The 72,089-nt window shown below is 38.6% G+C and overlaps 1 protein-coding gene across 1 annotated transcript; it reads right to left on the minus strand.

Annotated features, from left to right (window-relative positions):
• Nucleotides 1-13,607: 13,607 nt before the first annotated feature.
• SLC10A2 (solute carrier family 10 member 2) lies at nucleotides 13,608-31,384 on the minus strand. Its single transcript, XM_014063339.2, has 6 exons — nucleotides 30,812-31,384; nucleotides 27,075-27,193; nucleotides 17,474-17,562; nucleotides 16,435-16,610; nucleotides 15,032-15,189; nucleotides 13,608-13,898 (listed from the first exon to the last, which is right to left on the minus strand). The coding sequence occupies exons 1-6, from the start codon at nucleotides 31,249-31,251 to the stop codon at nucleotides 13,726-13,728; spliced, it is 1,155 nt and encodes a 384-aa protein (XP_013918814.2). The 5' UTR covers nucleotides 31,252-31,384; the 3' UTR covers nucleotides 13,608-13,725.
• Between the last annotated feature and the right edge of the window lie 40,705 nt (nucleotides 31,385-72,089).

Raw genomic sequence — 72,089 nt, forward strand, 5'->3', positions numbered from 1 at the left:
TCACTTCGCTCCTGACTAATTGAACTGTAGTTTGGCTTTTAGTGACATGGTGGAATGATCACTGTGGCAACAAAGGAGACAAGGAACAACTATAGAATTGATGGTTCCTCAAATAACCCTTGTGTCTATGTTCCGATGGTTGCACTGTAGGAAAAAAAGTCAGTTAAAATAAGTGGTTTAACTCATGGCTGATGTGTGGCTGCCCTTTTCAAAGAAAGATGCGCTAATTGGGAACCTCAATAATGGTTTGCAATCTAAAAAAGCTTAAAGCAGCTTATGCTGAGAGATACTTGCCACCCTCCTCGAGCATGAAATATTTTGGGGAATATCAAAAAAGGCAGGATAGAATATTTCCCCTAAAGGAGAAATGGGAAAAAAATCTTAAGGGAGGCAGAAACCAGCAACAGTCTTTCTGCCCCAAGCAGAAACTGTGGAGGCCAGCTTTTAGAAATGCAGATTTGGTAATCCATTCAGAAAGACTGGGTAAGATAGAAACTCCAGATAAACAATTAGACAAGACAAGATTAGCTCAGACAAACATCTAGGATTTGCACTTCCCCTTTTACCTATAGAGTCAGCCATGACCCCATAGAAATTTGACAACAGCCATTTGAATATCAAAGGACATGTTTTTGCATAGAAACAGGAATCTCAAATACAAAGCCCAAAGAAGATATAAAAACCCAGCCACTCTCAACTCCATTATGTCAGCTGTCCCAGAACTGCATGCTATGTATGTGTTGGTTCTGTTCACCAATAAACAGAATCTTTCTTTCCAATCAGCCTCTATTTTATTCCCGGCTTGGAACTGGATCAACTATAGTTCTCACTCAAGACACAAATACCCAGGCTTCTATTTTTCAAACACTCATCTCTCTGAGAAAGGCTGTAATGGTTGGAAAGGTAGAAGGAAAGAGAAGAAGAGGATGAGAAGCAGCAAGGCACATGGTCTTATTTACTGCAGTGATAAGTGCACTGTTGGAAGATCTGAAAGACTAAAGTAAGGATAAATAATCATGGAACAAATCTATCTATATGGTTGCTAAGAGTTGACACTGTCAATGCCACCTAGTCATTTTTATTTTAGAAAGTATTAAACCAATTTAAAAGTAAAAGTAGCAGTACTTTAACAGATTTTATATACCTTGTATTTATCTATATTCTAATGAATATCTAAATTGGGGTTTATATCTTGATAGGAAATATTAATCAATAGATAATTTTATTATATGGCACAATAAAAATGAGCATATCTTTGAAAAATTCCAGAGACCAAAGACACATGGAGATCTCTATGCTCAAGTATCATAAAATAAAATAGCTTAATCTTTACGTGATAATAAGATTGAAAAAGATTAGGTAAGCCATAAATGACAATTTAAAGCATAGCCCAAAGAAGTAATTCCAGAATGCTTCTGTCTGGAATATTTAAGGTGTGTAAAGGATGTTTTAATATTAAACTAGCTAATGAAATATGACACCCTATTTATTTTTGCATTTATAGAACTCTGGTATATAACACTATTGAAGCACTATTAAGCTCAGATATATAGTATTTTCTTTGTAATTACAGCTGGAGAAAATATGGAATTATAACATTCTGTGAGACCCTGAAACACAGATAAGAAATAAACTGGAATGAAATCAAGGGAAGTAAAATCTGCCCATTCTTTGAACCAATTTAAAAAGAATGGAACTCCCCCCCCCATCTATATGCTTTACACTTTTCCCTATAGTAGGCCTGTCAAAATGGTGGCCTGTGCAAGCCACACCCACCCCAGCTCCATAAATGCAAAAAACATCATGATACATCATAGCATGCTCAACGATGTGAGTGGGTTAGACACCCCTTCCCTATAGGAATTTGATAATTCCTGGTTGTCTAACTCTAGGATGATGTTTTTGTCTTTGTGTATTGTTTATTTATTATTCTTTGTCTTTAAAGCCATTTAATTGGATATTATTGTGGTTGATTAGTTCCCATTGCTAACCACAACAGTCTGGCTTTGCTAGGAGCTATGTAGTATACATATTTGTTGAATAAATCCAGCAAAAATCTCTTACAGACTTGAAATTCTCCATAAGGAAGTATCTGAGATATTCCTGACTCAGAAGAATTGCTTTATTTAACTTCTTATGTAAATATACCTATGTACAAAGTTATTTCACAATTTATAATGGTAATTCAATTACATCTAATTTGCTGAATTGCTGTTTGATTTTGATACCGGAGAGTCATCTCTTAGCATGAGAAACTGTCTTTTTCTTCTTCTTCTTTTGGTCTTCTATCTTGGCATTTGTAGCTTCATAAAATTTAATTGTTCTTGTAGCAGATTGAAATCTGAATGCTAGTATGCGTGCCAGTTGCTCTTTTATTATTTATATCTAGGCATTTGTCTAGGTAAATAAAATGATAACCAGGGATTACAGTTGCTTTATTTCAAACGGGTTGTGTTTTTCTAGACATTGCTAAAAATTCTAGGAGTGTCAAGTGTCAAAAGTCTTCTGTTGACTTTGCTGTTGGAGCTTTTCTGATGTTTCACACAGTTTCTAGAATTCTTTCCCATCTAAATTACTATCAACTTTTCATTAATAGAAGCGCGTTTAAAATGGTTCAATTAGTGCACATCCTGGATGGTTGAAGGATGGCTCAGTGACTAAGAAGCTGAGCTTGTCAATCAGAAAGGTCAGCAGTTTGGTGGTTTGAATCCCTAGCGCCACGTAATGGAGTGAGCTCCCATTACTTGCCCCAGCTTCCGCCAACCTAGCAGTTCAAAAACACGTAAAAAATGCAAGTAGAAAAATAGGGACCACCTTTGGTGGGAAGGTAACAGTGTTCCATGCACCTTCGGCATTTAGTCATGCTGGCCACATGACCACAGAGATGTCTTTGGACAGCTCTGGCTCTTCAGCTTTGAAACGGAGATGAGCACTGCCCTTTAGAGTCGGGAATGACTAGCACATATGTATGAGGGGAACTTTTACCTTTTACCTAAGTTTCATTTGGAATAGTCTTCATTAGAAACCTGTTTCAGTTGGATCATTCAAGTTTTATTAAAATGATGACAACATTGTTTCATCTGTTATCTGTGCTGCATTTTTGGTGCTGCTTGTGTTTTTATTTTCAAATTATTTCAATCATTTCTTAGCTGCTTAGTTAGGGGCCATGGCTAGAAAAAGGCTGCCCACACATCCAAACAAAGAAAAAAATATTGGCACAGGCTTATCTTCAACAACGTTGGGCTAGCAGTCCAGTTATACTGGGAGAAAGAATTACAATCACCTTACACCAGTGGTGGGATTCAGCCAGTTCGCACCTATTCGGGAGAACCGATTGGTAACTTTCTAAGTAGTTCAGAGAACCAATTGTTGGAAGAAATATCTTTTTGTTTTTTTTCCACTTTACAGGGCTAATCCTGTAAGGAAGGCAGGAAGGAAACATTCTAGTGTTGTTTCTAGCCTAATCTTTATTGACCTGCTTACAGAAACTGCCTCTCCGGTTAACCCTTATTGCATTGTAACAGCTAAGGCGAAGCGTCCATCGACCTGAGTGACCTTGAGTTGGCCAAGCCCACCCAGTCACATGACCACTGAGCCCCATCTACCCAGATAGTCATTAGGGCAGAGAACTGGTTGTTAAATTATTTGAATCCCACCACTGCCTTACACTCAGTGTGGCCTCCTTAGATGAAAACCAGATTCATGTTTATATGCTATATCATATGGGAAAACACTTTGTCAGGGCATTTGCATATGGCACCATGTTTACTCCAATGCCCTTTAAGCAATTGAAATGGTCTTGTGAGTTAGCATCACTTCAGAACCAGGAATACTACAAATGTTCTGAAAAACATGAGACCGACCAGTTTCCTGGTCAATATAGCATGTAAAGAAAGGCCATTAAAATAATGCTCTACCCAAGGAAATGAACTGCTAGCACATCCACGGTTTTTGTGTGCTTTAAGTATCTGTAATAGTTCTTTGCCCCTTTGTTAGGGGAAAAATAGACAAACATGTTCAAAGGCATAAGTGAAATCTCTTCCTTTAAAGGGAATTCCAAATGTTTAGGATTTTTTGTTTATAGGAAATATGAAATGGTATTTGCAATAAGATGAAGCTGCCTGAATATCACGCCAACATTACTCCTACGTTAAAAATAGCACTGAAAGTTGTAAAACTGATATCATTATCACACCATCAATTTTTACAATCGGGTGCTTTTTTCCCCATCTCCTTTAACCACCACTGCAGGTTGTAATGGTGATTGAGACAGGAGAGGCGAAGCAAATCCTTTAGTAGTCTGGGGAAACTGGAACTCATGAAAAGGGCATTTCTACATACTCACCACTTTCCCTTCACTGGAATACCTCAATTCTCCTCAACCTCATTCTATCCTAAATGGAAAGAAAGATCATACTGGTGGACCCGAGGTGTAAAAATTCAGATAGCAACAAAGAGACATGGAATATTCTATTTTCTGCCATCTGTTGGTTGTCTGGATTTTTGCTGCTTGAGTCTAGTAGTCTTATATTTTATCCAAGTATATTGGCTGTTTCCATATTAGCTGTTCATACAGCTGGGAAGGGGAAAACTGCCTGGTCTCTTGTCAGTGTCTCCATTGCTAAGTTAAGCCAACATTTCCCAAAGGACCTACTCGGACTACTGAAGTTCAGAAGTCAGGAGGATGGGTGAGGAAAGTATTCATGGGGAACCAAACTGTCCAGAAGCTCTGCAAAGCTTCACCCTCTGACTTGGATTGTACTGCAGATGAGCTAGAAACAATTCCACTGCCCCACTGTGGCTTCATAGGGAGCAACCTTTGAGTTACTGGAGGGTCCTCATCAGGGGTGGGTTGCTACCGGCAATACTGCCGGTTTGGGACACCAACAATTTATAAAAAAAACATTATAAAAGGAACAAATTTTTTTTTTCAATGCAGATTGTTCTGAGCATGTGCAGAACCAAAAAACAAAATGGCATCACTGACAATAGAACTGGTTTAGGGGTGTGGCAGGCTGAGTTACTATCTACTTGTCCGAACTGGTCCTAACTGGTAGGAACCTACCATTGGTCCTCATATAAAAACACAATCAGCCTAACACATGAATTGCTAAGTCCCCGACCTGCGACTGGTCCTAAAGTGCTCGACTTATGACCGACCGCAGGTCTTCGACTTACAACTGACAGCCGGCAACAGCCAAGCCATGCCTGATTGGCTCAAGCGCGGCTGGCTGAGCACCGGCTGCCAGAAGCACTCCCATTGGCCACCCTGCTTGACAGCTCCGTATAAATAGCTGTCAAGCAGGGCGAGGTGCTGAATTCTGCTTGTACACAGTTATCGCTCTGTTTGCAATAAACTGCTGTTCAACTTACCTCAGCCGCCTCACATCTCGTTCATCCTTCAATCCTTTACATGAATAAAGTAGGACAAACGTAAGCTGAAATATGTGGTGTCAAAACTAACTTCTTCAGCCACACATATTCTTACATGTACTCACTTTCTTTGAATGAACCATTGAACTGAACTACATCACATCTGTTACTAACTGGGTTTATTCTTGCAATAAACACATTCCACCCTTTAAAAGTATTTTTTTTATCGCTTCTCCAAGGAGCCTGTATTTTATTTATTTACTAGGTTTCCATTCAACCTTTCCTTTAGGAATTCAAGAGGAAACCTAGAGTGCCACCCCATCTCTTTTTTTCACACAAAATCTGGCTTCTGATTGGCCCAAAATCACTTGGGAGTCCACCGGGCTGAAAATATAGTGGAGCCTGGGTTTCTTTGCTCCTAGACCAACATTTCACCACATCTCACTGCTTCTGGTTTTCCACTTTGAGGGGAATGAAATATTTTGTTTCTAGTTTATATCTCACTTTTTATATACTACCAAGGAAGAAGGCTAGACATGTATTAGTCCAGTGGTCTCCAAACTTGGCAACTTTAAGACCCGTGGACTTCAACTCCCAGACTCCCAACTCTGGGAGTTGAAGTCCACAAATCTTAAAGTTGCCAAGGTTGGAGACCACTGTGTTAGTCCACAGTTCTTCTACTCTGAGATGATGGAAGTTCTATGCCAACACAGAGAAGGTTTTGGTAGAAGATGAAGGGAATCATGGTCCAACCCTTTTGAATAAAAATGATAGACAGTTATAGAAAGTAGACGTTATTTTCGCCACCACACAGACTGACCAGAAGAGGAGTTGAAACCTTTTCATTTAATTCTGAAGTAGTATTCTAATATACTCACCTGTCAATCAAGCAGTTCAAATGCATGCAAATGTGAGTAGATAAATAGGTACCACTTCAGTGGGAAGGTAACAACATTCTATGTGCCTTGGTGCATTGTCATGCCAGCCACATGACCATGGAAATATCTTTAGACAACATTGGCTCCCTCAGCTATGAACGGGAGATGAGCACCATTCTCTAGGGTTGGGGCACCACTAGACTTTACCTTTTTATTCCAATATAATACTTCTCAATATACTTCTCAATATAATACAGTATAAGAGCACCAGTTGTCCATCCAGTCTCTGAGAATTAGACATAACTGAACATAATTTCTTTCCCAGATATATGACTTCTTTACAGACATCACAGAATGTTCCCTCCCATTGCATTGCATTTCTAAATGTTTTGTTAACTTGCCTTACATGTTGTCTTTTTACAAAAGATATAGTCCCAGCATTATAGTCTTTGATTCAATTACTGTTTGTTCAGGCAGAGATGCCTCTATCATTTTTCATTCAGATTTATAGAGCGAAAAGATGCTAAGAACTAGTACGCCTACTGGAGTGATGGATTTCTGTATTTGTGATAAAATTCAATGCACAGAGAAAGAGATGGCTTAAGTCCAAGAGTTAAAAGTAAAAAAAGAACTATTGATTGTATTCAGGCTCCCACAAACGAATATTTTCAAAAGCAAAAACATGAATCTGCTGGTTTATGTCTGTGACAGACACATGTAAATAAAAAACACAGCTGGGAAGAGTGTTACTTCCACTGATTCTTGAAAATGGTTGCAAGGTTAAAGGCTATTTACAAGATAATCCTGTGGTAGGCTTTCCAACTATGCCTTTAAGAGTTGGATGACCTGGAGATTTGACATTAGCAACTCATAAAGCTTATCTTCCTCCTCTGGAAAAAAAAAACTAGAAAAAAAACCAATTTCCTTTCCATCAATTTAATGAGAATGATATACACAAAAAAGCAGACTAATTTTTTATGCAGTGTTGGAAGTTAAAAACACAAGGGGGGGGGTCAGTCCAGCTCTTCTGATTATGGGTTCCAATGACATAATTCAGGCATATGCTCCATAAATGTAATTGCAACATTTGCGTTTGCAAGTCCACAGTTTTTAAATTGCATACCCTGTAAAATTTGTAATTGCTTTACACTAATAGCTTCAGGGTTCTTCTCAGATGTTCAAAATCTGTGTCACAGAGGTTGAAAATGAAAGATAAGACGTTTATATTGAAATCAAAGAGAAATTAGACCAGCACATCATTTAAAGAATAATTTATCCTTACATCTTATCAGATAAGGTATGTAGATAGCAATATTCCCTTTGCTTTATCAAAGGGTACAGTAGGCATTTATTGCACAACCAGATAAAGAAGTGCTGTTACATTTAACCCTCAAGTTGCACCTGCATCTTGGGAGGTATTCCTGTTCCAGCTTTTCTCATGGAACTCCCTTGACCTATTGCAAGAATTTTCTGAGGAGACCTTGATATTTGGGAGGATTTCATTACATTATGTTATAATATGGTATGTTTGGTTTTGAAGTACATGTTGTATAAATCCAACTATTGTGGTGTCTTAATTCAGCAAAATACGACTGAAAAAAATATTACATACTGAAAAATGTGAATCTGAAAACCTTTTTATTTTTCCCATCTGTGTTGCATTTATTGTTGTATTTCTAACTACTTCTTTATTTTTCTTACATAGAAAACCAGTTAAAGAGGGAAAAATGGACTAGCTGTACAAAGTTTTTGACTGGCAGTGGTATGAGCAGATCTATTTCAATTCATTGAAAGATTTGCATGTATCTTTCCCCAGTGCTGGGAGATTTATATTGCCATTGGCCTTTTTTTCTTCATGTACATCTTTTTTATGCAATGTCCCTTGCAATACAGAATTTTTATTTCTAATGCACATTTTTATATCCAGAAGAATGAAGCATATGTTTCTTTTTGAATACGTCTTTGCAAAATATGCAATTCTTTGTAAGAATATTTCAGTGGACAATGATGGATACTCAGCCACAATTCACAGCTGCCTGACCAAGCAAAATCCATTTTGCTATATTCCCCATCAAATTTGGTTAATTTATTTTATATTCCTAATCAAGGCTTCTTCATCTTGAAGCTGTTTTGATCCATAGTTCTACTGAACTTTTCATGCATTTATATGTGTGTGTGTGTGTGTTTGTATTTATGTATGTATGAATGAATAATTGGATTATATTTTTGTTAAAAAAAACCCTGTATTAAAAACCTTGCAAATTAGTATGCAAATTTTTATACCTTAAGTTAGTTTGCACAGAGACAAAAAACAGTGGAGAAAGCTAGAAATTCTTAGATTTTAAGAAAGTTTAAATTGTAATCTTATATACAGTATACTAGGTTAGAAATAAGCTGAATTAATCATCAAAGGACTTCTAAATAAACACATTTGGCCTTTATCAAAAACAAGGCCAGATCTTTGCCCATGCAGCTATTGGTAAGATTATATTGATCAAAATGATCTTAGGGTTACTAGATCTGGGTTGCAAAAATACAGAAAACTCTAACCAGATAACCATCAAGAATGAGAGCATTCCTGGATTTAGCTGCCCTCCAATGATTATCCGTTTTTTGTAACCCAGCCCAAGACCTGTTCTCCTGTTCCACTCACTATGTCTCTAAGTCAGTGGTGAAATTCAATTTTTTTCCTACTGGTTCTGGCGGCGTGGCTTGGTGGGCATGGCAGGGGAAGGATACTGCAAAATCTCCATTCCCTCCCAACTCCAGGGGAGGGATACTGCAAAATCTCCATTTCCTCCCCACTCCAGGGGAAGGGTACTGCAAAATCTCCATTCCCTCCCCACTCCAGGGAGAAGGATACTGCAAAATCTCCATTCCCTCCCCACTCTAGGGAAAGGATATTACAAAATCCCCACTCCAGGGGAAGGATACTGCAAAATCCCCATTCCCTCCCCGCTCCAGGGGAAGGATACTGTAAAATCTCCATTCCCTCCCCACTCTGGGGGAAGGATACTGCAAAATCTCCATTCCCTCCCAACTCCTGGGGGAAGGATATTGCAAAATCTCATTCCCACCCCAATCTGGTATTTGCCGGTTCTCTGAACTGCTCAAAATTTCTGCTACCGGTTCTACAGAATCTGTCAGACCTGCTGAATTTCACCCCTGCTCTAAGTCTAAGCATTTTTAAGGAGTATGCTTAATGGCATATTTCCCAGTTCACTACAGAGGCATTCTGAAGGTGGGCGATTGTACTTCTGCTGTTAAAATGGTCTACTCCCTCTTCTCCTGGTAAGACCAAAGATGGTGGTGATAGGCAGGAACTTCCCCAACTCTTATTAGTTGCTTAAGTTTAGTGCAGGCACATCTTTTCATGTTTAGGTTTCTGCAATTGCCCAATATGGCAATTCTAGTTTGATTTCAGAGTGACAACTGGTTTGTGTAACCTTTTATTTCTGATAGAAGAATATTAATTTTTCCAAAGATTGGTGCTGTGTAAATGAATGAAGTCAAGAAATTAATTCCTTCCCTCGCAGAAACATACAATAGATTATGCTGATAGGTCAGTGGGAGGTTTTAAGTGAAGTAGGAGGGAGTTCAAATCTTCATCTGGGGCATATGAAAAGAGAAAGATAAGTAGAAGGGACCTTGGTTAATCTGCATGTAAAATCTGTCCTGACACTGTTTCCTCCATGCTAGTTTGTATCCTTATGATTTATATTGATATTGATTGTTTCCTGATTGCTTATTTGTACCCTATGACCAGTGGTGGGTTCTGGATTCCGTTCCAACTGGTACGGTTGGAACGGCCCTAGAGTCACCTACATGCACGTGCATGGTGTAACATCAAATGACACTTCCACAAGCCTCTGAGATGCTCCAGCTGCTCGGCAGAGCATTGCGCATGTGCCATATGCGCCATGTGCATGCACAGAAGCACCAAAATCTTAAAGCACAGGTAAGGTGCTCGGGCGTGTGGGTGGGCCCTCTGGAGCACCATACCAGAATGGTACCCAGTGCTCCAAGCAGGATCCGGTACACCTGTACCGGGGCGTGCTGCCTGCAACCCACCACTGCCTATGACTATCATTAAGTGTTGTACCTTACAAGTCTTGATGAATGTATCTTGTCTTTTTATGTACACTGACAGCATATGTACCAAAGACAAATTCCTTGTGTCCAATCACACTTGGCCAATAAAGAATTCTATTCTATTCTATTCTATTCTATTCTATTCTATTCTATTCTATTCTATTCTATTCTATTCTATTCTGTTCTGTTCTGGATTTTTTTTAAAAAACAGGAGATTGATATTTCAGAGCAAAATGCCAAACAAGCAAAAGGTTTTCATAATGGACATTGTAATATTTGGAGACAGCAGAATAGAAGAAAAAGAATGGGAGAATATCACAAAATACAAAGATGTGCAATAGAAGGAGAACAACCATGGTCATTGAAAGAAAAGATAGTATCATTAGTGTCTTGCGTACAATCCCCAAACAACTAGAGCACTACTTGAACATCATCAATATTGACAAAAATCACCTCCAGTCTATTGTGTCAATTGTGAAAGGTAGCTTTGTTTGAAACAGCTTACATCCTACGATGATACCTTTAATAATATCAAATAACAACATCTGCCCATCCCAGGCCCTTGGAAAGGTTAACAAAAATCCAGATCCAGTCTAAATATCTGGCTAACTAAGCAATGAATCACAATGATTAAAAAAATCTCCATGAAGATGCAAGTGCTGGTAGGTGGGGCCAAAGGGAATAGTTGACAATGGTAGTGGGAAAGTAAGAGGGGAAACTTGTTTTCTTTATTTTTCAATTCCACCCAATTGACTTGCCCAGCAAAATGTCAGAGGAGGAATATCAGTCTGGTCAGAGTCTTGAACTAGAATGCATAGTGAACTTGTGAGATGAAGCTGTTCGTGATAAGTTCCTCCAGCACAAATTACATTGAAATAAATGATGTTCTGACTCACAACTTTTTATATTCCTGAAAAGGAAATTATACTTTCATATACTGTGGATGTTATCTTGGATAATATAGATGCTAACTTATTTGAGTTTTTAAGTATCTTATTCAATGTTTTTAGTGAAGTACTTCAGAGGTTCTCTACAGAGGTTAAACGTATTTCAGTTGGGGCTCAGAAATAATCTAATTGGCACCTAGGATAAATTTGAATTTTTAATTAAGTTTTTTAAAAATACTGCAAGTGATAAATAGAGCAATAACAAGATCCCTTTAAAAATGTAAACATGTATTTTTTTTCTTGTTTCAATCCTGGTGAGATCTTGGCCCATTGATGGAGTAATTTGCGGGATCTATGGGGAGAATCCATGAAGTGGCTGACCAAGATTATTTGAAGGAAACACTCTTTGAAGGATACCTTGGGAACTTACTAGGTTTTCTTCAATGAAGTATCAGTAAAGGTGAACAGATTTGACTGGAAGAGAGCTTGTTTTGTCCTATAGCATAGCTGGTAAATGGCCCTCAAGAAGTTGTTGACTGACAGCTCCCCACATTGTTCTTCCTTCACCATGCTGACTGGGGCTTTAGACTATTAGGATCAATAATTCTCTGTGGACTACAAGTTTCTCAACTCCCCTTACTGGGTGTTTCATCACCTGAAAATACTGAGATCCTCACCAATACAATTTCTACTTTACATGAGAAAATAATGGGATATAACAAATTAAACTATCCTATGCTACTAAACTAAACATGCTATTGAATATTTTTTAAAGCACCAGAATATCACAGCAGGATATTCTATTATGAAGGACAAACAGTTGGGAAAGGAGTGAAGCAAATCTGAACTTGGTTAATTTTCCTTTCTTTTATTAAAAAAGGCATGCTTGTCAAGCGTTTTTTTTCAATGGAATTTCTTGTGACCAAAGAAGTATAAGAAACACATCAACAACAATTGTGTTGTTACATCTTTAATGTTGCTAAAATGATTGTCTACATCCAGCCATGGATATGAAACCTAGAACTTAACTCTAACTTTGCCTTTTGGGTGTGATCGTAAAAGATGCCAAGATCTATTTACCCCAGCATGAAATTATCTTTGGAGGTTGCTACCCTGTTTCCCTGAAAATAAGACCTCCCTGGATAATGAGCCCAATCAGACTTTTGAGCGCATGCGCTAAAATAAGCCCTCCCTGAAAATATTGCAACACAGCAGCAGCCATGAGGTGACCACGCTCACTGCCTCCTGCACCTCAAAAATACTAAGACTTCCCCCAAAATAAGGTCAAGGGTTATTTTGGCAGTCAAAAGAAAATAAGACCTTGTCTTATTTACGGGGAAACACGATATCTTATATCCAGCAAAAACATGTAACTATCAAGAGGCATTAAATACATTAGGCACCAAGAAAGCAGCAATGTTAAATACATGAACTAGGAAACTCGGATCGATATATGCACTGTGATTTATTTTCAAATATATATACATAATTTTCTGGGCTATATATCCTCTCATTGGCCAACATACTGTATCAGTTTCGGTGGGTTCAGATAATTTACTTCCAAGTAAATGCTCATACAATTACAGCTTGGCTAACTTTTCAAGGATGTGTCTGTTAATATGTATACCCAAGCTCCTAGTTTTTTATTTTGGCTGCTCTGAGACATCTAAACAATACAATTTAAGAGGATAAATTCTTCTCAGTGTTGAATACTTAGCCAAGAGTGTTTATGAATAGAGCTCCCACATATGAACCGTGATGCAACATTTTTTTTAAGGTCTAGAATTCACTGGCAATATGTACTTTGTTCTGCCTTTGTCATTGTCATTTCTTTTCAATTTGCCATGGAGAAAAGTATATCAAGAGTTTAGAATCCTGCATTTAAGCAATATTGTCCAGACAGGTGTTTGCAGTAGAATACAGAGAGAATAACATTACATTCAGGCACAGTATCTAGTGTTAGATCAGCATCTTTTCCATATGTCGGCTAGGAAGTGCCACTCAACCACATGTTCCTGGGTTTCCATTCTTGCAATAATGACTGCTGACTTTATTATTTCTTGCATTCCATTCTAGTAAGACATCATTAGAAGTGTCCACCTGCAAGCAATTAGCGGACGGCAAAATAATAACATGATGTTTTTCAATTTCTTCAGCTGAAAGATATATTTATAGTTGTTTGATAGTCTCCTCTGGTTTCTGAGCAACTTGTATCGTGATTAATATACTTCAGCACAAAACACATCACAAACTTAAAGATGATTTCTAATGGTTTATTGTCATATACATTTTTTTGCTACCTCAGAAAATTAAAATAACTTTCCTTCTATTTCCTCAAGAAGAGAGAAGCAAGAGGAAAGATCAAAGGATACAATTGTAAATGAATAATTTAAAGGGAAGGATATCTGTACAAAAATATACTTCAAATACTTGAAAATATTTCTCTTTAAGGAGTAGAATTTTTAAAAGCAACAGTTCAAGAAAATCCATACTTCTTATACTTTTCCATTTGCCATCACTGTCGGTTGGTTTTTTTCTTTTCCTTCTTCCATCTTAAATCCTCCATTTGTTGTTGCATAAGTTGACCCTGACTCAGATTCAGTTTGGTTTCCTTTCTCTATCAAAACACTCTTTCGATCAGCAAAATGCCTTTTGTAGACCTGGTAAACTAAGGACAATGGCCTGATATGTTAGGAACTGAAGTAACAACGTCACATTTGACAATATTCAATAGTTACATAAAAACACACTTAACCTCTGAATATAGATCTGCACTCTTGATTACTACTGTATTTTTCAGACTATAAGATGCAAGATTTTGAAGAGGCAAATTAATTTTTTTTCGCAATCTGCAGACCTCCCCAAAATGGTCTGTTTTGTTTTTTTTTTGCAAAAAATGAGCCCATTTTTGTCAAAAAAGGGCATGCACAGCCTTTAGGAGGCTTGTAGAGTGTTCCTAGGGGCTGGGAGGGCAAACAATGAGCAAAAATGGCCTGTTTTTTTGCAAAAATTGTCCCTTTTTTGTCAAAAAAGGACATGCATAGCCTTTAGGAGGCTTATAGAGTGCTTCTGGGGGCTGAGGGGGGGGGCAAAAACGAGCAAAAACAATCCCATTTTTTGCTCATTTTTGCTCTCCCCAGGCTCCAGGAGCACTCCGGAAGCCTCCTAAAGGCTATGCATGGCCATTTTTGCAAAGAGGATGGGGTTTTAGGAGGCCAAAAAAGCTGTATTCAGTGTATAAGATACAGCCAGATTTTCACCCTCTTTTTTGAGGGAAAAAGGTGCGTCTGATACTCTGAAAAATATGGTACATACTCTGAGCTCCACATTTTTGAACATTGTTTCTCAACCTTAACAACTTTAAGAGACATGGACTTCAACTCCCAGAACTCTCCAGCCAGTATGCTAGTTGAGCAGTTCTGAAAGTTGAAGTCCATGCATTTTAATTTTACTGAGGTTGACAAACATTGATTTACAACATAACATTGAGGGTGGTTGCAGCTCATGTCATGGTGTCATTTGGTTTCTCGTAAATGGAAATTTTGTGACTGACCACACTCCTCAAGGGAACAATTAGGGCATTTTTTCAGATTGATTTCTACTTTTGTGGTTAATATTGACCAAGCCAGATAATTTATGTAGTTATATTCACCATTATCTTAATAGTTGTGTGTTTTTGTTTTCGTTTGGGAGATAATTGCAGAAAATAGAGTCATGCATGAATAAATACTAAAGCCTCTGAAATGACTTCCTGAGTTTAGAAACAAAAGATCCAAATGGGTCATGGGCAAGGTAGCTTACCTCCCAGAATTATTCCTGCAAAAGCAAGCTGGAAAATGGAATAGATGAGCGGAAAAGTAAACATTAGTGCCAGTTGTTCCTGACTGAAGGAGAGCTGCACAATGGTTGTGCACAGCTGAGAGTTCTGCATTCCTGTTTCTAGAGCAACTGTACGGCATCTAAAAGAAGTAGTGAAAAAAGAAATAATCACCAGATTGCTTGAGAAAGAGCCTAAGTAGGAATTGGTCTGTTTGAGAATAATGACCAACTCCTGAGTAGTTTCACTTCTGCAATCAGTTCTGATAAGTCAGTTCTGTTTGCTTGAAGGCCAGACGCTTCCAGGGGCAAAGCTTCTGGCAGAGAGCAGCCAAAGGCTGGAACAATTTCCATAACAGCTTGATTTCTGTTACAAAACAAAGCCTTGCTCATTCCCAAAGACATAAATCCTTATTATCAGATCTTTTATCAGGATCTGATAATATCTTGCTTACAAAATCTCTGAACTAGCTACTAGCCTTGAACTTCATTGACGAAAAGTCTGGCCTGGAGCATAATTATTTTATTGTGCTTGAGCTTGAACTGATGATCTATTCTGCCCTATTGTCTGATTCCTGGGTAAGGATATAGAGAATGTATACGTATGTAATGCATGTCTGCCTGTACTTGCATAAAGTCTACTTTGGATTTCAGGCCAACTCACTGCTGGTATGTAGCCCCTAATTGCTTTCCCCAAAAGAATACAAGTCTCAACAAGGAACTAGCACCAATGGTGTTACCTAGTTTGGGTAATGAAACATCTGCAAGAAAACAGTCAAGGCTTGGATCCTTCATTTCAAGCCTGAGCTACATATATTCTCCTTTATTGATACCAGGAAAGGATATGAGATGTTGTGATGGTGTTCCTTCCTTAGGCAGATCTAAGGCTATATCATGAAAATATTATGCAGTTCTTGAACTACACAAGGATTAATGATAAATTGTACATACAGTGAAGTAGATTAGCTCCCACCTCTCTTTCTTACTAAGAACTATGAATTTATGATGCATCAAAAGTTTCAGTATAAACTCATTTAAACTGCTTTTGGATCTGAGATGAGGTCGGAGAAGACTGAACAATTGAATGTTGTGAATCAAGTACAGTTGTTATGATGTTTTTGTAAAGGAAGGATGGTTATTTTTTTTTTCAAACCAGAAAGATTTCTAAAACATTATTTTATAGTTTGGGAATATCAGTTTTATAAAAAAGGGAAATAGAAAATGACTAGGGGCTGTAAACAGAATAAGTAAAGGCAGCCTATAACTCTATGGTTAATTAATTTCAAATTTTAAATATTCTTTTTTTTTAAAGGAAGACAACAAGATTTATGCTTGTGGTATAAATAGGATAGATAGGATAATTATATTAGTTGTGGAACAAATCTTACCTGTGCCAGGACTGGCCAGCTATGCGAGCCAAGAAAAAGCCTAGAGAATAACCAGCAGCTGGGAAGATAGTCCCAATAACCCAGAGCTCAGGACTAATTATCCAGGAACTTTGGTATAATATTCCTCCAACCACGGCTATGATCACTATGAGAATGCCACCACATATGGAACCAATCTGAGGGAAAGAGAGACAATGCATATTTAACATATCACCATCACAAATTGTAGTCTTGAAATCTTTACCCTATGCCATGGGTCGGCAATCTTAAACACTCAAAGAGCCACAAAGGTCCTAACCAGAAGCCCCCCATTCAATTCTGGAGCCAACCGGAAGTCTGTTTCCTCCCACCATAGAGTCTCTGCCTAACGTGGCATCCTTTTCCCTCTACCTGTCCTAACCGAAAGCCCTATCAATTGTGGAGCCAACTAGCATCAGGGAGCCGCAGCAGAGGGATGAAAGAGTCACATGCGGCACTAGAGCCATGGGTTGCTGACCCCTGCTTTATACAGTGGAATCAGCATCAATACTATTATGGGTTAAACTCAAGCTGCCCAAGAATGGCAATATTATTAACAATAATTGTTCAGTTTATTAAAATTATGAATATATTTTCTGTAACATATATCAGAATGACTTGGATTGTCTCTAGGTAAAAAATGAAGTAAGTAAATTTTCAGTGCCTACTTTTGGGTTTGATATGATCTCTGATAGTCCTTAAGGGGAATGAGTGACAAACAAATCTTTCAAATAATTAAGTTGACATATTTTGTTTATTTCTACATAATTCCAATTTAGTTACGGAAGCAAAAGTGATTGTTCCAGTATGTTTGTGTTTGAATGTATTTGTTTGTTAGATTTATAGGGCCACCATCATGCTGCAGCTGCTCTAGGCAACCAACAACACATAAAAACATAGTCACAACAGACAAAACAAGAAAAAAACCCCATCATATACATAATACATTCAGATCACAATCAGCCCCTAATTATATCTTGAGTGTTTCTCTGAATAAGTATTCATAATTGTTCAGCCTTACCTTAAGAATAATTTTAGCTATCTTGGGCCATTTATGCTTAAAAAATATCCCAAAGGAAACAGGAATGACAAGTGCAACCAATGAAATGCCTGCAAAAAAACAACAACAGGTTAAATTGGGGAGAAGGCACCTAGTTCAGGCATCGGCGAACTTAAACACTCAAAGAGCCATTTGGACCCATTTCCCACAGAAAAGAAAACACCGGGAGCCACAAAGGTCCTAACCGGAAGCCCCCTGTTAAATTCTGGATCTGAAGTTCAGTTCCCCCACCATAGAGTCTCCTCCTAGTGCGGCATAGTTTTTCCTCTACCTGTCATAACTGAAAGCCCTATCAATTGTGGAGACAACTGGAAAACCTTCCCCTGCCATAGAGTCTTCTCCTGGCGCACTGTGCTTCCCCCCCCACCAGAAGCTCCTCTTAAAATTGTGCCGCTGACCGGTGACGGAGCCTCAGCAGGGGGAGGAAAGAGCCACATGCAGTTCCAGAGCCACAGTTTGCTGACCCCTGACCTAGTTGAAATAAATGGATTCTCTTTAAAAAAGAAGAGGATGAAAAAAAAATCTCAAAGCTCTTATCTACTAATCAAAATCATCGTTATGTATGCCATGTTATACAAGTCAGTTTACTTAACTAAATAGAAATTAATTATATAAATTAGTAAACTATTTCTAAGTGTTTCTGCAAATCAGGACTCATAGCAGTAAAATGCATGTCCAAATAATAAAAAAAGATAAGTTTTTCAGATTGTTGTATTTCAAGTTTGTAGTGTCAATTATTCTTTCAAATATAAAGGGGGAAATATTTTTTTTTAATTAAAAAGTTTTAATTTTTAATTTGAAACAGGTACAACATCTTTCTTTACATGCTATAAAAAGCGTATCAGTCGATCACAAATAAACTTTGGTGCATCTCCTCCACAGTCAACAAACATAACTCAAGCATTTTGACTCAGATATTCATACATATCACCATCATCATATATCCATTTTCATTTGACTGTAATTACTATTTAAAGATATTAATAATAATAATAATAATAATAATAATAATATTCTTAAACAATACATACCCACACCAGTGGGAAAATAAAAAAATAACAAAACACACAAAAAAGAGAGCAAAAAAAGACAAAAAAAAAAGAGACAAGGCAGGGAATAAAAAAAAAACAAAAAAAGAGGGGAAAAAAACGAACACAGGTATATATCATCAAAAAAAAAGTATATCAGCTGGTTACAACATGTTTTGGTGCATCTCTTCCATTATTTCATGTTAATTCAAATATCTTAACTCAAATGTTTACCATAGTAACATCATTATACCTCCACTTTTAGTTGACTATAGTTGTTTAAACATCCTTCATCCTTAACTATGCCAAAGAATTAATCCATAGACACATAAAGGGGGAAATATTGATGATGGTCCTGCACAAATTTCCAATCATTGGTATATTATTCAAAAACTAATGAATCTTGCACATATTCAATAAGTAATTTAAAAATAAAATTATAAAATAAAGTTAATATGAAAAAATAACTCCTGTCTAAAAGAAAGCATTATATGGTACAAAGTTACATTTTTGAGCATCATTTCTCCATCAAGTATAAGAACTCCTTGCTTGGGCAGGAGATTGGAGTAGAAGACTTCCAAGGTCCCTTCCAGCCCTAGGATCCTCCATCAATTTATTCTTTAACAGACATATATGTGTCCAATATGCATCACGTACTAATTGACATACTTTATTAATACTTTTAATTAATTATTTAATTAACTGTGGTTTGCATGAAGATGGCAAATGGACTTCTATTGACATTCCCAAACAAAAGCACTCTAATTATTTGTCTGTCTCTACTACTTATACTTTCCAACACTTAACAGTGTATTTACAAATAATTATTTGTAGGAATATCCTTTAGTACAGGGATGTCAAACTCAATTTCATTGAAGTCTGCATCAGGGTTGTATTTGACCTTGGGGACGAGGGTGGGCATGGCCAGATGTCACTTATTTTGGGGGCACCTGTGGTGGTCCGAGTGCTCTGCCAGTGAAAATGGGCTACCAAGCTCCATTTTTGGTTGCAGCGGCCTCCTGCAACCCTCTGCCAGAGGCACCATAGGCCAGTCCTTTGCTGTTTTCAGGGCGGCCCCATGGCCCAGATCTAAGCACCCCGTGGGCCGGATCTGGCTCTTGGGCCTTGAGTTTGACACTTCTGCTTCAGTACAAAACAGTAAATCTTCTAGTACCATGATGGTGAACCTATGGCATGTGTACCACAGGTGGCACGCAGAGCCATATCTGTCGGCACACAAGCTGTCAGCTCCAGTGCCAGTTTCCAAACTTCTGGTTGGCCAGTTGGGCCTGTTTTTCACCCTCCCCAGGCTCTGGAGGCTTTCCGGAGGAAATACCAAGCTCAGCTTGGAAGTGAGCAGTGCAGCGCGTGAGGGGGAGGGGCATGCCGTGGGGAGGGTTGTGCATCACATGCGTATGTGGGGGCACTCTTTGCATTATGGGTGGCAGCACACACATATGTTATCTGGCATGCACGCTCGCATTTTTGGCACCCAACAACAGAAATCATAGCCATCACTGTTCTAGTACAACAGGCAGCCAGACTATACTACTCTATATTTTTGGCAAATTATCTTTACAGTTTGACTTCTTGGATAATGTAATTTTATTGTGGGTCTAAGGCAATGTACTCCATGGTCTAATTAGGTGCTTTTGGCCAAGTTATTACATATCAGAATTCCTTAATAGCTGACATTGCAGAAAGAGAATTCCATCCTTCTAAGTAATGAAGCCTAAAATCCTCCAATTATAAGAGGTATCAAATACACAGATCTCAAGAAGATAGATGAAAGAAAGTTTCCAGTAGGCAAATTTTGCCATTCATTACCCCCCAAAATGAAATATAGACCTTGCAGTGCAAACATCATCTGTAAAGTAAAGCCACCTCCTCTAACAATTAGGTCAAAAACAAGGATATTGTTCACCAAGTAAGTTTCCAAAACCAACCATTGACTTCCAGAAAATACATTTTAAGTATGCCAGATATGGTGTACATTATCTGCAGTTTCATTTTTAAGGTAATAACACAGGTCTGTGACTAAAAAGCTCTTTGATTATTTTCATCTAATTTCCATGTATTTTGGTATGCTGAAAACAAATAAAATATTGAAAAAACTCCTAGACATCATGATTTGCCACAACATGCAAAAATGTCTTCAAATATATCAATTTTTTTAACTTTTGTCCTTTTCCAGGACAAGAGTGCCCAATTTTCACCTAAAAATAAAATAATTCTAATTTAAGTCAATATTTTCTTTTACCCACTCAAGTTTTAAACTCTCAACACAATTGTCTTTTTAAAATAAACTTTGGATTGACTGTTCCAGGCAATCAAAAGTTTTTGGATTTTTTCTCCTCCCCCAAAAATGCACATATTTATCCTACTTGTATGTGTTTATGAAAGTATATGTCTACCAGGAGCCATACTACAGAAAACTTCTAGAGCAGTGTTTCTCAACCTTGGCGACTTTAAGCCTTTGTGGACTTCAACTCCCAGCAGCTGGGTTGAAGTCCACAGGGCTTAAAGTCGCCAAGGTTGAGAAACACTGTTTTAGAGCTTAGAACAATGGAAGACAAAGAAATAAATATGTTATTAATGACTGATTAAAATAAACCATCATAAAAAAGAGATGAGAATCTGTTTGCTTCGGTGTTTAAAGTACCAAGCTAAAAACTGGGAGGTGGTGAATTGTAATCTGACTTAGGTACAATGCCAGCTGAGTGACTTTAGTCTAGTCATTTTCTTTCAGCCTAGAAAGGAGACATTGGCAATCCACTTCTCCAGATCTTGCCAAGAAAACTGCGGGGACATGAATGTTTTCCTTCCTTGCTTAAAGCTTCTTTCATAACAGTATATCCCTGTATACAACAGGGCCTTATTCAGAATGATAATGAGGCTGCTTACCAGGAGGAGGTAGGTTTGGTGAACGGGTGTAGTAAAAAATAGCCTGGTTTTAAATGTAGGTAAAACAAAAGAGATCATTATCGATTTCAGAAAAGCAAGCACAGCCATACACCTCTGTAAATTACAGATTCAATGGTGGAGGTGGTTAGTATTATCATGTTTCTTGGTGTGCAGCTAATAAGCAGGTTAACTTGGTCACTCAACAGTGAGACACTAGTGAAGTGGGCCACAGCGGCGCCTATATTTTCTGCATCATATGAAAAGAGCCCATCTTCCTTCCTCTGTCCTTCTCACTATTAATTATGGAATGCTATTGACTGAAAGTGCTATTAATATTGGAGGGGATATAGATTATCTATAAACTAATATAGATTATTGCAATTTTATATAAATTTTGGTAAAAGCTGTGGCTGCAAATAATTGTATTTACTACTACAATTTGTTAACTTGAGACAAAAGCTTAACACCTTTTAGACGTCCATCAGTTTGGAAAAAACAGAAGGATAGAAAAAACAATAACTAGTAATAAGTCAATTGAACTCAAGTATTATAGTGATGAATATCCCTGTTGGAAGACCTGAAGAGTCAGGTTGGGGGTGTGTTGTGGCCAGCAGGAGCCGTTGGAGCTGCTGATGGACTCCGATAGCGAGGGACCCTATGAGTTGGCTATGGAAGACGTGGAGGACCCTGGGCAGGGTTCAGACTCCAAGCAGGGATTTGAGAGACTGGTTGGCCACCAGGAGGCGCCTGGGGCATGGATCAGTGGGGAAGATCAAAGGGAGTTTGTCCCTGATGCCAGGCAATGAACAGTGGAGAAATGGAGGCAGCAGTTACGGAGACAGACTCATAAGAGATAATCAAGCCCAGGTGGTTGTGGCTTGGCTCCTCCCAAGAGAGTATATAAGAAGAGACTTTGGGAGGAGACCTTTTGCAAGACCCAACCATTCATAACAAGCTGGAGAAGCTCTTGTGTGTATTGTATCTCTTGTCTGTGGGAGTCTGGGTTGCTGCCAACGTCTTGCCAGTGAGTCGTGTTGGGCTTTCAACCAACAGGATTGTAATTACTGTAAATAAAGTGTGGCTAACAGTAAGTCTATGTCAGTGTTAATCACCGGACGGAGCGGGGTCAGAACAGGGATGTATCAACTAGAGTGAGAAATTCAGTCTACATGGCTGCTAAGAGTCAATACCAACCTGAGAGAACATAATCAACCAACCAACCAACCAACCAATCAATCAACCAATCAACAACCAACCAACCAACCAACCAACCAACCAACCAACCAACCAACCAACCAACCAACCATTTCATTCCTTGATCCTTTGGATTTCCTGCAGTTTGATTGGAAAAAGGAAAAGAGTTTGAGCTTCAAAGGTTCTGAGCTTAAAATGACTATTTTGAGTGTCCTCGGCGTGAAACAAAATACTCTAGAATTTGTCCTGGATTTGTATTCCATGCTTGTGATAAAACAATTTCTTTTATTTCATGTTGTTCGGAAGGTGCTTATTTCTATTCCTCCAAGTTCTGGGGAATTAGAGTGTATTAGTCAATACAATAGCAGGCATAAATTCCAGTTCTTCAGCCATTAGCTACAGCAAGTTGAAGAGAGGAAATGGATGGAATTGAGGATTGGCCGCTATAAGCACATGTTTAGAGCCTGAGAAGAACCATTTTGAACTGCTACTTTGGGGAGAGAGACACAAGTTGACTGCTGCTTGCTTAGTGCCTAAATAGTACTGTTTTTATTCCTCATTATTGAAAGTTTATGGGTTGTAAAATAATGATGTTATATTTGTTTTATTCTTCCTTAGGCAGGTTCTAAGCTAAAAAGAGAATACTGTGCACATCCATCACAAATAGATTTACTATTCTGTTGAGCTTTCAGGGGACCAAATGAGAAATTATTTTGCTTTCTTTGCTTATTGAGACAAACCTATCTTAATAAATAGAAAAAAATTGAACAGTGAAAGTGCATTAGAAGTAATGTTTTATGGTAGTAGCCATGCAAGTGTATTTTTCTTATGTCATTCATCAAGTACGTTGAAATGAATCTATTGTTTCTTCCTTGCTGGGTTTCTCTGCTGAGCTCTATGGCTTTTTGCAGGGCTGCTTTATTTTTTATTTATTAAATTTATTTGCTTGAAAAATGTTGAAAAGCGTGTGCTTAAAAGTTATTTGCCATGGAGATCAGGCATGAAATCCTCTTATCTTACATTACTGGTTCGGAATCAGGAGCACGTGCATCCGTGGCGCTTCTGTGCATGCGCAGAACCTTCTGCACATGTGCAGAGCATCCATGATGTTGTCTGGGTGGATGGGAAGAGCCTTGCGCTGCCGCCACTACCTGTTCGCCCAAACTGGGGTGAACTGGCAGAATACGACCTCTGATGGAGATCAGAGGTGGGTTCCTACCGGTTCGGACTGGTTTGGCTGAGTAGGTAGTAACTCAGCCGGTCATGTGCCTGAACCGGTTCTATCAGCTGCACCTACGATGCTGCCATCTTGTTTTTTGCTTTTACGCATGCGCGCATACTGCATATCAAGCACATGTGTGTGTGAATCACACATGCGCCCAAAGCACATCCCTGAGCGAACCGGCAGTAAAAGAAACCCACTCCTGATGGAGATGTTTTAAATATTGTCTTTAAATGGAGATTGAATGTTGGTAGCCCTTAATGTGGACTACTTATATGGATGTAGTTCAAAATGAGTAATAATGGACTTGTTTCAAGTTCCCATTGCTCACTTGGGGGAATTATTCAAAAATACTTGGGATTTTGTACCATCAAAACATAACACACTTGCATGTTCTAGTGATTTGTTTTATTCTAAGCTCATGTCTTTAAAAGACATTCTTTTAAAAAGGCTTCTAATTTTCTGATTGTTTCTTCTTTAACTCATTTCCATAGCTTTATCTCAATAGTTTTCTTAGTTTCTAGCTTTGTAGTTCATTAACTATTTTCATCCTCCTTTGTTCTACCTTTCTCTTCCCCAGTCTTAACATTCCTCTCCCACAAAGCCATTCTATATACATTCTTATCTGTCAGATTTTCTTTGAACTTCTTTGTTTTCAGCCTTTTCAATCTATTTCCCCTTTTCTTGGCTTTTATTGGGATTGGACATTGATTCCAAAAATTAGTTTGTGCCCACATTAGTGATTTAGAAACAGCACTTAATTAAATTTAAACAGTATCAGAGGCTGTTTGATTTGGGTTGTGGCTTGAATCCAAAGTGAGATTTGAGAAATGAAGTTTCATGTCTCCTGTGGATAAACATAGAAAATTCACAAATGCTGTAGTTTTTATGTTTAGCAGGAGGCATAAATCCTGGCCAATTTCCAGAAAATAGGAATATGAGTTTTAAAATTAAGTTGTGATTTAACCTTATAATTGAGCTTATTTCGCCATTTGGTTAGAATTAGGTGACAAAAAGATAAAACTCAAACCATCTCCAAAGCTGGAGTGAATGAAGACTATGCCAGTCAGTCAGAAATGTTATACTATATGCAGAGTTCAATATTGCTTATTTGAGTTTTCAAGAATCTCTGTTAACTAGTTCGCGCCGATGATCAGGTGGGCCCGCTTGCCCACCCTTGTGCATTACTTACCTAGATCCTCTCAGCTGATTGGTGCAGCAGAGTGGATTGAATGCCTCAGCTGTGTTACTTCCCAAGAAGTAATGTGGAAGGTAAGTTTTGGTAAAACTGTGCACAGCGAAACACACGATCACTGAATTGGTTGTTCAACTGGCAGGAACCCGCCACTGTATGTATATATGTATGTATGCATGTCAGAGGTGAGTTTCAAATCCCGCTGCTACTGTTTTGCTCGTGCTCATGTGATACTTCTGTGCATGTGCAGAAGCATCCTGGCAGGTGGGCAGAGCCTTCCGCTGCCACTATTACCGGTCCGGCCAGTCCAGTTTGAACTGGGAGCAACCCACCTCTGATGTATGTATGTATCATCATTTATCATTTTAGCCATTGTCTATCCGCTGTAGGAGGAAGGCCTCTTCTGCATGTTTCCAACCTATACAGTCATGAGCTTTGTCTGTCCGCGATATTTGCTGATGTCGTCAATCTATCTTATTTTAGGTCTCTTTTGTGGACACTTTTTATCAAGTGGGATCCATTCTACAACTGCTTTGGTCCACCTTCCATCAGTTCATCTTGCTATGTGACCAGCCCATTTCCATTTCATTTTTTATATGTGAAGATATTACTAAACAAAAAGCTTTTTAGATGGTCTGAGGATCTTGACGTTTCAGTCATTACTACATAATTCTTTGGTTACCAATTGGACCATAATCTCATAACAGGCATTTTTTACGATCTACTCATACAATGCAATACAGTTATGTCCATTACAACAGTGGAAATGTATGCATTAAATTATCATCATTGTTCACTTTTTGGTTTTTATATTATTTTTAATTGATTGGGTTTGCATGGTCTTAGAGAAGGTACTCAGAAGACAGGTGTTTCCATGTTTCTCTAGTTAACACAAAATAATACAGCAATTTAAACTGCAGAATTTGCTGTCTGAGCTTCTCTTGGTACAGTCAAATCTTAATATTCTTTTAAAGGGAGAACACCATAAGCCTTATATTTCGTTTGAAAGCAAGATACATTTTGCAGAGATGTTTGTCCCATCACTTTTAGAGAGTATAGGTCAGTGTTGGCAAACCTTTTGGGCACCGAGTGCCAACACGGGAGCATGTGTGCATGCATGGGGGAGTACAAAAAACCAGAAGAACAGTTCCCCGGCATGCACACGGGGGAGCGCTGGAAACTGGGAGAGAAGCTCCCTGGCGTGTATGTGCCCACTGGAAAGCTGAGCTTCCAGTCTTTGGTGTTCACTTCCAATTTTTCCAGAAATTGGAAGTTCAGCTTCCCAGCATGCACATGCGTGCCAGGGAGCTGCTCTTCTGATTTCTGGCCCTTCCGCCTGCACAAAGACTAGCTGGTCTGGATGAGTAACGAGTGATGGCTGGTGTACCTAGAAAGATGGCTCTGTGTACCACTCCTGGCATGTGTACCATAAGTTCACCATCATGGGTATAGGTCCATGTTCTTCACAACCCCATGGATCATGGCATGCCAAGCCTCCTTGCCTTCCCTTGTCTCCCAGAATTTGCCCAAACTCATGCTCATTGCATTGATGACACTGTCTAACCATCTCATTCTCTGCTGTCCCCTTCTCCTTCTGTCTTCAACCTTTCGCAACATCCATATTTTTTAATATGCTTTAATTTTATGATGTTAATCCTTGTCAACAATTGTAAGTATAATTACAATATCATAGATTTTCACTGACAAGGAGTCATGAGCAATACTGGTCGTTTCAATTCCCAACCGGGCTTATATGTCACTGTTGAAAATGCATCATATGTCTCTCTGGCAACCAAGTGTTTACTGTGGGGAGTTAGTTTCAGCTTTATGCCATTCCTGATTCTGTCAGTTGCGTTAAAAGATGCCAAGCATCTGTTTTGAGAGAAGTCCTGAAGCTTCAGACTAATTAACCCTAAGTATAAAACCATGGAGGTTATGAGTGATTTCCCACTGCAGACTTTAGCTGTAAAAAATGGATCTTGAATGATTGTGGGAGAAAAAGAGCCACATTTAGCTTACCAATGCTGTCATAGGGGATGTAAATTGCGTCAAAATCTGTCCAGATCTTGGTGTAGACAAAGATACAAAGCGGCATCATTCCCATGGCCAGCAGGGTTGAACACGTTGTCATACTGATGCTGAAAAAGAACCAGTTACTGTTACTGTTGTTATCATGTTAGCTTCTAATATTTTATGGATGCTAAATTGTGGTTTCTCACAAACAGGTAGTACTTGACTTACTACTAGTCCCCGCCAAGTCAGATGACCACACTTTGGAAGCTTGGCAACACACTACAGCCATTTGAAGCATCTCATAGTCACTGATCATGTTTTATGACAGTTTGCTGAAAAGTGGCACTTAATGAACAATAGGTTGGCTTAACAGTCATGGAAATTGCTTAACAACTGTGGCAACTGCGATGTTCATAGGGGATGCAAATGTGGCATTTATTTAATGACTGCTGAAAACAAATGTACAATTTAATAGTTTTATAATCTTTATAACTTACAATCATAATGGGCAGGCTCCATTACAACCATAACTCGAGGACTACCTGTAAAGGTATAATGCCTATAAATAGCTTTACTGTTACTTTATAAAGTAACAGGCATATCATAAGGAAATCCTCAAGTGATTTTTTTTCCTGTGATGCTCAGTTGGCCCCTGCTGGATTTTAGAAAGCATTTGAAACCTTGCCTGTTGCACTAGGTATGGGAATCAGGAGGAGGGAGGATATCAGGAGATTTTATGTGGGTCAGCTATTATTATTTATTGCTGACTGTTGTATTAGATTATGGTTGTTTGCTGTTGAAGTCACACAAAATCACATTGTTTAAACTGGTGGCTCTGTAAACCCTTTGAATAAATAAATAAGAAATCGTTATCATGCATCCACTCTGCCTTTTTAAGAGAATTTTAGGAAGAGGCATCCTGATGTCATCTAATACGTAATGTTTCAGTATTTTTTCAGTTTTGCTTCTGTTTTCAAGGAGAGAGAGAGGGGGGAGGGAATGCACAAAGGCAATGTCAAAATATTTTAAGTTGTAGGGTTAGGAATTGATAGTCTGAAAAGATTTTTAAATACAGGAACTTAAATATAGAAACAGAGACTCCAAGGATAATGAAAATGGAAACAAATTAAAAATTGAGAAATCATGAGCTGAAGAGTAGAGTAGAATAGAATAGAATAGAATTCTTTATTGGCCAAATGTGATTGGACACACAAGGAATTTGTCTTTGGTGCATAAGCTCTCAGTGTACAGAAAAAATATGTGATAAATCAATATCATAGTCATAAATACATTCATCATGAATCATAAGATACAACACTTAATGATAGTCATGGGATACTAAATAAGCAATCAACATAAAGCATACTAGGAACTAATAAACATATAAATCATAAAGATACAAGCAACAAAGTTATAGTGATAAATAGAAAAGGAAATAGGTAATAGGAAGGATGAGAATAATAATAATAATACAGTCTTAGTAAATACTTTGACAGTGTTGTGGGAATTAGTTGTTTAGAAGAGTGATGGGGAAAAAACTCTCCTTGTGTCTAGTTGTTCTGGTGTGCAATGCCCTATAATGTCATTTTGAGGGTAGCGGTTGAAACAATTTATGTCCAGGATGTGAGGCGTCTGAAGCTTAAATATTACTTATTTATTGGAAAAATAATAGAAATTATGTCTGAATTTATATACCTAAGATAGTATTGACAAGTTGAATTTGAATAAGTCTTGCTGAACCCTACTTAGTTTCATAGTAATATAAGAAAACTCATTTTGCTCATTGAAGTATAATATCACAATAACTATTTATAATATTAATGGAGAAGAGGGACTAAAAATAAACAGCTTCTGTTATTCTTTGATTTGGGATCACAAAATTTAGACAGAAAATCTGTATCTGGTCTGATTCAGTTAAACAGTTTAGCCAGGCATTTGTTATTATGGGAAATATTACTTATTTAATGTATATAACCTTTGGCTCAGTCTTAAACTTACTTGGAAATAAATCCCAGTGAGTACAATAGGCTTTATAGCTAAATAAACATAGACAGGATTTCATTGAAGGCAGTAACTCTATTTGTATGGGTATCAGTTTACCTTAGCTAATTAGTACAGGAAAACTGTACTAAGAGCATCTAGACAAAATCCCAATTGCTTCTAACAAAAACAAAGTGGGACATGATTAATGTATAAGTATTTATAGCATTTATGGATGATAGCCTTTTTAAAATCCAAAAGTGTTTAAATTTGAAAATAATACCTATTAGCACTAGCATGGATGACATAGTTTGTGTAATGAAATGTGTGCAAGAAAACAACCAAGTTCAGAGGTTCCCTCTCACAATATTTATTCTCAGTTTATTTTGGAACATAATATTGTTGTCAATGGCAACATGTGTAGTGCAAAATTTCTATCATTTAATGCAGAGAATACAGCCCTATTCACCAGTCCGTTCTTGCAGGCATTTTCCATACGCCAATCCATATGCACCCCGATATAGAACCTTAAACACATGCAATCTGATAAATATTGCAGGTCACCTGTGAATAGTTGAATGGAATGAATATATATTTCTGAACTGGCTCTTCTGAGCCCAGTTTTCAAAAGCAATTTAATTGTTTGGCACTGGTGACAACTTCCAAATCAGATGTTACGTTCTGCCAAGTTTTACTTGTGATAGTACAGATTTTGGGTTGGTTTAAGATTCTGAATATATCTACCCTTGTGCTGGATCAGATCACACACATATATTGGTAGCTATAAGGAGGATCTGACTTTGGACTGCATTCCTTTTATCTGTGTAATAAGACTAATTCTGTTGCCTTTCACGTTCTAGCTAGCTATCTTAATGACTAAAAGAAAAATAAAGCATGAAAAAGCCACAACCCTAGAATGAGTCATGGTCCAAGTTCAGGAAAGTACCTGCCAACTTTTCAAAACCTTTGATCAAAATATGTAAAAAAATAGAACTGAAATATATAAATGTGCTTTTAATCTTTTCCCTCTCTTGATCTTCTTTCTCCTCTTTTTTCTAGTGGTGCTTTTGTTTTGTTTTGTTTTATTCTTCCCAAATTTAATGGTGCCTAACACTTTCAAAAATCCCCAAAATGGTTCCTCCTTCTCTGAATTTTGGAATTCTTTTACCCTTCACTTTCCATTCACCTCTTTTTTTGCCATCTCTGCTCTTATGCTGATCATTGATCAGCAAACCTGACTTGAAAAGTTCTCTTTTATTCTTCCAACTTTGTAATACTCACACTTTCACTTGAATCTAATTCATTGCTCTGTATTTTATACTGAGGACAGAGAAATTCATTTTCTCCAGTTGGAATTCACTGTATTTCTGCTATTCCCAATGAAAGTACTTGAACACTTTGATTTGGTGTCCTCTCTCTTTCTCTCTCTGTCAATATACCTATTTATTTCGAAGAGATTGATGGTAGCAGATTGAATATTGCAGGTCAAGATACACTTCTGCCAAGATATAAAGTGGGCATATCTGCAAATAACAGTTGTGTTCAAGACATTCTGTTGGGAGCGTTTTCTAATAAGGTGGAAGATGCAGAGCAATATTTTTCAGTACAATGTTTTGTCAAGAGATACACTCCATTATGTTTGTTAAATTATAACTTCTATTGATTTCAGTGGGTTCTCTCACAAATAAACATGCACAAAATAGCAGTTTTAAAGTTCATTAAAAAAACAAATTTAAACTCTAAGAAAAGCAAATTACTCTTACCTTAGGTCCATGTCACCATCCACCCAGTAAGCTAAAATGTTAGAAGCTGTTCCACCAGGACAACATCCCATGATGATCACTGCAACAGCTTGAATTGGAAGCACATCAAAAGCAAATGCCAGTGTAAAACCTATGAGAGGCATGATTCCAAACTGGCAAAGGACACCTACAATGATACCCCAAGGCCTTTTTATGTGTCCTAAAAATTTATTCAGTTCCACATTGCAGCCCATGGAGAACATCACCAGTGCCAGCATAACAGTTAGGACAGTACTTAAGGTTACACTCAAAATTTTGTTGTAATCATCTGTCGGCTTTAAGCAGGATGTCCCTTTGCAGATGGTGGCATTTTCAGAACAGTGTGAAAAATTCCAAATTGATTGTGTTGTTGGAAATGCAGAGGTTAAAATACCAGATTCCCTTAAATGGTGGTCCTGCATTTTGAAGGAGAAGAAGTGCTTTTCCAGGCTCTCATGCGCTATATTGAAACTAGTCTTCTTCAGTATCTCATTATAAACGACTAGGGGCAATAAAAAAGATGATAATGTTGGAATTTGGCAGTTGCTAAGGTTTAGAGCTGAGTTGCTGAGTCATAATATTTCCCTTGGACAAATGCATTTATTCGCTGTGAATCAATCATTTATTTTCAGAATAAGTGAGGTTTCACACCAATTAATTAAATTAATATTTAAACATAATGGGTAACAAGCAAAAAATAACTAATATATTACAGGAGGATCAAAGAGTAATGATGAGCATCTCTTTTTAATAATTTATCTCTTTGCCACTCCTTTATTTTCAGTCAACTGTACTGTGGAAAAATATTTTCCCCCTTTTGGATTTCCTGAATTTTTCCATATCTCATGTGGGCCTTTCTGACATACAAAGAAAGTCTGAATGAAAAAAAAAAACCAAAGTCAATCTTTTCTGTCAGTTTCATTTGCTTTGTCCAATATACTCATGTGTTATTAGTTTAAAAATATGTTGTCAAGTAACTGTGGTTTTATATTAAAGCATAGTGCTGAAACATATACTATATCCCCCCACCCTTTTAAAGAGAAAAAAGGCGAGTCTTTAAATACATGATTTATTACTGCAGTTTCTTTATTTAGAATGAGATATTAGATTAAGGTGACCAGATTTTCAGATTGGAAAAGAGGGATGCCTTTGACCAGAGTGGGGGGGGGGGGCTTGATTAAAAATTTTTTTTTGTCAAAAGGTCACCCCAGGACACTGAAACCAGCATAAATACGAATCTGTTGCCAAACAAAATTTTGATCACATGACCATGAGGATGCTGCAACGGTCGCTAAGTGTGAAAAATGGTCATCAGTCACTTTTTTCAATGCCATTGTAACTTTGGTCACTAAATGTTTTCCCCCTCCTCGAGACTCCTCACTTCTTCCTTCATTCCTCTTGCTTATCTACCTTCACCTTATCTGTCTTCTGCTCTTTCCCTCTCTTCCTTCCTTTCTCCTTCCATCCTCTCTTCTTTCCTCACTCACTCCCTTCCTCCTTTTTTCTCTTCCTTCCTCCTTCCATTCTTTCAGCTTCATTTCTTTTGCCTATCTACCTTCTCTGTCTTTCTGCTCTTTCCATTTCTCTCTTCCTCTTCGCTTCTGTTCCTTCCTCCTTCCCTCCTTTCCTATTTCTTCCTTCTTCCTTCCTTCTGCCTATCTACCTTCACCTTCTCTGTCTTTCTGCTCTTTCCCTGTCTTCCCCTTTCCTCCCTCCCTCCCTTCTTTCCTTTCTAGTTCCATCTTTTCTTCTTTCCTCTCTCCCTCTTTTTCTTTTTTCCTTCCTTCCTCCTTCCTCTTGCCTATCAACTTTTTTTATTTTTTTTTGTTACATAGACGACACATACCCACAACAATAAAAACAAAACAAAACAAAAAGAAAAAAACCCATCATCACATATAGCATGTCATTTGGTTACTAGTGTTTTAACATTTATCATTCTTATACATTTATTATTTCATTTAATAGGTTATAATATACAGTTTGGGTTGCTTTGTTTACCATCCCTTCCTCCTGTTATAACACCACCTTATTTTCCCTTTCTTTTCTCCCTTCCTCCCTTCTCTACTTTCTTCCTTCCTGCTCTCCTTTCCCTTCCTTCTTCCCTTACCTTTCTCCTACTCCTGCTCTTCCTCTTCCCTTTTCTACTCTCTCTCCCCCTCTTTCTCTCCTTTCCATCCTCCTCTCCTTACCTCTTTCTTCTTTCCATCTTCCTTTCATTCTCTCCTCCTTTCTCCCTTTCTCCCAACTCCCTTTCTGGGAGTTGAAGTCCACACACTTTCAAGTCTCCAAGGTGGAGAAAGACTGATCTATCTAATTAATATAATTATTTCTCCCTCTCTTTTTCACTCTCTCTCCAGCGCACACACGCAAATGCATAGGGCAGCCCACCTCACACACAGGTAACTCCGGGCGGCTTACAGGAAGAGGACAGCCGACCACTCAACCACGCGGGGGAGGGGGGGCAGGATTTCGCCAAGAAAAGTTAACTTTCCTGCGAAAGGGGCCGGCAGCCTCTCAGCTCTTCCCGGCCGGGGAGACCTCCCCCCACTTCCACTCCTGCGACCCTCCTCCCGCCTCCTCGGAGCTTCAAGCAAGCTAACTGGGAAGGCCGGGGAAGAAGAAGAAGCGGCGGCGCAAGGTCAGCGGTCCTTGGGGGCGTGGCGGAAGCCCTGCCAAAGTGCCCCTTCCCCGGCCTGGCTGCCGTTTCTACTGCTGAGGGCGGAAGGGGAGGAGGAGGAGGAGAAAGATAAAGTGGCGGCCGCACGATCCCTTCAGCAGCCGAGGCGGGAAAGGTGCGTTTTGACAGGGCTTCCACAGCGCTGGGGAAGCCCTGCCAAAGTGCCCCTTCCCCGGACCGGCTGCCGTTTCTGCTGCTGAGGGCGGAAGGGGAGGAGGAGGAGGAGAAAGATAAAGTGGCGGCCGCACGATCCCTTCAGCAGCCGAGGCGGGAAAGGTGCGTTTTGACAGGGCTTCCACAGCGCTGTGGAAGCCCTGCCAAAGTGCACCTTTCCCTCCTCGGCTGCCGTTGCTGCTGCTGAGGGCGGAAGGGGAGGAGGAGGAGGAGGAGGAAGAAGGAGCGGGATGAGCAGCGAGCGGAGCCTCATTTAAAAGCAACGATGGCTGTGGCCACTCGTTCGCTCCGCCGCTCTTGCATGGAGGTCTGAGGAGGCAGAGGGGGAGGGGCATGAAGGAACCAGCGCGGCAGCGCCCGCGCTGGGTAGGTGCTGCCCCAGAGTCCAAGGGTGGGCGGGCTGGCGAGCGGGCGGCTTTCTCGCACACAGGGAAGGGAAGGAGGGCTGCGGCGGCTGTTTTCACTAACCCCACGCAGGTTACTAATTCCCACCGGTTACTCACCAGTGAAGCTGAAGCAGCAAAACAAAGCAAATTCCCGTGAAATGAAATGGAGACTCCTGCGACTCACGCGGTGTGCTAAGCGGACTCCAGCCAATCAGTGAGCTGGCTGGGATGGAAAACTTCCGTGCATGCTTAAAGTTTTCCATCCCAGCCAGCTCACTGATTGGCTGGAGTCCAGGCCAATCAGTGAGCGGCAGGCTGGGCTGGCTTAGATTTTTAGAAATAGATAAGGAAATAACGAGCGAGCTAGCGGCAGCTGATGGGCGGGGGAGCCAGCGAGCGCCAAAATAAAGCGGGGGTTTTTGAGAAGCGGGCGGGACGCGGGAAAAACGATGAAAAATCGTGCCTGTCCCACCAAATCCGGGACGTCTGGTCACCTTATATTAGATAGAATTGGAATTATAATTTATTGTGCTGCATGAAGAAAAGATAATCCATTAAAATTGGTGCTAATCATCTTCATTGCCTGATATCCTCTTAGTTCAGACAAAACTCACTATCCACATTTGGACAAAACTGTTTTTTTTAAAAACAAAATGAAGCAGTTCCAGTCCCCCCAAATGTTGACATTTCAGGGATTCATGTATCCCTCCATGGATCCCATCAAGAGTCATGGTGGCACATGGTTAGAATGGAGTAGTGCAGCTAATTCTGCTGACTGCCAGCTGCTTGCAATTTGGCAGTTCCATTGTGACTGGCTCAAGGTTGACCAAGCCTTCCATCCTTCTGAGGTCAGTAAAACAAGGACCCAGATTGTTGGGGGCAATATGCTGACTCTGTGAACAGCTTAGAGAGATCTGGAAAGCACTGTGAAGCGGTATATAAGTCTAAGTGCTACTGCTATTCAGCAAATGCCATTATTTATGTTACCACTGATGGTGCTCAGCTGGATGGCAAAGAGGTTGATGAGATTAGTTAAGTCTGCAACTTCTCATTGTCATTATGTTATTGTGTCCATTTGCAGTAATTGCCCATTGGGGATGGAGCCAGTAATTAAGGTGGGAGTGCCCTTCAGTTCATGTAATTCCACTGTCCGCCCATGACGTATCAGCATTACCCTTCAGATTACATTCAGTCTGTGTCCATTATATACATGTTGGGAGTGGAATGGAATAATTTAGGTGATGCTGCTGCTCAGTTAGATGTGCACTAGATTTCTAATGGTGTGAGAAACAAGGAATAAGATCACTCAGCAACTAGCACTTGGTAGAATTTAGCACTTGCTCATTACTCCTAATATCTGTTTCTGAGATTGCAGTGAATCGCAGTTAAAAACAACTGTCAAAATTGTAACTCTTGACCCAGAATTTGTTGATCTAAAATGTGAGTTGACCTCTAGAATGCAAAAATTCTGGGAACCTGTTGCACCAGCTTTTCACAGGATAGTGTGGACTAGGACATGGTTTGGTCCAAAACATTTGGAAAATCTGTTCTTTGAAAATAAAATCTGTTTCCATTCTAAGTAATGCATGTGGGTTTCTTGGCAGAATGAAAGCAAAAAACAAATAAAATATATGGTCTTTATATTAACAAAGCTGGAGATAATTTTAGATGCTGTATTGATGGGCCCCATGCTGCATTTTGCAGATAACACTTACATTCCCTCAAAGACTGTAATTACTTGACACCAACCATATTCTTCTATTTTTTGAATAATTTGTTCACTATTATTTGATTAATTTTTTTTAAAAAAAATCAGTTTAGACATTAGTTTAAGCACTGGTTGCCATAATACAGGAATTGTCTTCATCATCAATATCAAACTCAAACTCTAACATCAAACTCAAGGTAAACCGTTCCAACCTCGATTGCAGAAAATATGACTTCAGTAACATTTTCTACAGCATCAGTCTTTTCTTTTAGTAAAATGGTGTGTATGTGTGTGTGTGTTTGTGTGTGTGTTTGTGTGTGTGTGTGTGTGTCTTGTTTTGTAGACAAAATTAGGTGCCTGAGAGGCAAAACACCAAGGGAAATCTCATAAATGGGGTTGTGTCACAGGGATCTAAAATTTATGAAAGAAGCTAATGTATTTTATTCTAATTTTTATATTTTTGAAAGTAGATTCACAGATTTTTTTACCTTACGTTAATAGGCATATTATTTTATGTGTTTTAAATTTTGGGATTGGTAGTTCAATGTATTTCCGCTAAGGAAAATATACCTCAGAGTGATCTCTTTGATAGAATGTAGTCTTTCTTTCTCTCATGAAAATGGTTTATCTTAAGATATTTGCATATGGATGTGGTAGTCATAAAAATGTTAGCTTCTACAATATTTTCTAAATTGGCATCCCATTTCTTCCATAGCTAGTAGCTTTTTCCCCTCACTTATTTTGTTAATGAGTTGCTAATATCAACATAAATATTTTAAGGTGTCAGGAAAAATCTGAAAAATACCATAGGTGACACCAAGAAGTGCAGAAACTATTAGAGCTGCATCTAGTGACAAATCAAAGTATTTCCTGCTTCAGTTAGTTAGAAAGAGAGGTCTGCAATACCTACATAACTAGAGTAGGACAATTGGCATCTACACAAAAGATTTCCATTGCTCCATTCCTTCCCCCAAATAACAACAAATTGAGTTTCAATTTATCTTTGAACTTAATTTTTGTCTTACTCTTGCCTTTATAGATCTGGCCAATCATCCTGATAGATCACAGGACAGTTTGTTAGTTGGATTCTAATTATATGTGTAGCCATAACTACTGTTGTTTTTCAAGGGAAGAGACAAAGAGTGTTAATAAAAATAGCAGAATTAGCTCCACAATTCTCTCCGCTCTGGCCCTACATTCTTTATACAGTATTTATCTGGTCATGAGAGGTAGCAAGCTTTTGCATGAAGATATTATGAATGGTGGCTTACTCACATTTCAGAATCCCAATTGTAAAAGTTTCTAGAATGTGTGGAAAAATATCTACCCATCTAACAGCTTCCTGAACTTAGATCACTATGTAACAGAGGTGGTATTCAGTAGGTTCTGACCAGTTCTGGAGAACCGGTAGCGGAAATATTGAGTAGTCCAGAGAACCAGTAAATACCACCTCTGACTGGCCCTGCCCCCATCTATTCTCTGCCTCCTGAGTCCCAGCTTATCTGGAGGAAATGCGGATTTTACAGTATCCTTCCCCTACCATGCCCACCAAGCCACACCAACCAAGCCACGCACACAAATCCGTCACTAAAATTTTTTGAATGCCACCACTGCTATGTAAACTTATGAATAGAAAGCTTGGAAAAGTGAATCAATATTAATAACTTCAGCATCATCTAGACCAGAGATAAGGGGAGTCAGAATGATACAAACACAATACAAACCTTTCCTTATTTTTGTGCACATCAAGAGAGCCCAAAGACCCTAATAGACACACAGTAGGAGCTTTCTGCTTTTTTTTTGCAAGGGGGGAGGTGATGATGATGGCAAATTCTATATCAACGCAACTTTTTTTAAATAAAAAAATGAATTCAAATCTTGTTAGCTAAAAAGCTATAGTACTGACTGATTACTGAGTAACATAATTCAGGGCATGATTTAAAACTATTTTATTGGATTAGAGTAGTTTAATAAAAGCCAAGCATGTTCCTTTTCTCCAGAAATATCCTTGGACTTTGACATCTAAGAGACTGTGGAACCTATCCTAGCCTTTGTTTGAAAGTTATAGTTTTACTTTATAACCTTCATCAAGAACTGCTGAATCAATTTTTAAAATCCATGCTATCAGGCCAATAAAACAAATGTACTCTTGCTTCCTTTATTTTCAGAAAACATTTGATATCTTAATTTTGGCAGATCATTTTGAGATAAACATTGGAATGTATAAAAATATACAACTATTGTTCTAAAGTAAGTTTCACTGTATACTTTTCTCAGTCCAAAAGTGGAGCTCGAATTAATTTAAAAACTGCAAAATTATATGTGTGATCTGACACAGAATATTTCTGGGCTGGCAATTCTTTCAGTGACATTGACACTTGTGAAATATGGGGTTTCCAATTGTAATCCAGTGTTAGAAACATTGTCACTAATGGAATTGAGATGCTCCTGGGATTCAGATGGTATATATTCTCCCCATTTAAATTAGTAGACTTGGACTTGGACTTAATCTTCGTAAATGTCAACGTCCACAAGGCAGTGACCGTTGCATTGTGAAGGCCAAAGGCAGAACGTCACGGATTACAGAGTTGTTTATCCGTGTGTTGTCCTGCCATTGGGTTCTCAGCTTGTTTCACGGTTCCGTCGCCACGGGAACCAACACTCCCCATTTATCCGGGCTTGTGACCGGCTATGGTTTCCCATAGACTGGGTTTAAATTAGTAGAGGCAGTGTTGAGTTAGCAATTTGTGTTTAGACTGCTTGAAAGACTGTCTTAAACTATACCACTGAACATATGAGAGAAGCATATTTTTCTGCCTGACATAAGAGTTAAATGGGGACAAATCGTTAGGTCTTCTTGATAGCATCTCTCTGATGCTTACTAAACTGATAAACTGATGCTTAATAGGCTTCATTAAATATAATTCTACTATTTTGCATCTGGGCTGCAAAAGTATGCTCTATAATTAGATGATAGAAAAATAAGAGTTTTCTGCATCTTTCTGCAATTTCTTCATTTAGTTACTGTACAGAGTTAAATTATTGTAATCCTGCTTTAAAGCAGATCTAAATAATCACTATGAACTCTTATGGCATGTATTGAGTTTGGACATAATTGAGCCATTATGCATGTGGTGCTCAAAATGAATCTTTTAGTGTAATAATGATATTATCATTATTTGCAGTATTCATAGTTCATCCTCAACTTATTTCATAGATTTCAGTTTTCCTTGGATTGTAGATCGTGAATCACTATTAAACTACCAGGCTCAAGTGAGATGCAGTGTCTCTCTTCCCCACTCAAAGCTATTCAAAGGTAATTGGACAATGAGAGGTGAATTATTCTAAAGATTGTGGATATCAAGAATGTCCTTGAATCAGTGTTACAATGTTCACACAAAGCAATATTCTTCAGAGCCCAGAGATAAAGCTGACAGTTCATTCATATGCATTGATTGAACCCTTGCAACCAAAACCTCTTTGTCTCATCACAAAAATAGACTGATATTCAGTAAGTATGCAAGGAAACTTTGTTGGGCATATGAGTTGATACATTACATTTAGAAATACCTCAAGATCTCTCTGCTGTGTTGCCAGTACACACAACTAGCTGTAAAAGAAACCAAAGCAAACCTATAGACCAGGGGTGGTATTAAATTACCTTCCCTACTGGTTCGCAAATGCAACCGTCTAAATGGGATGCCGTAGAGCTGGGGCAGGTGGGCGAGGCCACCCACGATTTCCACTAGCGGTTTGGGTGAATCAGTCAGAACCGTCAGAATTCCACCTCTACTCTTGGCCCAGAAATCCAGCTGGATGACACCCAGGATAACAACATGTTGGAGTTTGTAAAGGCTTTTGGAGCAGACATCAAGAGGTGAAATGCCTGTTATGTAAGACTTTCAGAATCTTTACAAAATCAGTTCTGCAAAATTTTTTGAAGTTTTCCCTTAAAACTCCTGCTCATCTTTGGAAATCATTCAGAATTGATTAAAAGATAGGTCACTGTGTAAATGTTAAAGGTAAAGGTTTGCCCTGCCCAGTCGTGTTTGACTCTAGGGAGTGGTCCCCATCTCCGTTTTTTAGCCGGGGGAAGCAGTATTGTCCAAAGACATTTCTGTGGTCATGTGGCCAGCCTGACTCTAGGCCAAGGCACATAAAATGCTGCTACCTTCCTACCAAAGTGGTACCTATTTATCTACTCACATCCATATACTTTTAAATTGCTAGGTGGGCAAGAGCTGGGGTAAATAGCGGGAGCTCACCCCATCACGCAGCTTTCAGGATTCAAACTTGGGTAAACAAGCTCAGTGTTTTCAACTCTGTGCTATCATGCTCCCACATATAAATGTTATAGTTAAATAATTATATCAACAGAATTTAGATTATTTTCAGGTAAAGCTTGTAACTGTATAAATAAGGTACTGATCAGTATTTACAAGACAATCTTTTCTCTCTCAAAAAAGTCCTTGGATTGTCATGCAATGCTTGGATCTGTTAATTCAGCAAAGCATCTAGAAATAAATCTTTTTTATGTGAGTTAAAGGTATTTGGATAAGTATTCACTCTCAGGATTATCCCTTTAGAATCTGAGGAAGAGTTGATTTGTAGTTGAGAATTAAGAGGGTTATGAATCTTATCACGACATCTAGGTTCTTGACTTGGTATGGCAGGTATGAATTTGGCCCATAAAAAAGCTAGGTCAACATAATTTTCTAAAAGGCAAACATTTACAGCTTTAAGATCACATCCACAGCAATGACTAAGGGTAAAAATTGGGAAATGCCTGTTAGATAAAGACTCTGACCTTGAGGTTATTCCCAAACTGAGGATTTAACCACATTGCTTGTTTCCTGATTATCACATGAAGTTGTCTGGGGAAAATGCATTGAAAAATCTCTTAGCTTGGTTCAGCTGGAAAAAGAAACCCCATTTCCTTCTGGTTGATTCTATTGAAGTAGTGCCACAGTTGAACAATTTTATTTGCACCCTCTCCACCAATGATTCCCATAATTCATACAGCAATGATAGAAAGTTGGGGTTCGGGGTTGAATTAAGCTCTCCTGTTTTAACTATATTTCATTATTTATTTATTTTAATGTTAATGAATATAATGACTTACAGCTGTACATTTTTAATAAATAAACCGATTAAGAAATACATGTAAGTGGAACAGTCCCACCTCTGTTTGCTTGAGGCTCGCAGATAAGTCTTAAAATTCTTGAAAATAAATACCCGTACTTTTTGGAGTATAAGATGCACCGGAGTATAAGACCAAGGTTTTGAAGAGGTAAATTAAAAAAAAGTTTTTGCACTCTGCAAACCCCCCCCCCCAAATGGCCTGTTTCCCCCTCCAAAAAAGGTATGAATAGCCTTTAGGGGGCTTGTAGAGTGCTCCTGAGGGTGCCCCCCCAAACAAGCAAAAACAGCCCCGTTTTTTGTCAAACAAATTGCATGCATAGCCTTTAGGAGGCTGAAGGGGGGGGGGGCAAAATTGAGCAAAAATGGTCCATTTTTCACTCATTTCTGCCTTTCCCAGCCCCCAGGAGCTCTCTGAAAGCCTTCTACAGGCTCTGCATGGCCATTTTGGAGGGGGCAGGGTTTCGGGAGGCAAAAAATGCTGTATTCAGTGTATAAGATTCACCCAGATTCTCAGTCTCTTTTTTGAGGGAAAAAGGTGTGTCTTTTATGCTGAAAAATATGGTAAATAATTCTAGAAATGTCTCCCCTCTGTGAGCATCCTAGACATTCATGACTTTTTTGGGGGGAATGATTTTTTGTGTGTGTAGGTATTGATTTATTTCTGAAAGGATTAGTGCTTTGCTTTCATGATGATATTAGAATGGACGAACATAAAATTCTAATTAATTGGTTAATATGAAAATAAAATCTTACTCTCATGATGCACGCACACACACACACACACACACTCACACACACACGGATCCACTTTAGCTGCATCAGTAATTAAAATAAATCCATCATGCCTGCTCCAAGATGCATCCAATTAATCTGAGTTACAAGCTCCAATTAGATCTCATTGATAGACTGTATTTTACCAGACAAATTGGCTTGTATGGTGGCTTTTTGTGTTCTCTGAACACGCTGTAATTTAATGTTAAGACCTTGATTTTGTTATTTCGCAAGGTAACTTGAAACTAATTGTATATAATCTCTCCACAATTCAATTAGAGCAAATTCTGCTTCATTCAAATCTTTAACCTGAAAGACTATAATTAATTCTGGAAACTTTAAAGGGAAAAGGAAAGTAAACAAGAAAGAGAAGAGAAGCAGGTGGACGACAAAAGACAAGAGAGGCTGACAGCTGGAGAAGTTAACATAGAATGAAGGTCCAACTAAATATGCCCCTTTTTGATCTTTCATCAGCACAGTTTTCAAGTTTGATGATTCTATAAGGAATTACTGTCAGTTCTCAAACAAACTGAAGTTATAGTGAATGTTAATTCATATGGTTAAACTCTGGGGTATGATGAAATAAAATTAAAATTGTTGTATTTTTGGATCAGTGACCATAATGTAGTGGTTCTGTTTTAATTATGGTATAAACCTCTGCTTTTTAAAATTCAGCAAAATACAGGTAGTCCTCAACTTACGACTGCAGTTGAGCCTAAACTTTCTGTTGCCAAGTGAAACATTTGTTAAGTGAATTTTGCCCCATTTTACGACTTTTCTTGCTCCACAGTTGTTAAGTGAATCACTGCAGTTGTTAAGTTAGAAACACGGTTGTTAAATGAATCTGGCTTCCCCATTGGCTTCGCTTGTCAGAAGGTCGCAAAAGGGAATCACATGACCCCAGGACACTGTAACTGTCATAAATATGAATCAGTTGCTAAGCATCTGAGTTTTGATCACATGATCTTTGGGATGTTGCAACAGTCATAAGTGTTGTGGCCCACCAGAGGCCTGGGGAGTTGGCAGCAGATTTGGACAGTGAAGAGGTTGGGGAGGAACATGGGCCAGTCTTGGAGTCTGGGGAAAGCTCTGATGAGGGCTCTGTATCAGAGGCACAGAGTGGGCCGGAACCGTATGCCAGTTATCAGCTGCCTTCAGAGTCAGACATAAGTGAGGCAGCAAACAGCTGGAGCCTGTGCACATGCACAGTTGCCTGACGATTGGAACAGCTAAAGAATGACTTGGGAGTAAGGCCACAGGTGGGTGATGAATGGCCCCTCCCAGAGGAAATAAAAGAGGAGAGAAAGGGGAGTGGAGTTTGCAGGAGACAATTAGTTCACTTAATTGGTTTGTGACTCTCCAAGACGCCTTGCCAAGTTTTGCAGATATCGGCTTGTCACCTCTCCAAGCCAGATAAGGTCTGTGACTGTAAATCCTCCCTTGAAAGACTTTGCTGGATGCAAATGAGCAGAATTCACAGTAAATTAATAAAAGGTTTTTGTCGGGACCAGGAGTTTGCTTCATGATCTTGGGAAGCCTCAGTCAGAAGAAAAGGTGTGTAAAATGGGTCATAAGGCACTGGTTTCAATGCTGTTGTAACTTTGAGTGGTCACTAAATGAACTGTTCTAAGTTGAGGACTACCTGTACAAAGCACCAATGATTATCTTGAAAACCGAAACAGACCAAGTTACTTCTGAGAGTGCTTTATTTTTCAGCTCTCATCTGCTGATTAAGTGTGGTTGGGCAGTTCCGGGGCTATTTGGCAATGACCGGAGAGCTGAAGATGTCCTTCAGTTTTGGAGGATAAAGGGAGTAGCTTTTTGTGGCTCTTACAAAGTCTTTAAAAACTACTTCTAAGGTTGGGATGTCAACTGGTATTTTATTGTTTTAATTATTTCACCCATTTGTTCTACCTGTCATTTTGTAGAAGTTGTAATCCATCTAGATACAAACGATACAGAGATGTCAGATAGTACTAATGCTAATACTAATGATATACTACATGGGAAGCAAAAATTCTCTTCTTTCTATATAAAGTGTCAAAGTACTAGGTACTTTGTGTTGACTTTCATTCTATCATCTTCAAACGTTTTCTCCCTGAAAACCTGTCATGTGTGTTAGATTTGACTGTAAAACATGTAGGAAATGAGAAGCATTCCTACACTAAATGCATTAGTGCTTGGATGCTGCTGGATGTTGCTGGTCTGTCATTCCCAGCAAATCCATTGGGCATGGTCAGTACTGAGGCATGCTGGGAGCTGTTGCTGTTCAACAGATGCAGATTAAAAAGACCTTGGCAAAACCACAGGCCGCAGATGTACAATTATCAGGGTCTAAAGAGTTCATCTGGAGATGAAATCTCCCACCCAGGACAAAAGTCAGGCACTGTTAAATACAGCAGTTCTGGTTTTTTTCATTATACATTACTGGATGGATAAAAATCAGAACGTCTGGACTATGTGTCCAGTGTCTGGTCCCATGAGTCAATACAATAATACAATAGCAGAGTTGGAAGGGACCTTGGAGGACTTCTAGTCCAACTCCTTGCCGAGGCAGGAAACTTTATAGCATTTCAGATAAATGGCTATCTAACATCTTCTTAAAGATGGCTGTAAAGCATTATAAAGCAGTTTTATAAGTCTAAGTGCTATTGCTATTGCTATATTGCATCTTCTGGCTGAAAGGCTGTAATAAATATAAAGAAGGGGAAGCTAGGTGTATATTCCCTACATGTTTTCAAACCTCTTGCTTATCTAAGCTTGCTTCCTTGCTCACCCCCTCCTTCTCATACAGTCTCTAGTTCTCTTGAGATGACAAATAGAAATGTTGATCAATGACCAATAAAAGTACATTCAAGAAAACAAAATTACAAAACTATCTCCTAACAAGAAGTATACACAAAGTAACTATCTTTTGCTTCTTTTAGAGAAATAAATGGACCTTGATTACTTAATACATAGTGTAAATAAACAATATGAGAGCATCCCAGAAAAAAATGAACTAAAAAGAGGGCTAATCAATTAGGGGTGAACGTAGTGTACAGTAGTGTTGTATAACTGGTAATGCAGAAACAAATACTGGTTTCTACAATACCCATATTATGGGCTTGATATTTCAAATGGATTTCAGTTCCCATGATTACCATCCAGCATAGGATTGCTGAATTTGAAGTTCTCCACATCTGAAAGTCACTAGCAGAAGATTCATACTGTATAAATGCATAAGTGCTGATTGGGTACAGTGACTCGGTTTGGAACAGTCTTTGCTGTCTCTTTGCTGTCAAATCAGTAAGTAAGTAAGTAAATCAAAATTTGGCTTTTGCCAATTTATTTCATCACGGGTAGTCAACCTGATATCTATTAGATATTTTGGACTTAGCTTCCATCAGTCTTAACTAACATGATCAAGTGCAAAAATATTTGTCCAAAGATCTGCAGATTTGTGACTTAATACGTTTCTTAATTGCCTTCAAGGCTATAATATATTAAAAATATATTATAGTTACAAGCTCATAAAATCTCATGAAGGAATCAGTCAAAGCAAGTGAAAGTTGAAAACTGCACAGAAACAGCATAAATAATTAAATGTTTCATACGTGATAAAAAACCATTGTTAAAAGCCAAAGAAAATGAGCTGGTTCGAAACACACACACACACACACACGTAGATGTATATAAACAAACAAACAAACAAACAAATAAATAAATAAATAAATTAGAGATCTAGTTGTCATTTCCTAGACTTTTTCTTAGGGGTTTTATATCTGGCTATGTTAGATGTTTTCTATTTTAATTAATTTGATGGGATAGCTGTAGAAGCCTCTTAATGATGGTATTTAAATTTTATAAGAGCTTTAGCATTGCTGTAGGATCTGTCAAAGGCCTTGTTGGAAATGTTTAAAATATATACATAATGTAAAAATGATGCACAATACAAAAGTGGATGGCCCACTTAATATTCTTCTTTGTCTCTTTTGTGTACACACAGGGCACATTTCGAATTACAGCCTAGTTGACAAAAACACTTTTCACTCTTCAAGGTTGTATCCTGGAATGTCATACAGGTAGTCCACAATTGGAAGCAGAATTTCTGTTGCTACGTGGTTTTTTTTTTTTTAACTGAATCCCTGCAATTGTTAAGTCAATCAAGAGGTCCTTAAGTAAATTTGGCTTTTCCCATTGACTTTGCTTGTTAGAAACTACTGGGCAGGTCACAAATGGTGATCATAGGATTCTGGCATCCTGCAATCATCATCAATACAGGCCCTTGCCAAGCAACCAAATTTTGACTGTGGGACTACTGCAACAGAGTGAGGATTGGTCATAAGTCACTTTTTTCAATGCCATTGTAACTTTGAATGATTGCTGCATGAATAATTTTAAGTCAACAACTACCTGTACATTGCATGTCTTTTTCTCTTCTGGAACACAGTCACTTTTTATGAACATATATAAATCAAAATACGCTATCAAAAAGCCATTACTCTGGTGCATTCCTAATTTTTTTCCAGAAGATAAATATGGAATCTTCAACACTGCCTTAATTTTTGGCAAAGCAAAGGTCCTTTCCTAGCTTGCTATAGTTCTGTGTCTATAAGACTGGTCAGGTAACACATATTTGCTGTTACATTTCTGACAGCCTAAAAATAAAATGTGCTATATTTTACAGCTGACTGGAACATGATTGATGGAGAGATTGACTGGATAGAATAAAAATATAATCATAAGGGCTCTTGGGTATAGTCAAATAAAACCTATCATGATTTTTAAAAATCAGCAGAAGAACAACGTAACAAAACAGCTACAATTACATTTTGCACTTTCCCAAATTCCTGTCTATTAGTAGCTCAAGATATATCATGGGGCTGCACGTACAAGACTGGCTGTACAAAATATTTAGCATTTATTTTGCTTTTTAGTTGGTTAAATGCATTAGATATTTTGGGAAAGATTTCAACAGTATTTTTGACTTGTTATACTCTAGAAGTATTGGATTACAAACTGTAAAAGCACCAGCCTGCACAATCTGTAGATATTCTCTTTACAAATGAATGTGTTATGGTTCTAAATCTATGAAATTTACACGTTCTGGCAAAATCTGCTCTGGAGTAAAGAGGATGCTTTAAGTAAGTTCCAATATATATTTTTTTAAATGTAAATTTGGAAAGGTAATATTACATTCAAGATATATCTTAAGGCAGTGTGTCTCAGCTTTAGGTATTTTAAAAAATACAGATTTTTACTCATAGAATGTGATGCTGGCTGGCAAATTCTGGGAGTTGAAATCCACATATCTTAAAGTTTCCAAGGTTGAGAAGTGCTGCCTTAAGGCTTTTGAAAGCAAGTGGACCCAATTAGGAAATTCGTAATTTGACCTAGAAATGTCCAAGTAACTTGATTATTTTTTCCTCTTAAAAATAAATGTATTTTTTCCCCTGTACTATGTTTCCAAAATAGCCCAGAGCAATGTACAAGAGAACAGTAGAAAATCTGAATAAAGCAATCAGGATAAAGACATCATTTTTTAAAAACAATAACTATAACATTAAATTTAATTTTAAAAAACAGTAAAAAAAAATAGTAGCGGATTTAAAGACCCTCTCTTCCAGAATAGCTTCTGTTCTACACATATCTGGCTGGAGAGCCATATCTTTAAAACATTCAATTTATGACTGCTTGCTTGGGTACTGTTTAATTTAGGATGCATCTTGAAAAAAAGACATGACCTGATTTCAAAGTTCTGATGTCCAGGCTCTCCTGTGGTCATGTGACCACATTTTGGGTGCTTGGCAACCAGCCCACATTCACAGCCATTTGTAGCACCTCGTCGTCACATGATCATGATTTAAGACATTTTTACTGGAAACCTGTTTTTTCTTTGGGTTTCTGGCAAAACACCCCCCCCCCCACAGTGAACAATGGGATTGCTTAACAACCACAGCATTCACTTTATAATTGCTGCAAAAAAGGTTGTAAAACTGTATCCAGTCACATGGTGACCCACTTTTATCATTGTCATGACTTATGACTATAATTGCAGGGCTCAATTATGGTCGTAACTCAGTGGTGGGATTCAAATTTTTTTACTACCAGTTCTGTGGGTGTGGCTTGGTAGGCATGGCTTGGTGGGCATGGCAGGGGAAGGATACTGTAAAATCTCCATTCCCACCCTACTCCAGGGGAAGGTTACTGCAAACTCCCCATTTCCTCCCGATCAGCTGGGACTCAGGAAGCAGAGAATAGATGGGGGCAGGGCCAGTCAGAGGTGGCATTTACCAGTTCTCCAAACTATTCAAAATTTCCGCTACCAATTCTCCAGAACTGGTCAGAATCTGCTGAATACCACCTCTGTCATAACTTGAGTATTTTAGTTTTTGGAAACTAAACTGCCTGGGGACCATCTGGACTACTCAGAGGGCCCAATTCATGATTCCTGCGTGAATAGCCATTGATCTCCATGAGCTCCGTAAATTTGTCCCACCCTTTTTTGAAGCTGATGGTCAGCATTATATCCCATGATAGTGAATTGCAAAGATATAATATGCATTATGTACAAATATTTTGTCTTTTGCCTGGCTTGAATCTCCCATTTTTATTAGATTTATTTTATTCCATTAAACTGCATAAAAAAGAGGTTGACTTCTTCCAGGCTCCAACAACATATACTGTATATAAAATTATGGGCATGACAAATAGTTTATTGCTTTTGTATTCTGTAAAAATACGGAGTTTAATAGCAGTATTTCCAACCCATTTATTAAGCAATATACAGCAAACAATAATAATCTAAAAAATCATGCTAACAATTCTGTAACATTTGGAAAATGTAATTCACAAAAGGTCTAAATACAGGCATACCTTGTTTTATTGCATTCTGCTTTATTGTGCTTTGCATATTGCATTTTTTATAAGACTCTTCAACAGCAAAAAAATTATGACTTGCTGAAGGCTCAGAGGATGATTAGCACATTTTTTTTAGCATTTAAATAAGGTAGGCACATTGTGTTTTTTTAAAAAGACATAACGCTATTGCACACTTAATGGACACAACATAATGTAGATATAACTTTTATATGCCCCTAGGAAACCCAAAAATTCATGTGGCTCACTTTATTCCGTTATTCACTTTATTGCAGTGATTTGGAATCAAACTTACAATATCTCTGAGGTATTCAGCATAGTAACTTTCATTTAATCTTTAAAGAATCAAAATAAAATATGGTGATATAATAATGTCATACTTGCTTTAGAAATATTCGCTCTCACACCCACACCCAAACCCACACCCACAGATAATAGCATAAGGTGGGTTGAATTTTTCCTTAGAAACATAAAGGGAAAGGAATAAAGGAAGCCTGGTGATGCAGTGGTTAAAGTACAGTATTGCAAGCAAATTTTGCCCACAGTCTGGAGTTTGATCCTAATGGGGCACTAGGTTGACTCAGCCTTCCATCTTTCTGAGATGAAATGAGACCCAGATTGTTAGGGACAATATGCAAATAATGCTTACATTGTAAACCATAGAGTTTTGCAAAGCGCTATGGGCCAGTATATAAGCCTAAATCTGTACTGAAATGGATTTTCATATTCTTATCAGCATGGCTCTAAGATCTGGAATCCAAATGGAAATTTGAAGCTATCAATCATTGTAGCAATAACTGATTGTAAAACAAACAAACAAACCATGATTTCAGAATCAATTTATCATTGTCTAATATGGATTTACTGCTTGATTTGTTTTGGCACTTTCCATTTCTATGTGAAGATGCAACACTGTAATCTCTGGGTGCCTCATTTGTGAAACAAGACACCAGTATGCGGATGGGCTTTTGAGAACGCCATGGATATGGCATTTCCTGCCAGTGGTTTTATTTCCCTCATTTATTTAAGAATGTCGGAAGAATGAAATGTTTACATTCTCTGATTGTTATGAAATGTTGGGGATCTTCAGTCCTCATTAGGGATGTGTAGATCAGCCTGAATCCAATCTATGTCAACGTTGAAGCATTTCCTTGTTATTGCACTTGTCAAAGTATTTTAGCAAGAAAATTTCATTTATTTTCAAGGGAATGTTTCTCAATATACACAGCGTATACACATGGTGTATGGGCATGTATGAGTGTGTGAAATGTTAAAAGAATCACCTTGCCATTGTGACATGACACCCACAACTTTTGCACACGTGTTGTCTGCATATGCAAAAGGGATGGAGGTACTTTAATTACTGCACTGGAACTTACAGATACCTCTCTGTTGTGGCCTAGCAGGATCCAGTTGAGCTGCTGATGGACTCGGATAGCAAGGAACTATATGAGTCTGCCCTGGACGATGTGGAGGACCCTGGGCAGGGTTCAGACTCAGAGCAGGAACCAGAGAGGTTGGGTGGCTACCAGGAGGCGCCTGAGGCATGGAGCAGTGGGGAGGATCAAAGGCAGTTTGTCCCTGATGCTACATTGAGAACGGCTGAGAAACGGAAGCAGCAACTCTGTAGGCACAGAAGATGATTAAGCACAGGTGGTTGTTGATTGGCCCCTCCCAAGAGAGATTATAAGTGAGGCATTGGGAGGGGACATTTGCAGGAAACAACCATTTGAATTAGTAGTTCAGAAAATCTATCTGTGTATTTTAGCTGTGTCTGTTCATTTGGACTATCTGCGTTGCTTCGTTTGAACTATCTGGGTTGCTGCAGAGCTACTCTATTGAACGTGAGTTGCCTGAGCCCTCAGCCAAAGGATTCGTTATCTCCGGAATTGAACAGTGGCAAACAGCCAAGCCTGTGTTCTGGGTTATTCACAGGCTGGGGGTTCAGAACACCTCTCTATATAACCTTCACTGATAAAATAGTCTGCAGAACTCCAGCTAGTATTTGTGCCTTTATTAATATTACTTTACTAATTGGGAGCCCATTATCACCTGAAGTATTTAGGTAATATCAGTTATCAAAGTAAAATAGGAGGGTGTGTGTGTCCTTCTGGGAATGCAAAGTATCCTTCGCATCTTCTTTGAAGGCCGTTCTTTAAATCTTAACATGCAGGGGACAGCAATCTGAGATGTGACACTTTTGGATGTGACACAAAGTTGAACCTGATGAAAAATCCAGATATTCATACTCATCCATTCTAAGTATTTATCTGGAGTGATGGAAACCAATTTAAAAACAAAGTAAAAAATAGTAATCTTGCCATCAGAACTGGCTTCTCAGGGGCCCCTGGTTGGCTGAATTTGTAACAATTATTGGATAGAATTCTGCAGGACCAGTGATGGGATTCAAATAATTTAACAACCAGTTCTCTGCCCTAATGACCAGCTGGGTAGGAATGGCTTGGTGGTCATGTGACTGGGTGGGCATGGCCAACTCAATGTTACTCACGTCAATCAGCATTTCATCTTAGCTGTTACAATGTACTAAGGGTTAACCGGAGAGGTAGTTTCTGTAAGCAGGGCAATAAAGATTAGGTTATAAACAACACCTGAATGTTTCCTTTCCACCTTCCATACAGGATTAACCCTGTAAAGTGGAAAAAACCAAAATGAGATTTCTTCCAACAACTGGTTCTCTGAACTGCTTAGAAAGTTAACAACCAGTTCTCCCGAATAGGTGCGAACTGGCTGAAACCCACCACTGTACCAATAAAGAGCTAGATATCCTATCTCTTCTATAAATAGAACTGGATTAAAGTGGTTTTTGACACAATAAACACTTTTTTGATGTATTTATGCTAAACAATGAGAAGAAGGTGATATATTATAAAAGAGAAGGGCTATCTAATTTGCACCCTCTCATTTTCGATGGAATTGACTGATGCTGGTAAACTTTGCTTCTAGCTTTCAACCTCCTGTGAAGTTCAATGAAAAGGAAAGTGGATTCATTTCCAGTACAATTTATGGGTTCCACCACAAATGCGCGAACGACAAAAGCGCGGCTGACTAAACCGCAGTGACAAAACCGCGCCGACAACACCACGCAGACGAATGAGCGCTGAAGCGCGCCGACAACAGCGCGCCGACAGAAGCGCGCTGTAACCTACCCCTAAACCTAACCCTAAACCTAACCCTAAACCTAACCCTAAACCTAACCCTAAACCTAACCCTAAACCTAACCCTAAACCTAACCCTAAACCTAACCCTAACCCTAAACCTAACCCTAAACTTAACCCTAAACCTAACCCTAAACCTAACCCTAACCCTAACCCTAACCCTAACCCTAACCCTAACCCTAACCCTAACCCTAACCCTAACCCTAACCCTAATCCTAAACCTTACCTTAACTTAAATCGCGCTTCTGTCGGCGCGCTGTTGTCGGTGCGCTGTTGTCGGCGCGCTGTTGTCGGCGCGCTTTTGACATCGTGGTTTTTAGCGCTGCGGTTTTGTTGGCACGCTTTTGACGTTCGCGCTTTTGTCGGGTCACGCAATTTATGGAAGAATTATTTTATATTTCTTAATGCAGAAGTACAATAGCAATAACACTTAGACTTAAATACCATTTCACAGTGCTTCACAGCCCTCTTTAAGCAGTTTACAGAGTCAGCATACTGCCCCCAACAATTTGGGTCCTCATTTTACTGATTTCAGAAGGATGAAAGGATGAGTCAAACTTGAGCCTGGTGGGGTTTGAACTCCCAAGTTGCAGTCAGCTGGCAGTGAGCCGAAGTAGCCTGCAGTACTGCACTCAAACCACTGTGCCACTGAACAATAAAAAAATGTTTCTAGTTTAAAGCCAAGAAGAAAAATTTAAAAGCAAAAGGTTGGTAATGAATATAAACTAGTAAAATGACGGGAACGTACCCTTATGAGAGAAACAGTGATGATTTCTGATTACCAGCTGTCTGTTTTGACAGGCAACCTGTTGCTTAATTTAAACTGCTTACTGTGTGATAGGTAATTATGTGCTTCATAGAGATTAAAATGTGTAACATTAACTTTGTCGAGCCTAGTTAAAAAAACACACTCCCACCATTTCAACTCTATCATGTTTAATCTGTTAGCCAGTCAACTGAAGAACATACAGTTGATATGGTTGGAGGGAGCTTCAATTGAGCAATGACTACATTGTTTCTGCAATGAGAAAATCATGCCCTGCGTGCAAATTAACCTATGCATGCTTCCCCTGTGTCATATTAATTTCCTTTTAGCTATTATTAAAGTACCTTCTTCTGAGGGTCATGTTTAACTCTGAAGGGCACCATAATAATCTGAGAGAGAGGGGGGGGGAGGGAAGGAGGGAGGGAGGGGGAGGGAGGGAGGGAGAGAGGGAAAGAGGGAGGGAGGGATGAAACAGCTCTTTCCTGGCATGTTTTTCTCATGCAAGATCACGTACATTGTGATCCAAGTCTGCATAAATTGTGGCTGATGCTCCACATTTGTCGTGATATTATCCTACTTTTACATTAGATGTAGCATGTACTTGAACTGATGCATGTTCATCCCATTAGTCAGAAAATCAACTTCACATTTTTTGAGATTTGTTATAAAAAGAGAATCTTGTACAATCTAACTAAAATCTTATGGCATCTCCGGTTCCCTGCATAAGTGGATAGATGCATTCCTATCAAACAGGCAACAAATAGTCAGAATAGGAAACACCCTATCAAACCTTGTACCTGTTAACAGTGGTGCCCCAAAGGTAGCATTTTAGGACCCACACTCTTTATACTTTACATAAATGACCCTTGCAATCATAGTATAAGTAACTGCGTTCTTTCAGCTGATGATGCAAAACTATAAAACACCACCGACAATGCTGCTACCCTACAAAAAGCCCTTGACTAATGTGTCAAAAAATTGGCAATTCCACCAACAAATACTCTGTCTTACACATTGACAGAAAAAATCAGAACACAAAATACAAGCAGAGTAGATGTGACCTCGTAGATGACCCCCACACTGTCAAGGACCTCAGAGTATTCATCTGAAACGATCTAAGTGCCAGAGCTTACTGTAATAGCATTGCCAAAAAGGCATTAAGAGTTGTTAACCTAATCTTGCGTAGCTTCTTCTCCAGTAATATTGAACTGCAAACTAGGGCATACAAAACTTTTGCTAGACCAATTCTTGAATACAGCTCATCTGTCTGAAACCCGCACTGCATATCAGACATAAATACAATCGAACAAGTCCAGAGATATTTCACGAGAAGAGTTCTTCACTCCTCTGTTTACAACAGAATACTTTATGCCACCAGACTTGAAATTTTGGGCTTATAAAACTTAGAACTTTGCTGTCTTCAATCTGATCTAAGCGTAGTACATAAAATTATCTGCTACAATATCCTACCTGTCAACGAATACTTCAGCTTCAACCACAACAACACATGAGCTCACAATAGATACAAACGTATGGTAAATCGCTCCAAACCTGATTGCAGAAAATACGACTTCAGTAACAGAGTTGTTAATGCCTGGAATGCACTACCTGAAACTGTGGTTTCTTCTCCAAACCCCCAAAACTTTAACCTTAGACTCTCTACTGTCAACTTCACCCCATTCCTAAGAGGTTTTTAAGGGGCGTGCATAAGTGCACCTACCGTCCCTATCCTAATCTTTCCTTGTATTCGTATTCATTTCATGTATTCATAATCATTTCTATACTTGTATCTGTTATGTAATTCATACTTGATGAAATAAATAAATAAATAAAACATATTGTAAGGAGGAAGAGGTGCTGTGCAGCACCTCATCCTCCTTAGTGAATCAGTGTAATTCAGCATATTTCAGTGACTTGGGGAGGGGGGTGTCGGCTAAAGGTACTTTTAAATATTTCTTTGCTTCTCAGGAACTCAAGAATATTTCAGACTCCTTTGCCTAGATAATGGTCCTTGCATATTTATGTCAAAGTCACCTCACTTATTTTGCACAAATGTGATTAACTGAGATAACTTTTCTTACAACCTCTAGCAATAAAATGATTTATTTATCAATGCAATGGCATCAGTAGGAGTGGTCTTTGTCTGTCTGTCTGTCTGTCTGTCTGTCCATCATCCATCCATCCATCTTAAGCAGCTGAGATATATACGTCAATGGAACCATCTTAGATCCACATCTAGTAAGTGAATTTTCAGTAAATGCAAAAGACTGCAGATACTGTCAGTTTTCCCTAGTAACAGTTTGGACTGAAAACGGTTCTTTTCAGGAATAGTTTATTATGATTTATAATGAAATGGCCTAAGTGACAACATAAGAATTCTGTCAAGGAATCTGTTTTGGGATTAGAAGTCTACATATAGGCAAATTCCATGGAGTATATGTTTATGTGTAGAGGTTCTGGAACTGTTACATGTACTCTTTCAGCGTAAAGAGGCTTAAAGGGTATTTTGTGAGGGAAGGGAAGCTTGCTCCTGATTACTGCTCATATTTTTTGAAAAAGGTTAATACCCTATTTTCCCCAAAACAAAAGGTTAATACCCTATTTTCCCCAAAACAAGACCTCCCCGGATAATAAGCCCAATCGGGCTTTTGAGTGCATGCACTAAAATAGGTTCACCGATAAATGCACACGCGACAAAAGCGCGCTGACGAAACCATGGCGAGAAAACCGCGAGTTCTAAATCACGCTGATGAATGAGCGCAGAAGCGCGCTGACAACAGTGCACCGACAAAAGCGTGCCTTCAACAAACAAGTAATAACCGCGAGTTCTAACCCTAACCCTAACCCTAACCCTAACCCTAACCCTAACCCTAACCCTAACCCTAACCCTAACCCTAACCCTAACCCTAACCCTAACCCCAAACCTAACCCTTACCTTAACTGAAATCCTTAAACCTAACCCTTACCTTAACTGAAATCCCTAAACCTAACCCTGAACCTAACCCTTACCTTAACTGAAATCGTGTGGTTTTCTCGCCGCGGTTTCGTCGGCGTTCTTTTGTCGTGCACGCATTTGTCGGGTCACGCTAAAATAAGCCCTCCCCTGAAAATAAGCCCTCCCTGAAAATATTGCAACACAGCAGCAGCCATGAGGTGACCACCCTCACCACCTCCTGCACCTCAAAAATAATAAGACCTCCCCGAAAGTAAGGCCAAGTGCTTATTTCAGAGGTCAAAAGAAAGTAAGACCCTGTCTTATTTTCAGGGAAACACGTTAGATTTTTGAATTTTTAAGCTATTTTGAATATTTTAATAGCACTGGATGCCCTCTGCTAAAAATCCCAAATCTAAAGTTACATTTTTTGAGTTCTATAGAGAGCTTTGTTCAAACCCATGCCAGTCCTTAATATCTGGGTTACTTATGAAAACATTTATGATACTTGTGAAGGAAATAGAAGGTCCAAAGGTCAAGTTGTTTTTCTTCCAGAAATAAAAGCTTAACTTAAAGGAAAATACATTTGCCTTTCTCTACTCCTAAATATACATTGTACAACCAAGGACAAGTACTGCTTTTTCAATTAAGTACTTTTTGAAGCTGATTAAAATGTTGTCACTATTAGTGTGAGAATCTCTTCTCTTAAACGAAGGGCAAAACCCCAAATCTCCAGTGTAAGGAAACCTGAGGAATGATTGGCTCAGAAACATGTCATTTGGGAATGTAGTACAGTACATATTGCCAATTTGTTTTCTCATTGAGAATGTTCCTAGAGCTGCAAGGTTTTGTTTTGTTTGTAAGAAAAATGAGAAGTCTGCAAAAGTCCTCAAAAGTTTTTTTTTTCCAGGTGAACATAAATGCACACAAAGCTTAAATATGATTTGCATGCACTGTGAAGAAAGAATGTATTCATTAGTGTTTAATGGATTTCCCAAGGTTATAAAGTTTAATGAGAAATTAATTAGACCACTAGTACTACTGATTAAGTATATCCATCATATTGTGAATATGAATAGCAACGTCCAGCCCTGTTTAAGTTGTAATGAAGTCAAGATCTAATATGTCACTGTCTTGTGCAATTAATCATCTACATAAAGGGCATTGTATGACAACATTCTTACCTGTAGCTTTATGTCTGACCGTATTGATTTGCATAACCAAACAGCCATTAGTTAATTAGTTGCAGATATTGAGCTTCACTGGAAGTTAGCAGATTAAAAGGTAACTACAATAAAAGGTAAACACTTTTTATACGAACACAGTTGTCTTTTGCTTTTGAGAGTGTGCTTTTTATAAGCTCCCAAATGAAAGTAGCTTATCAGTCCCATGCTGCAATTTTCAAGTTTCTTCTCACAGACTTTCTAAGGTTTGTTGAATTGTTTTACATGGCCAATGGCCTGGTACTTTGCAAGTGCTACCTGCATATACTATAAGCTTGATGTTTTGTTTATTGATTCCCCCCCCCCCCAATAACAAGTATTTCAAACACAAACAAATGAAGAACCATTTATCTCAAGTGCCAAGCTTATAGGAGCTACAAATATATGACTGTGCATAGCCTAGTTAACTGAAGCATAGGAGTCAGCTTTCCTAGGATAAAACTTTTAAGCACTGTGGAAAACTAGTTCTTCTCAGCAGGAAAAATACGAGAAGTTATCCAGAGCTTATGTTGTGTCCTCTTCATTATTCTTTATAATGACTGGCTTGACACATGGCAATTAAGTTCTTGGCTTATTGTGGGTTGCTTGTTCCCCAGCATGATATCTCTAAAGATGAACCAATGATTTATATTTTCAATCATTGTTCAACTCAAGGTCAATATAGTCATCCATTGATTCAGAACTACTTGTTAGCCAAACTGTATCTAGACCCAGGCAAACCTACTTGATTTTTCCTTACTAATTATTTCCAGAAAGCTAGTAGATGCAGATTGTTGAGGTACAGAAGAAAAACAGTCTATTATGGGACTCCCCAGAGTATTCTAACTTTGGAACAGGATATTTTGAATTTCCCTAATCATGAATGTGTTAATATCCATTCACCTGGAACTTCTTGTCAGCTTGAAACTTTTGGAAATGAACAGAGATTATCATGTGCTCTAATCAGGACTTAATATCAGAATTTACAGTTTCATTATCTTGGAATTGGTTTTCTAAGATTAACCAATCTCAGCTCTTGCTTTTAATGAACTGCCTAGATCTTTTGATGTTTTCTGTTTCATATACTGTACATACTCTCAGATAAGTCCACCGACAGATAAGATAACTCTCAAATTCTCAACCAGGTATCATGAAAAATGCAGCTCTTCTGGATAACAGAATAATAAAATAATAGAGCTGGAAGGTATCTTGGAGATACAGAATACAGAATAACAGAACTGGAAGGAACATTGGAGATTATCTGCTCCAACCCCTGTCCAATCTGGAGATCCTATACAATTCTGGATAAATTGCTGACCAATCTCGTCTTAAAAGCTTGTGGTGATGGAGCCCCTACAACTTCTGAAGGCAAGTCATTCCACTGGTTAATTGTTCTCATTGTCAGAAAACTTCTCCTTAGTTCTTGGTTGCTTCTCTCCTTGCTTAGTTTTCATTCATTGCTTCTTGTTTAGCCTTTTGGTGCGTTGGAAAATAGGTTGATCCGCTCTTCTTTGTGGCAGCCCCTCAAATATTGGACACTGCTATCATGTCACTCCTAGTCCTTCTTTTCACTAGATTAGACATACCCAATTCCTGCAACCATTCTTCATATGTTTTAGCTTCCAGGCTCCTAATAATATATGTTGCTCTTCTCTGCCCTCTTTCTCAACATCTTAATACTGTAGTGACCAAATTAGCTGCAGTATTCCAAGTGTGGTCTTATCAAGGCTTTATAAAGCGGTACAAACACATCACATGATCTTGATTCTAGCTCTCTGTTAACATCACCTAGGATTGCATTGGCTTTTTTGGCAGCTGCAACCCACTGCTGGCTCATATTTAAGTGACTTTCCACTGAAAAACCTGTCTCTCTCTCTGGCAGTTACTGCTGTTGAGACAAGTCTCACTTAATCTGTACCTGTAAATTTGATTTTTCTTGAACGTGTAAAACCATACATTTCTCACCACTTGAATTTCATTTTGTTACCTAGGGCCCAATGTTCAAGTCAGTAGATAAAATGATCCTTTGTGTATGTTTCAATTTTTATAATTGGCTTATCTATAGGAAGCACATTTTTCCTGGTATTTTGGTTAAAAATTGGAAGGTCAATTCATTCACAGGTGGGCTTACCTGCAAGCATATAGGTACAGGTACTTAATTTTGGGGGTGTATATTACAATCTAAAATTCTTAGCTTATCTACGAGGATATTTGGTATTTCCCGATCACATTACAAGTAAATAATATCAATAGCAGCAATAAGCTATACATGTAGTTTGCTGTGATGTGAATTAACTGATGGAAAGATTCTTAATTAAGCAATTAATATTTCCTGAAATTATTATCTAAATTTTGTTCTATGGGTGCATGTAAATATAAGAAAAAGCTTTGTCATATTGATTTGCTCTAAGATATAAAGCAGGGGGATGCAACCTTGACAACTTTAAGATCTGTGGACTTCAACTTGTGGACTTCAACAATTCCTCAGTGAGCTATGTCTTAAAGTTGCCAAGGTCAGACACCTCTAATATAGAGCATATTGGTAAAATAGATAAAGCAAATAAGACTGGTTGTCTCATTTATTCAAGTCTATTTTGAGGTACAATACATCAACATTCAGGCACTTTGCAAGATAGGTATTTGCAAGGCAGGTATTTTATGGCCATCCCAGTGTTCCATAGTCATGTGATTACCATTTGCCTTTACAACTGTCAACAAGCAGAGTTAATGGAGGAATTGGTGCAGTGGTGGGATTCATTTTTTTTTTACTACTGGTTCTGTGGGCGTGATGAATCATGGTGGGCATGGCTTGGTGGGCGTGGCAGGGGAAGGATACTGCAAAATCCCCAATCCCTCACCACCCCATTAACCTGCTTTCCAGCTTTGTTCTCCTGTGCAGGGCAACAGAAGAAGACCCAGCTGATCAGCTCGGACTCGAGAGGCAGCAAATAGATGGGAGCGGAGCCAGCCAGAGGTGATATTTGTTAGTTCTCCGAACTACTCAAAATTTCTGCTAGCGGTTTGCCAGAACCAGTCAGAACTGGCTGAATAACACCTCTGAACTGAAATTGCAAACCACACTCATATATTGTCTTGCTTAACAACCAATGGTGGCTTGCTTAATAGCTGAATGGGAAGTGATGTCATAAGTCCATTGTAGTAATGTGATGTTTCACTTAGTGACCATGTTGCTTAGCAATGTAGTTGCCGGTCATTAAGCAAGGATGTACAGAAATAGATAGACTGCAAGCTCTGTTTGACCACTAGATAGCAGCAAAGAGAGAGCTGTCCTCTATTGATTGTTATCTACATTTTTGCAGCTTAGATACAGTAGCTGTAATGGAGCCTCCATTGAAATAAACTCCTAATGTGATTTTTTTTTTTGCATATTAATTTAGACATATCTGCATTTGCACATCTGAAATTAAAATAAAAAACTGAAATGACTTTCACAATCATTCATGTAAAAGATACTTGCAAATAGTTATTCCCATACTAGGGAGAATACATTAAGGAAGTCCCCCCCACCCCATATATTTTAGTATATTATAGTGACTGCCTGAATTAAATTTAAGTAAAGCGAAAGGGACCCAATTCTTATAGAGAAATCAATCTGTATTATAATCTATGGAAACTAGACACACTTTGATTTGAATGCGGAGTTTGCTTAACAAGCAGTAGCAGCTGTTTTGTTTAAAGGATAAAGACAGGCGAATTCAACTTCTATGAAGCCTCCCATCTATCTTCATTAGAGGTATAAATAAAATATTTCTGACTGCTTAAATCGTGCATCCTTTTCAAAGAATTTAAAGGAAAGTCATTCATCTCTTCGAAATTATACGTCAAACAAAATTCCTTAGCCTGGTTATCAGAAAGTATAATTTAAAGAAGGATTGAACAATTGATGGCCACATGGCAATAAAGAGTTACGGAAAAAAAACCGGATTCCTTTATAGCCATCTAGATTTTTTTGGGCCACATATAATAGCCTTAGACTATGGTTAAGATAGTCTGGGAGTTAATTGTGTAATTTATGTAATGAAGAAAAGAAACTACACAAGTTGACTTCATGCATTATATGAAGATACATTCTGCAACTCCAGAATAGCATGCATGCCTCCTGCAGTTACAAATCTTAGATTTGTAATTATGAACAGCATGACTTATAGCATGACTGCCATTTATAGCATTAAAAACAGCCTAGTATGAGTTCTAGGATTATTAGGCTTAAGCCAGTTTGAAAAAAAAAATCAAATGCTTTCCTCTAAATCCTAAAAATTCTTGATCTCCATGTATTATTGATATACTTCTCCCTCCTTGCAAACATGGCTTTTCCTGTATGGCTCTTCTCTTTTCAATAATTAAGCTTCTGCCACTAAATGTTGCTTATAGTACCACTTAAATCACCATACAGGTAGTCTTTACTTAACGATTGGGACTGGAATTTTGAATAATAAGTGATGCAGTCATAAAGCAATAGCAATGTTAAACCCTGGATAGGGGTTTGCCGTATCTGGGGGAGGGACCTCAGCACAGGAGATGGGTGGTGGGAAGACTGGACTGAACTGTGTCGGAGGCTGCAAGTGGCAAGCAATGCAGAGCCGATGAACAGCTGATCCCAACTGAATGCGAGCTAGCTGACGATCAGCTGATTGTGGTTGCCTGCAAGCCGGATGATGAGCAGCTAATCAAGTCTGCGGCAGCCCAACAATCAGCTGATTAGGCCTGTCGAATGGCCGGTTGTTGCGGTGGTGGAAGGGCACAGCTCCAGTCTTCAGAGGGTGCTGAGAGGTGGGGGCTCCTAGCCCTAACTTTATTCCTTATTTCTTGACAATGGAACTCACTGTGTGCTGAGAATTCAGCTTAATAAAGCATTTGGAACCTTGAGCAAGTGGTGTCCTACTTGCGGTTTAAGTCTGTAGCTCAAGTCTTTGAGAGGAAGTTAGATATCTTTTTGTCCCCCCCCCCCCCCCGTTTGGATTGTTTGCCTGAAGGGTTCCTGGATGGCTTGCTGGAAGGTAGAGGAGCACTCGGGATATGGCAGAAGGGATGGTGGTGGTGGCCGATGCGGGAGAAATAGCAATAGCACTTATAGACTTATATACTGCTCCACAGTGCTTTGCAGCCCTGTCTGTGGTTTATAGAGTCAGCATATGGCTCCCAACAATCTGGGTCCTCATTTTACTGACCTTGGAAGGGTGGAAATCTGAGTCAACCTTGAGCCGGTAAGAATTGAACTGCTGGCACTCAGCAGAATTAGTCTGCAATACTGCATTCTAACCACTCCGCCACTATTTCTATGTCATGTGACTGCACTCCTTAATGATAGTACTTTCAGCACTTTTGATTGTTGTCTTCGATTAGCAAGAGTCTCACCTCAGATGAACCTCATTGGCTACAATACTATCACTCTGCAAAGCGAATCTCACATCGTGAGATACTACATTGTGTGCTCACCATTTGAGAGCAGTGGTGGGATTCAATTTTTTTTTACTACTGGTTCTGTAGGTGTGGCTTGGTGGGTATGGCTTGGTGAGTGTGGCTTAATGGGTGTGGCAGGGGAAGGTTACTGCAAAATCCCCATTCCCTCCAGATCAGCTGGGACTCAGGAGGCAGAGAATAGATGGGGGCAGGGCCAGTCAGAGGTGGTATTTACCAGTTCTCTGAAGTACTCAAAATTTCCACCACCGGTTCTCCAGAACTGGTCAGAACCTGCTGAATACCATCTCTGTTTGAGAGCATCCTGCCAGCTTTCTGATTGACTTTGCTTGTGGGAAGAGGGCAATGATGGTTGCAAATAGTGGCATGTGACCAACGGACTCAGTGATGATGTAATTGTGAGCTGGGCACTGAGAGTCCAGACTACGATCACATGACAGTGGGAATACTGCTATATAAATGCTAAGACTGGTTGTAAATACCACACGTTCTGTTCTGTCATACATTTGAATGATTTAAATAAGGACCACCTCTATGGCTTACTTACTTTTGCCTATGAACTTAGCACCTGGGTTATTATCCCCAAAGATCTTTAAAACTTGCTACATTTTAAAAAAATAATTTATTTTAGCAGCTGTACGTGCAGTTCCAAATGTTATACAATTTTGAAATAATGACAACAATTACTAAATTTTTAATTAAACTTACCGAGAGAAATCCCATCCCAATTGTTAAGTAAAGACTATCTGTATGGTGATTTAAGTGGTACCATAAGCAACATTGAGTGGCAGAAGCTTAATTATGCAAATGAAGTTAATCAATCTTAGTTTTATTCTTATTACCACCCAATACTTTTTGGAATAAAGTCAGTACCAAATTGTGCACTTCTCATTTTATTACTTTCTCTTACATGTGACTTAGGTTATTATGCTTACTCAAGCAAGTATATTTGAAAGAAACTATAGCTTCTTCTATAATCATTAAGAATAAATGGTTAAGGATATACACTGTATATATCATTAGTAATCCAAACACTTTTGGGATTTGATATGAAAAAAAATCATATTTTATTCATACAGAGACTAGCTGCTTGTAGCTATTTATAGTCAATTGGATATTCACATGTACACACCAGTTATCTTGATAAAAGACAACCAAAAATAATATCACAGAATAGGTTGTCTCTAGAAGTTAAATGCATAAGAACATAAATCTGACATTCACACGAGTTTCTTCTTTCTCTGTGTGCATTTTATTTTGCAGACTTCAAGGTTTTCAGCACATTTCTTTCCTCAAAAGCAAGGATCTGTAGCCAATCTAGGACTAGAAGGAACATAATGAGCTTTTTGGTAGCATAATTATTGTGCACCAGAAATTATATTTTTTGTATTCTACAAGGTGCATTCCATTAGATCACTTTCCCTGTTTCATCAGTGGGTGAAGATGACTTGCTTAATTGTGGGGAGAATAGCAATAGGACTTAGACTTATATGCCTCTTCACAGTGCTTTACAGCCCTCTCTAAGTGGTTTACAGTGTCAGCATATTGCCCACAACAATCTGGGCCCTCATTTTACCCACCTCTTTTTTTTTCTTTTTTTAGACTTATATACCGCTTCATAGGGCTTTCAGCCCTCTCTAAGCGGTTTACAGAGTCAGCATATTGCCCCCAACAACAATCCGGGACCTCAGAAGGATGGAAGGCAGAGTCAACCTTCAGAATCAAACTCCTGGCAGTGGGTTTATAGCCTTTTTCTAACCACCCCACCACCATTTTTTTAAAATATTTTTTTTATTTTAAAACAAACAAACATAAACACACACAAAACATAAAAACTATCCCCCAGTTACATACAGTATGTCAATTGGTTACAAAGCTTTTGTGCTTCCTCACAATAGTCTTCACTTACAATTTATATAGAATCTCATATCATCAATCTAATATATATGTATACAATTATTATCATTGTTAAACATTCATTTGACTATAACTATTATTACATCCTTTTATGTGATATATTCTAAATTTAAAATAAATTTATATTATGGCATTGAAATTGAAATTTAATAAATTTGTATGCCGCCCAATCCTATAGGACTCTGGGCGGCTTACAGAAACAAGATAAAAAGAATTTGAAATATTAAGAATAAAAATACAATTATTAAAATTACACACCATCCATTCTGTCTAGGTGGGGCTGGACATTGATCAACAGCCCCAGGCCTGCCGGAACAGCCAGATTTTGGTGGCTTTTCGGAAGGCCGAGAGAGTGGAAAGGGTCCAGATCTCAATGGGTAGATCATTCCACAGGGATGGCACAGCTACAGAGAAGGGCCTCCCCCGAGGGGCCACCAGCCGGCATTGTCTGGCCGACGGCACCCGGAGGAGGCCCAACCTGTGAGATCTTGTTGGTCGTTGGGAGGTAAATGGCAGGAGGCGGTCTCTCAGGTAGCCAGGTCCTAAACCATGTAGGGCTTTAAAAGTAATGACTAGCACCTTGAAGCGCGTTCCGAGACCAATAGGAGCCAGTGCAGCTCGCGGAGGATGGGTATAACATGGGTGTATCTAGGTACACCCAGTATCGCTCGCGCGGCTGCATTCTGGACCAATTGTAGTCTTCGAACACTCTTCAGGGGCAGCCCCATGTAGAGCACGTTACAGTAATTCAGCCTTGAGGTGACGAGGGCATGAGTGACCATTCGAAGTGCCTCCCGGTCCAGGTAGGGCCACAGCTGGTGCACCAGGTGAACCTGGGCAAAAGCCCCCATGGTCACAGCCGACAGATGGTGTTCTAATGTCAGCTGCGGATCCAGGAGGACACCCAGGTTGCAGACCCTAAGAGATGGAATGTCTGGACTATCCTTGGGAGGCAGCATCCATAGCCACTCGGTCTTGTCTGGATTGAGTGCAAGCTTGTTCGCTCCCATCCAGACCCTGACAGCCTCCAGGCACTGGCACATCACTTCCACTGCTTCGCTGAGTTGGCACGGGGCGGACAGATACAATTGAGTATCATCCGCATATTGATGATATTTGATCCCGTGCCGGCGTACGATCTCACCCAGCGGCTTCATGTAGATATTAAATAGGAGGGGGGACAGGACCGAACCCTGGGGCACCCCATATTTGAGGCATTTCATTACATTATCCTAAAACAATCCAATAATATTACATCTTTATATTATATTCTATATAAAATTGTTTATCTTTAGTTACAAAACTTTTGAGCATCCTCTCCATAGTGCTCACTTACAATTTGTATAAAATTTCATATTGCAATTGTGTGTGTGTGTGTGTGTGTGTGTGTGCATTGTTGATCATTTATTTGACTATAACTATTATTACTTCATTTTATGCGTAATATTCTAAATTTAACAAAATTTAAATTAGTTTTTATTATAACATTTCATTACATCATCCTTTCTTGGTAGATCTTATATATTATTATGCATAAAATGAATATTACACGTAAAATATTCTTGGTAGATCTTACATGGACTTCTCTTGCCAACTTGTTTTTCATTGCATATCTTGTAAAGACTCGAAACCCTCTGTCTGTTCCTTCCAACAACTTTCCTTTGGTTATCACCGATGCTTCTGCCAAAATTTCTCTCATTACTTCTGCCAAATTTTCTCCCTTTTCTTCTTCTATGTTTTGGAATCTGAGGTAAAGTTCCAATCTGTCAATCTCCCATTTCAATATTCCACTCCTGTCATTTCCAACCACGCTCAATCTGCTATCAATATCAACAATTTTCTTATTTCTTTGTTCATCTTTTTCTTCAATTTTTTGAACTCTACCCTCAAATTTCATCATCGTTTGGTAAGTATTCTCACTTTTTTCATCTATTTTTTCTGTTCTTTGTTCTATATTCTCCATTTTCTTTTCAATGCTCTTTGTTCTTACTTGTATTTTTTGAATTTCTTGCATAATCATTTGCAATGTTAATTCCTTTTCTTTTTCATGTTGCGCTATTCCTCCAGATAGTAAACATTGCCATTATAGCATCCAAAGCTTTTTTATTAAGTTCCAAACAGATTCACCACAGTCTTTCAAGTCAAGGCTTTCTTTTCACTCCAGTCCAGCTACTGATAGTACCCCAGAGGAGCACCTGTATAAACACTCTGTGCTCTTCCCACTATCATTTTCAATAAACAAGCTCAGAAACCTTGAAATGTAAATCAAAAGTTCAAAGAGAAAAAAGAAAAACAATGTTTCCAAGCCTCCAAGCTTCTAAGTGGCAGTGTTACTTTTTCCCCCTCTGCTTTTACTTCCCTCTTTATATTCTAAACTTAAGGAGAAAGGTTCTTAGAAAAAAATTCCAATAGAGCGTTGAAAAAAGAAAAAGAAAGAAAATCTTAATCAATAAGTATTAAAAAAAAGAAAAATAAAAGAAGAAAAAAACAGGTCCAATTTAAAAAGTAAGAAGCATTTGTAAAAATGCCATCCATAAAAAAGAAAAATTAAAGAAATTTGACTCAGGCTTAATCTCGTCGCTTAACCTCTTCTGACTTCAATTTTAATTTTACTTTTGATCTTTTTGGGTGTTCTCTTCTCTAATAATAAAATTTATCTCACCAATTTGACACACTTTCTCTCCCGCTTTGCTTCTGTTCTGGAGCTGTCCCAACTTTCAGCAGCTTCAATGGCTGCTTCTCTGTCACCGGAAAAAAAGGGCTTCTCCTGGATCAACCTGGGACTTTGCAATGTCCCTGGGATCGGCAGGATGTGCCCTTCTCTATCACCACCTCTATGAGATGGTTTAGGTCCAATGGCAGAGATATCGATGGCGATCCTGGAGCTCCAAGATTGCATGTTGTATTGTTGCAATGTCAGCTCTGCCTCCTCCACCACCATTTTGTTGTTAGTTGCGAAGCCATGTCTGACTCATCGCGACCCCATGGACAACATTCCACCAGGCCTTCCTGTCCTCTGCCATTCTCTGGAGTCGATTTAAGCTCATGCCTACTGCTTCGGTGACTCCATTTAGCCACCTCATTCTCTGTCATCCCCTTCTTCTTTTACCCTCAATCTTTCCCAGCATTAGGTTCTTCTCCAGTGAGTCCTTCCTTCTCATTTGGTGCCAAAGTAATTGAGTTTCATCTTCAGGATATGTCCACCACTATAACTCTACAGAATTATGTTAGAAAGGTTGGATTGAAGCCTAGAAGGACAATTTTTAAAAATGCATGCCATTTATTCAAAGGAAAGAACTGTAGAATGTTTCAACCTATGAAACTGGCTTATAAGCTGATGTTACGTGGATTTCTGGATAGTTCCTTGGACAAAGAGGAGACTGAGTAAACTTGTTGTTGTAGGAGAACTCTAGCAGCTGCAGTGGAGAACCAAAAGAGAGCTGGAATGAGAAACGTGACAATCTTACATTCTATGGCGAGAGTGCTTATTAAATTTACTCATGCTGCTACTCCACAATTAACCATCTGGCTGGGTAAAAATGGAATTAATTTATGTGTTGACCAACAGTATCTATTGACAATTTGCATTACAATAAACACCTGTTACCACTTTTAAAAGCCCCTTTCCTAAAAAAACCAAATGGGAAACAACACTGATTGTTACTGCCAGGGCCAACACATGCTAATGTCACTCACTTATATGGTTCAAGTAATGTATAAACAAATGTATCAAACTGACTGACGAGCCTATGATTGAAACAACAGTAATTAGAATATCCACTGAACTCTCATAATTATGGCTCTACATATTCATGATAAGATGTTTGAAAGCCCAGTGTGCTATAAACTATCAAAGTCAAAAGCCTGTCTATAGAGTCATTTTTCCAGGATTTTAGTAATTGAAGAGCATTTGAGAAAAATTTATATTTGTAGGAATGGAGAGTAACTCTACAAACTGGAGGCATATGTTTCTGTGAGATTTCTTTACCCTGAAGCTCCAAGATCCACTTCATAAGTCAATATAACTGATAGCCTAAGAGTGTGACTTCTGGAAAGTATATTTTATTTATTTAGTTCAGATTTATTTGTGCCTTAACCAAGCTTATAGAGGAAATCATGGCTTTCTCTTTCATTTTATACCCAGAAGAATTCTAAAAAAAAATAAAAATGAGTTAGGCTAAGAAAAAGTAACTAGCCCCAGGTCAACTGATGAGTTCCATAGCTCATAGGAAGTTGATATTAGGGATCCCCCATAGATAGTGGTAGGAAAAAATTCAGATGAAGGTCCAGAAAAGCAAAGATATTCTCTCATGTTTTCTTTTTTCTGTTATTCAGTAGAGAAAAGAGTAACTGATGCTGCCAGGTAACTGTAAGTGAACTCAAGTCTTTTAAGTCTAAAGCAGTTTTGTCCTCTAATCTTTTAGGTGAGATCACGCAGCGTTCTTCGCAACATCTGCTTTAGTTCTTTCAGCTCTATGGACATGACCAGGCCTCTGTAAATGGGTCCTTTGTTTTTAGCACTTCTTTCTCCATTAACTTGCCACTTTCCATGAATTTAACAATATTAAATTGTATCATGCCATTAAAAAACACCCCCCTTCAAAACAAACAAACAAAAACTCACAAAAAAAACCCTGGAGCACTTATGAGTTTTTAAGTCCCATTCCTTTCCAGGATTTAATGGCAACTCGCCATGACCAACTTGCTGAGGCCAACTCGCCATGGCCACCTTGTTGTGGGACAACTCGCTCTGGCCATCCCACCATGACACAACTCACCACAGGACAAGAGTTAGACTAATATAAAAAAAATAGTGGAATAGAATCACTAGAGAAAGGATGCCAAAGAATGGACAAAATGAAATGTGAATGAAAGAAAAAAAATATATTTTTTAAAAAAATTAGCTTAAATAATTAAATTGAATTGTTGATTGTCCTGCAGTGAGTTGTCTCACGGTGAGTAGATGATTTAGATATGCTTTGAGGGAAGTAGTGGTTGTAAGAGGGAGCAGTCATAAAGCAAAGATACCTTTCCTGTATACCCAGTTGCATCTGCTTTAGCAATAATCACATGGACAGGCACTCGGAATAATGCTGTATTGCCCTCCTGGAGAAGCTTGAAAATTACTCTAAGTAGTATTTGCTGGTCCTGATGATCCCACATCAAGAGCAGCAAATCTTGGAGTCAGACAAAAAAAAAACCCAAATTAGATTGAGCAATAGAGTCCCACATCTTCACTATTAAAGTGAAGTAAAATTAAAAACTATTATGCATATTTTATTTAATGGATTTATATTCCACATTTCATCCAAGACACTTAAGGCAGTATACACTATTTCTCCCACCTATTTATATCCTTAGTAACCCTGTGAGGCATGTACAGCTCAGTAACAGGTTTGGTTATTAGTCACAAAGTTATTTCATGGCTGGATTGGGAATTGTGACAGAGTATTGGTGTAACAAACTACCCAGTAAGAATCAACAGGGAGATGGAATGGAGAAGAAATTAGATTGGATTCAACAAGAGATCAGGTGATCGCTTTCCTACCCATAGGAGAAATATACCTCATGGGATATCGTGGGATTTAGGGAATTGTTACGAGAAACTTGTTACATGATAATAACTCCCTGAATCCCATGATATCCCACGATGTATATTTCTCCTTTGCTGAGGAAACACACGTGGGGAAGGTCTGATGCAGGAAGCCATGTGGTGTAATGGTTAAGGTGCGATCTAGGAAAACAAACCATTAACACCCCTCCTCTCAGCAAACAGCAAAGATTTTCTCATGCATCCTCATTCTGATCTATAGCAATAGCAATAGCAGTTAGACTTATATACCGCTTCATAGGGCTTTCAGCCCTCTCTAAGCGGTTTATAGAGTCAGCATATCGCTCCCACAGTCTGGGTCCTCATTTCACCCACCTCAGAAGGATGGAAGGCTGAGTCAACCTTGAGCCAGTGAGATTAGAACCGCTGAACTGCAGATAACAGTCAGTTGAAGTGGCCTGCAGTACTGCACCCTAACCACTGCGCCACCTCGGCTCATTGATCTTAAGGACTTTGATCAGCTATTATTTCTAAAAGTTTGATGACAGTGTAGAGAGTGGAAATCTGTCAATGCACCTTCTTTGCTATTGGTTATTTTTATTGATCATATTTATAGTATGTCTTTTCTTCAAGGTATGCAATTCTGCCTTCATTTTATTGCCACTGACAAAGGTAACCCTTGAGGTAGTTTGGGTTGAGAGTGACCCACCAAGAGTAATCCCATGTCAGTCTTCACTGCCTTAGTCCAGCTTTAATCACTGCACTACATCAACTTTTTTCTTTAGCGCAGTCAGGGTTGATTCTGCACATTATCCTTTTTTGGACATCATGAAAACAATAAATGTTTATCATGCTTCATTGCCATCAAATTAATGAGTCACGATGGTGCAGTGGTTAGAGTGCAGTACTGCAGGCTACTTCTGCTGACTGCCAGCTGCCTGCAATTTGGAGTTCAAATCTCACCAGGCTCAAGGTTGATTCAGTCTTCCATCCTTCCAAGGTGGGTAAAATGAAGACTCAGATCGTTGGGCAATATGGTGACTCTGTAAACTGCTTAGAGAGGGCTGTAAAGCCTAAAACAGTATATAAATCTAAGTGCTAGTGCTAGATTCCTCATTTCCTGTTTTACAGATGTTCTATACCTGTTTACTGCTTAATCTGAAGCACTGATGTATTTGGTTTACTGACATTCATCTTTGCTGTCTGATATATTGCTGATACTTCTAGCGCAGCTGAACAATTCAGTGCAAAAATGGGACACCCACCACAATAATACTGTTGACGTTGTCATGGATCTCTGATCACTTGCTTCTCTTGTGATCCTGCTCTTTCTACCTTCCAGCTCTTTTACTTAGTCAACTTGCCACCTGTCTTTCTTTCCACGTGTGTTTCTATGCTGACTGTCATTCTGTAATCATATATTAGGTAGCACACAACGATTGAAGTCAGATTAAAAGTAAGAATGGCTAGGGGCAGGGTGTCTCATGTTGTTTCTTTTTGATCTATTTATGTTTTGGAAGAAAAGTATGGTTGTTAATATCCCTTGGGTTGATAAGCATCATTAACAGCATTGACTTAGGTCTCAGACTTTTGACAGCTTTATTGAACAATATTCTGGGTTACACAGAGTCAAGTGGAAATGATCCTTTCATATTATGTTCAATTAAAAACATTGGTGCCTTAAAAAGAAACTCATTTTAAGTATTCCTGTGCCTGTAGGGTATTTGAAAAGGAAGTGGTTGATTAGAACTAATGCAACAGGATGACTGATCTGCTCCTGGTGGTAACCACTGGGGAGAGAAAGGTTGAAGGCATAATGAAGTGGAGAAATTGGCATTAAAAAGGCATTTTGTTTGGGCTATGCTTTAGCAGCAACATGTCATAAAATGGCAGTGCAATGGCAAAAACATGGTATCAGTGCTTCCCTTTTGATCACTTAGTTTAATTTGAGCTTAGCTGGGAGACAGTTATAGTATAGATTAAAATGCAACATTGAAATGCAATGTTCTGTGAACACCTCATCTCCTAAGTCCAAGAATACCACTCTCAGCACAATTCCTGAAATTTTCCTTCAAATTCTCATTCAGCAATTTTATGACAACTTTTAGGAAAAACAAATATTTGCCTGACAACTTATAGATCAATATATGGCACCCCTTTTCTCTTTTTTTTAATGTTCATTTTAGTAAAATAGTAATCTGAACCACTGGCATTTTTAGAAGTGATTAAAAATCATAAAAATACTTGATCTGTATCATTCCCTAAAATAATTGTTTTAATGGAACTTTTCTAATGAACACAATAGTTCATATAAGTTCCTCAAGAATTTTTTTAAATTAGGTAAAGAGAAAATGGGACTGATGTTTATAAATTTACATTTCCTAGCTCAGGGATGTCAAACTTGTGGTGTCATGTTGTCATCACATGACTTATTGCGACTTCCCCTCCCCTTTGCTAAACGGGGGTGGGTGTGGCCAGTGCATGACACATCTGGCCCGTCGGATGCAAGTTTGACACCCCTGTCCTAGATGAAAGTTCTTTTTGTAATAAAAACA

This window comes from Thamnophis sirtalis, unplaced genomic scaffold, assembly GCF_051295495.1.
Source record: "Thamnophis sirtalis isolate CommonGarterSnake01/CBP01778 unplaced genomic scaffold, rThaSir2_p1.2 scaffold_12, whole genome shotgun sequence".
Lineage (NCBI taxonomy): Eukaryota > Metazoa > Chordata > Lepidosauria > Squamata > Natricidae > Thamnophis > Thamnophis sirtalis.

Excerpts from the sequence above, each read along its gene's own strand:
- SLC10A2 (XM_014063339.2), bottom strand. The coding sequence starts at position 31,251 with ATGCAGGACCACCATTTAAGGGAATCTGGTATTTTAACCTCTGCATTT. Across the intron at positions 27,194-30,811 it reads GATGGTGACATGGACCTAAG|CATCAGTATGACAACGTGTT; the intron begins GTAAGAGTAATT and ends GTTCTTTTTCAG. Across the intron at positions 16,611-17,473 it reads TAGCTAAAATTATTCTTAAG|ATTGGTTCCATATGTGGTGG; the intron begins GTAAGGCTGAAC and ends TCTTTCCCTCAG.